At 50.5% G+C, this 71324-nt stretch overlaps 1 protein-coding gene across 1 annotated transcript; it reads right to left on the bottom strand.

Annotated features, from left to right (window-relative positions):
- Positions 1-25711: 25711 nt before the first annotated feature.
- Positions 25712-60270, bottom strand: TOGARAM2 (TOG array regulator of axonemal microtubules 2). Its single transcript, XM_049784692.1, is given in 22 exon segments — positions 25712-26175; positions 29699-29785; positions 35941-36157; positions 37353-37545; positions 38701-38792; positions 39334-39451; positions 40693-40851; positions 43233-43468; positions 44010-44115; positions 44725-44875; positions 46870-47031; positions 47234-47384; positions 47843-48000; positions 51074-51095; positions 53070-53288; positions 53743-53954; positions 56623-56865; positions 58072-58173; positions 58798-58859; positions 58901-58941; positions 59904-60041; positions 60229-60270. Coding segments are annotated over 22 exon segments (3240 nt in total). The 3' UTR covers positions 25712-25846.
- Between the last annotated feature and the right edge of the window lie 11054 nt (positions 60271-71324).

Raw genomic sequence — 71324 nt, 5'->3', positions numbered from 1 at the left:
TCACAAGATCATATGGGATGCCGGCAATTGAATCCAGTTCAGTCACATACAAGGCAAGCACCCTACCTATTGTATTATGATTCCGCCCCCTCGAGTAGTGTTTGACAACATTTATCTCTTGGGTGCCCTTCTTAATGCTGTATACCTATCCATGGACCAGTATTTTTCTGTGAGAACTTGACCTTCTGAGCCCGCAGAGGGTCAGGAGGACTGACTCACTGGCCACCAGCAGTGAGTTTTTTAGAACTGCAAGATTTCTGCTTTCCTCCTCCAAACAAGGTCAGAGGCTTTGCTGCTCTCTTTGTCACTTCTAGAGATAGTCAGAACCCCTTTACCCTTTATAATCTTTGTCTTCTTTTTTTTTGGGGGGGGGCCACACCCGGCGTTGCTCAGGGGTTACTCCTGGCTGTCTGCTCAGTAATAGCTCCTGGTAGGCACGGGGGACCATATGGGACACCGGGATTCGAACCAACCACCTTTGGTCCTGGATTGGCTGCTTGCAAGGCAAACGCCGCTGTGCTATCTCTCCGGGCCCAATCTTTGTCTTCTATAGAGATTTCTTCCATACCTGAGCTGTGCTGGCCTCAACAGGTCACAGAAAAGCATGCATGGCTCCAATTCCATCCCCTTTGGGTCTGGGGTTCTTCTAAATAAGAGATTAAGTTGCCTTTTTGGTGTTTTGTTTTGTCTTATTTTTGTTTGGGGGTCACACCCAACAGTGCTCTCAAGTTTCTCCTGGCTCTGCACTCAGGAATCATTCCTGGCGGTGCTCAGGGGACCATATGGGATGCCAGAGATGGAAGCCAGGTCAGCTGCATGCAAGGTATGTCCCCTCCCCGCTGTGCTATCACTCTGGAGAGCAGGTTGCCCTTCTGAAACTGTGAAGGTCACCTCTCTACCAAGCTAACAGCAGGGCAGCCCTAGCTTCACCTCCACACTGGAGTTGCTTCCAGGGCCTTTGTGCTCCTTTCTCTGACTTCCCCAGGACCAGCGTCTGCACACACAACTGAAAGCAGAAACACGTGCAAAGATAATCCGCTTCCCAAGATAGAAAATGCTGAGGAGTTCTATATTAGAGTACTGTGCGCTGACAGGCTTGGCATGATTAACCTAATAGGCTTAAGGGGCCCCCTTGCCATCCACAGCTGTCGGGGCATGAGCAAAGTGTTGGCTCAGAAACCAATAAGCCTGAGGTCCCTTAGAATTTCTCTGCAGAAATTCAAAACAAAGTGGGACAGTGGGGTGATGGGCACCCCTGTCTCTGAGCTGTGGAGTGAGGGAAGGAAAGTAAGCGACCTCCAGGCATCCAGCAGAGCCGCATGACCTTCAGAGTACTCACTCCAGCCTGGAAACCAGCCTGGATGGGCTCAGAATTAACTCTGTGGGGGTTAACTCCCCTCTGCTTTCCCAAGAATTGTGGAGGCAGTCGGCGAAAGATGAACCCTAGCTGAAGCCATGGGGTGCAGTCCTTCCCATGCTGACATTGTCCACAGCTTTGTGAAGACGAGTGGCACCCAGTTGTTTAAAAAACCCAAAGCAATTTGGCCAAGACCTTGCGGGGACAGTGAGCGAAGTTCTGTCCCTCTGCTGGTCTCAAGTGCGGCTCCCCATGACTCTGGCGGGGATTCATCCTGGAGACAAACACAGATGAATGAGCCCTTGGATTCTAAGAGGAAGCAAATCATGGCACAAGATCTTGGTTGGCTCTCAGGAGATCCCAACACACTCCAAGAGAAAGATCTAGGGATGTTGGTTCCAGAGTCCCGAACCTCTCCATCCTGTCTGGACAAAACACAGATCGCTATGGATCAAGGCAGCACAGTCAAGACACAGCACTCCCAAAACGCAGCCATTCCTGGGGAGGACCGTAAGGAGACCTTCACGTGGAAGAGGAAGGTCCAAGGTTCATGCACACAAAAGAGCCACAGCTGCCAAGGAATCCTTCCAACTCCTGGCTCCCAAGGCCAAGTGGATTTTCCTGAGCCCCTGGTGAAGGCCCACCGGCATGCATACACCTTTCTGCACTCTAGTCTCTCCAAATATGAGACTATTCTAGATCTCACCCACCGGGCATCCCAGACCCAGGAGCTGCTACAACCCATGGTTGACTTTCTACAACAGTGCTTTGAAGAAACCAACCGACTCCTAGGGGAGATCTCCAGGGATGGAGACGTGCTCCTCCAGGAGGTCGAGGGGGTGCTGGCTTGGCCCGGGAAGAAAGGGGAGCTTGGAGAACAGCCGGACCTCCTCCATCAGCTCCTGCAGCACACAGTCGGCAAGATGCAGGCCCTTCAAAGTGCAGCCACAACTCTCACCAGCAGCCTCCTTCAAGCCACCAGCAGCTACCTCCACACCACTGCAGGGAACTTGGGGAAGAAACTGAGCACCAAGAGGAACATGGACAAGCACCTCCTCGAAACTCTGGGGCATCTGGAAGACTTGGCAAGTGGCCACAGGGACCCTGGGGCTCAGGGGCTGCCCTTATGCTCCGAGGACAGTGGCATTGGGACTGACACTGAGCCAGTGCAGGCTGGGGACAAGCTGGGCCAGCCAGCTGGTTATAACTTGCTGCCAGAGTGGATAGTTCGGGAGTCACTGGCTGCTCCCTCAGAAGGGTCTGGGACATCAGGACCTACCCAACTGCCATGTCCTTTCCAGGACTGCCCCTTCTCAAGGTTTGGGAGCACCAAGGTACAACCCACATCAGAGCAGACGACAGCAAGCCCAAAAGGACCTAGCTCAATTCCAGAAACAGGTCCCTCCAGGTGGTTAGGGCAGAGCACAGACACCCACTGGAATGGCCCAGGGTCCATCACCTCTGCCCAGGCACCACTTCTGAAAGGCTCACCTCACTGTAGGCTTATGTCCTGTCCCCGTGAAGGGGCAGACAGCAGCCCAGAGGAGGAGGAAGGTGATGATAGTGACCTGTGTCCTGGTGTGCAGAAGGACAAGGTGTCTCGCCCAAGGCCCAAGTCCTCACCCGCGAGTTCAGGGAGCACATGGCAGACACAGCCTGGGAAGCTGGGGGGACCCCAGGCCCAGGAAATGACCCTAAGGATGAAGCAAGCCATCAGTGAGAGGATCAAGTTTGTCCCACTGCCCTCTGGGCACCCAGACTGGGCTGAGGAGGTGGAGGAGGAAGAGGAGATGACGGCAGAGTCCCCACAAGTGAGCACTGTGAAGGATGGCAGAGGGGCCTCTGTCTGGAACAGGCCTGGCCCATGCCTGCCAGAGACATTTTTGAGTGGCCACACAGGGGGACTCATGCTCCAGCAGCCGCTGAAGGGTCAGAAAGATCATAGCCTGAAGCTGGCCGTGTTTCATGCCCTGATTACTGGGAAGCAGAGGCCGAGCCTGGAGCAGGGTCCTCAGCTGACAGGAGCTGGAGCACAGAGGCCAGACAGCAGCATGGCAGGCCCAGGCAGGCCTCTGGACAAGCTGAAGGCCTCCCTCACCAGGACCTCCAGCATTCTGCCAAGCCAGGACCAGAACATTCGACTGCAGTGCAGCCTCCAGCCTAAGGGTTTTCCACAGGACACCTCAGCCCCTGAGAAGGCCAGCCAGGTGAAGGGGGCCAGGGAGACTGCTGGGAGTCCACCCCCCAGAATGTCAGTCAAGAAACTCATAGAAACATTCAGTCTCCCTGACAGTCAGAAGGTCCTGGGGGATCCCAAGGGCTCTGGGCCTCGGCCCAGTCTCAGGAAATGGGGTGTTCCCATTCTGCCTCCCAGGTTTCCCATTTATAGGGGGTTTGCTCCTTTGTATCCAAAGCCCCAAATTTCTCCAGCAAGCAGAGAATTGCCCAACATGGGTCCGGTCTGGGAGTCCTACATGCCAGTCTTCCCCACCCTGCTCACAGCAACAAATTCAACCCTGAGTGGGAACTTGGATGCCATGATGGGAGATAACTCAGATCTCCCTCCGCCACCCCTAGAAATCCTCATGGACACCTCTTATAACTCTCTGGGGTCTCCAAAAAGCAGAGAGCTGGTAGGGCACACCCCCAAAGGGTCCCCTGCAGCAGAATTGGGGGCAGCCAGCCCGGGCCCTGGCACATGGGCTTGCCCCAAGCTCAAGGCCCCTCTGAGGCCTACCCGCCTGCTGCCCACATCCAGCAGAGGAGCTGCCAGCCCTTCTAAGAGCTGCTGTGCAGGGCAGGGCAGCAGAAAGAGCAGCTATGGCCCCCGAAAACTCCCTGGGGATCCCCACCTCCCAGTGGCAGCCACTAAAAACCGGGAGACAGATCACAGCAGGGCTCAGAGGCAGGACCGGGGCACCAGAGCAGCTAAACCATCCAAACAGTCCAGGAAGGCCGCAGCCTGGCCCTGTAGGCATGCAGGGATGTCAGGCAGCCTGGCACTTCCAGCTCCAGGACCACATGCTCCTGAGGCCCCAATGCACAACCAAGATTCAAGAAGCCTCCCTGGGCACAGGAAGGCATCACCCAGGAGGACATGGTCACCCCCAGATGTCAAAAGGCATCCAATTCTAGCCTTGTCTCCAAGAGTTGCTTCCTCCAACCCACCACTCCGCCCTCTGGCAAATCCTGGACTGCTGAGTACCCCCAGAGAGGACAAACGAGCTTCCCCAAACCCCCAACTTGGCTTGCCCAGTCCTCCTCCAGAGAGCCCACCTGCTCAGCACCTAATCTCCAGCCCTCCCAGCCCAAGCACGAAAGCGAGTCCCCCTTCTTCTTCCAGCCTGTCACCATCCCCACCAGTGTCGCCTGCTCAGAGCCATGAGGAACTAAGATCTACAGAGGCCAAAGCATTGGGAACCACTTGCTCCTTGTTTTGTCTGACCAACCCGTCTCTGTTGGAAGCTGAACCATCTTTCCCAACAGCCCCGCCACCATCACTGCCATCACTGCCTCTTGGGAGCCCCCCTGGAGGTGGGGGGAGCAGTCCAGGAGCACCCCTGAGGGGGGCGTCCCAGCGTGGAGTGAGTCCCAGCACCCTTAGCCCTCAGCCTTTCAGCAGAAAGACAGTTTCTGCCCACCGGCCGGGCAGCCGCCATCTGCAGCCTGTCTCCAGGGCCCCCAGCCTCAGCTGTGAACCCCAGATTGGCCTCAGTAGGTAAGGAGAGGTCGGGGCCCCTGTGGGCACTGCAGTGGCAACGAGGTGCTCTATGGATGGTCTCAGTCAGTAGTTCTCAATGGGGAGATTTGCAACTTGTCCCCTCACCCCAATCTGAAGCAGTTGTGCCTTTTCTCTTTTCCTCTGCTTACCACTCCATTATAAATCAAGTGCAGGGCCAGAGCAATAGCACAGCAGGGAGGCAGGGGGGGCATTTGCCTTGCACACAGCTGGCCCAGGTTCAATACCCGGCATCCCACATGGTCCCCCAAGCCTGCCAGGAGTGATTTCTGAGTACAGAGCCAGAAGTAACCCCTGAGCGCTGCCTTCATTGTTATAATTTTAATTGTATTATATTAACAGTGTTTTATCCAAATTTATTTGCTAAATAAATATATTTGTCCAGGCACATCTGCTCTTCCAGGTAATACCACAAAGCCAAAAGATTACACTATAGGGGCCAAAAATAGTACTTTGGATAAGGTACTTGCCTTTTGTGCAACAGACCCAGGTTCAATACCCAAAATATGGTCCCCTGAAAACCCCACCAGGAGTGATCCCTGAGAACGAAGTCAGGAGTATATCTTGAGCACAATCAGGTATGATAAGAAAAAAGAAAGATTCCCCTGACTCCAGGCCTTCCCTGCGTGCCAGCTCAGATGGCCAGAAGTGGGTTCAGGTGGACTCTTAGTGGTCCTCAGGCTTCCCCCCTCCCTCCATACTTCAGTGGGAAGGTGCATGGGGAGGAGGACAGGCAGACATCTGGCTTCCGGTTTCCTCCTTGATTCTGGAGACCAGCTCTTGCCAGGTATGGGGTTTGGGGAGGCCCCATACCAGAGCCCTTCTCCCTAGCCTGGGGAGTGCTGGGAGGCTTGGCAGGCCCCCAGCCGTCCTTGTCTTTTTCCCCTGACTCCAGGCCTTCCCTGGGTGCCAGCTCAGATGGCCAGAAGTGGGTTCAGGTGGACTCTTACTGGTCCTCAGGCTTCCCCACTACCTCTCCCTACACTAATGGGAGGTGGGTGGGCCGTTCTAGCACTGGTTTATGTTGGGACACTCACTGGAATTTTTTTCTCCTTGTTTTCCTATTGATAGTATTGTATGCATATATTTTATATATCCATAACATCCATCTTGTATTGTGACCTTAACACTGCCCTACAAATCTCATTTCTAATATTTTACTGCCTCAGTCCCAACCTTTATTTCCCCTCATCTTCCCATGTAGGTGCAGCTCATGACATTTAGAAAAATAACTACACTGAAAACTATCATAACAATGTGAATGAATGAGGGAAAAAGAAAGCCTGTCTCGAGTACAGGTGTGGGTGGGGTGGGGAGTAGGTAGATCTGGGAAATTGGTGGTGGGAATCCTGCACTGGTGAAGGGGGGTGTTCTTTACATGACTGTAATCATACAACTACAATTATATTTGTAATCACGGCGTTTAAATAAAGATAATTTATAAAAAAAAAAGAAAAAAGAAGAGAGGAAGGAAGGAAGGAAGGAAGGAAGGAAGGAAGGAAGGAAGGAAGGAAGGAAGGAAGGAAGGAAGGAAGGGAGGGAGGGAGGGAGGGAGGGAGGGAGGGTGGGAGGAAGGAAGAAGGAAGGAAGGAAGGAAGGAAGGAAGGAAGGAAGGGAGGGAGGGAGGGAGGGAGGGGGAAGGGAGGGAGGAGGGAGGGAGGGGGGAGGGAGGGAGGAGGGAGGGAAGGAAGGAAGGGAGGGAGGAGGGAAGGAGGGAGGGAAGGAAGGAAGGGAGGAGGGAGGGAGGAGGGGGAAGGAGGGAGGGAAGGAAGGAAGGGAGGGAGGGAGGGAGGGAGGGAGGGAGGAGGGAAGGAGGGAGGGAAGGAAGGAAGGGAGGGAGGAGGGAAGGAAGGAAGGGAGGGAGGGAGGAGGGAGGGAAGGAAGGAAGGGAGGGAGGAGGGAAGGAAGGAAGGGAGGGAGGAGGGAAGGAAGGAAGGAAGGGAGGGAGGAGGGAAGGAAGGAAGGGAGGGAGGAGGGACGGAAGGAAGGAAGGGAGGAAGGAAGGAAGGAAGGAAGGAAGGAAGGGAGGAGGGAAGGAAGGAAGGGAGGGAGGAGGGAAGGAAGGAAGGAAGGGAGGGAGGAGGGAAGGAAGGAAGGGAGGAAGGAAGGAAGGAAGGAAGGAGGGAGGAAGGAAGGAAAGAAGGAAGGAAGGAAGGAAGGAAGGAAGGAAGGAAGGAAGGAGGAAGGAAGGAAGGAAGGAAGGAAGGAAGGGAGGGAGGGAGGGAGGGAGGGAGGAGGAGGGAAGGGAAGGGAAGGGAAGGGAAGAGAGGGGGAGGGAGGGAGGGGGGAGGAAGGAAGGAAGGAAGGAAGGAAGGAAGGAAGGAAGGAAGGAAGGAAGGAAGGAAGGAAGGAAGGAAGGAAGGAAGGAAGGAAGGAAGGAAGGAAGGAAGGAAGAACTTTCAGTGCTCTGAGCCCCAGAGCCCAGGCATCAGGACTCCCATCCTTGTCCTTTGGAGATTTGGTTCCAAGGTCCTAAGTTGTGAAAGGGATCCACCTGCTGCACTGGGGAGACTAAGTGTTTTCTGGCACAGGGGGAAAGAGTAGTCTACGAGCCTTGAGAGGAAGTTAATACCCGTGGGTCAGGATATCAAATGTCCAGAGCAGTTTCATATTTGTCAGTGGAACATACTTCATCCTTCCCACTCTGCCCAGCATAATTGGACTGTTGTAGTTTTCATAATTTCTTTCAAACATCCTGAGCAGTCGATTTTAAAGAAACAAGACAATCTGGGGCTGAAGAAATAGAACAGCGGTAAGGCATCTGCCTTGCATGCGGCTGACCCGGCATGGACCTGGTTCAATACCCGGCATCCCATATGGTCCCCCGAACTTGCCAGAACCGATTTCTGAGCACAGAGCCAGGAGTGAGTGAGCCCTGAGCATAGCCGAGTGTGGCCCCAAAAAACAATCAATTAATAAACTGCTAAAAATTTTTAAAAAAAGAACAAGACAATTTAAGGGAAGTTGGACGTCACAATCATCACAGAAACCTCCCCTCCATTTGAGATAAATGAAATATTGATTTTGTTGTTGTTGTTGTTGCAAGAATCCAAATGTAACGCCGCTCTCTTCTTCAATCTAAAATGAGCTTCCTCCTGCTCGCTGCCTTTCATCTGAGAAGCTCTATAAATGTTAATGCTTATTCCTCACCGTCCGTTATTAGATTGCTAAAAAAAAAAAACTGAGCCCTTCCGGAGAAGAGGCTGCGAGAAGCGGAACAATAAAACGGCATTAATTAAAAACACTAACATTTGAAAACAGCAGGCGAAATCATAAAGTCCCATAAAATTGTTCAAGAAGAAAATAATGCCCTGCTCGCAGGCTTCTGCTCTGAACGGCAGGGACGCCTGAAAGGTTGTTTTATGTCCTGGAGCTTGGTAATTGGAGACATGGGGTGTGGAGAGGTGCGGTGTTTGTAACTTGAGAGGAGGCTTTGGTCAACAGGATCCGCCTTTCCAAGGACGCAGGAAGTCACCGAGGCTGCTAGCAGTATTTCTGAGTCATTCGGAGCTGGGAAAAAGTTAGCATGTGACCAGGAATGGTCATTGGCCAGCCACCCTCCCAGCCCAGAAAGTTGGCTTTGGGGAAGAGACTGGCCCAGCTGAAGTGTGCACTGGCCCCTGAGGGACACGAGTTTCTCTCTCACAGTGGGGAAACAATGCCAGGGAACCAGGCGTGATTTTCCCAGGGATCATGCCACTAACCCCCTCCCACCCAGTACCAGGGGTCCAGCGCTGCTAGGAACAGGATGTCCTCTCCAAAATATGCAGGAACAGGCAAGGCAACTACCTGCTCTGGCAGCCGTGGGAGAAAGTGGCCTGCCACTCCATACTGACCCCCTTTCCCATCATCCCCTGCTAGGCCTAAGCTCTTCCACTAAATCTTCCACTCTTTACATTTATACACTATTACATATACATATATGTAAAATAAAGAAATCCCTTTATATGAAATCCTTATCTATATATTTATATTCTTATATGTTAATATATTAATGATATGTTATAGATCATATAATAATTAAATACATTATATTTATACTAGCTGAAATGGCACAATGAGTACAATGCAGCCACAGACATATTTCTGCAAATCTTAGAAGAGGAAAGACATTGTAATTCCTTATCAAACAGAAGGCAAGTGGGGCGGCCTTACCCAAGCCCCGCCCTTCCCTTCATCCACAGAGCTTAACCTCCTGATCCCAGGGATTAGGAATCCTGCCTGGTTTGACCCTCCTGCTCTTCTTTCTTATCAGGGAGCCCTGAGTGTGCTGATGTTTTTCCCTCCCCATCTCAGGCCCCGGAGACTGAAGTCGCCTTGGGAGACTTACCCAGGAAGCTCCGTTACCGTTTCCGAGCGTCACTGTTATTGCTGTGACAAATCCCTGGTGCAGCTGCGTTCCCTGGGTCTCCTGACTTTCTCCTCTCAGTGCTGGGTCTTGGGGTCTTTGCCTGATGGGATGGGACAGGCCAGGAGCTCTGGAAGTCCCTCACCCTGTTTCCAGATTAGTCTAAGCTGCTGGCCTCCCCTGCAGTTCAGAACTGGCAGGATCATCCACAGCCATGGGGCAAGCAAAATACCCACTTTGATCTAGGAAAATTCAAACCCCTAGGGCTGGGTTTTTTTTAGGGCCATACCTGATCCTTCTGTGTTGTCCACCGAGGACACTGCCTGCCATGGTGGATAATCTCCAGTGATAAGGGGAAAAGGTAAACACCCCTTAACTGAGACATGCACCCCATGAACTCTCTAACCCTGGAAACAACAAAGGGTCATGGATGAAGTGCTCAGGATGAGGGAGCAGCTGTGACCCAAATCACAAAGGGTCCTACATGTACAGTGGTGAATTCAGAGGCTCATAGGGCGGAGGTGGGTTCTAAGGACCATGAGGAATGGGGGTCTTTTGAAACCCATGATGTGAGCCAGGGCCCCTCATGCTCTCACTCCAAAGCTGCCATTTTGGTCCTGTTGTGATATGGGTGGGACAGGAGCTGGGGGAGAACCACAAGGGGTGTTTGGAAGATCCAGAGGACTGTCCAGTGATTATGAGTCAATTCAGGCTGGCCAGGTCATTACGAGGCACCACAGAAGTGGTGCTGTTTTGGGCTTATGGTTTTGAGGGTTCACCTGGGAATCTTCACTAATGGAGTTTCCAGGCAATGCTTAGGGGACCATGTGGTGCTGGAGATCCACATGTGACTCAATTCCTGTCCTATCTCTCTGCCCATCCCCTGCTGGATCTCAAGGCCAAGTGTAACCCCCCCCCTTCTTAAGCCTGACTCTTCTCCCTGGCATTCCCCCAGGCATTGAGTCTCCCCCCACCCCAGAGAGCCATGCAGAGGTCAGTTCATGAACTAGGCAGGGCAGAGGGTGCTGGACCCATCTCCTGGCCCTGAGGTACTGGATTATAGAGTTATTAACCAGACCCTATATCCTGTGACATGGTGGTCCCCATCGATCCTGCAGAGACTTCTGTCTGCTACACACCACAAGGTGTGCCAGCTGCTACCATCCCTGAGCAGGGATCACATGCTAGTTGATGCAAAGAGATTTGCAGAGATGATGCCTTACCCCACAGTTCCCGAGGGGATGGCCAATCCCCTACCATGGTACCAGCCCTGGAGCAGGAAGGTTGAGTTATTGGCCCTTGCCAGTCTATAGCTTGTCTCCCTCTTGACTTTGCACCAGGGGAAGGGTGGCACAGATGGGCAAGGCAGGGTTCAGCACTTGTTTTTCATGGTGGTGCTGAGTTGACACTCTGAAAAAAAAAAACAGAGGTGCTTCCAAGACCCCAAACAGAATGTAGAACATGGGGAACAGAACTATAGCACAGCGGGTAGGGCATTTTGCCTTGCACATGGCCAACATGGGTTCTATCCTTGGCATTTCCTTCTGTGCCCTGTCAGGAGTGATTCCTGAGCTCATAGCCAATAGTAAGCCCTGAGCATGGCTGGGTGTGTCCCCCAAAACAAAACAGAACTTAAGGCCTGGGACTACGGGTATCTGGGTTCCCTGAAAGGAAGACTAGACTCAGCCTGTTAGTAGAAACCTCTAAGCTTGAAGCATCTCTGCACATTGCCATGAACAACCACAAGCAGAGCACCATACCAATGGGAAACTGAGGCCAGAGCCATGGGGAGGGCCAAGGAGCAGAACAGAGAGAGGGAGAGTAAGCAGGTGCTCTGGGAGGTGTGTCTGACCTGCCTGTCCTTTCTCCCAACAGCAGCCCCGAGGATGGTCCTGGTGCCTCAGAACTGAAGGGCAGCCACCGAGCTGCATCAGCCCCAGAGCTCTGCGTGCTGGGCCGAGGGTTGCACCTGGAGGTCAGTGCCAGCCAGGGCCAGGTCCCAGGCAGAAGCACCACCCTGCCGAAGAAAGGAGTCTGAGGGGAAGGATGACAACCAAGTGTCAGGCTTGCCCCCCACAGTGGGGAAAACCAAATTTGAGTGACCTGGAAGTCGAGAAGGTGTCCTGCATGGCAGGTCTGCTAACCTCTAAACAATGGCCATTTCCAGTACAAGATCATGCCTTGCTTTGGGGGTTCCAAGATCAAGGATGACTTTAGACACCTCCCCACATGTATAAATCTTTTTTTTTGGGGGGGGTTGGTTTTTGGGCCACACCCAGTGATGCTCAGGGCTTACTCCTGGCTACGCACTTAGAAATTGTTCCTGGCTTGGTAGACCATATGGGACACCGGGGGGTCCAAACTGCTGTCTATCCTAGGTCAGAGCATGCAAGGGAGATGCCCTGGCAGCTTGCACCACTGCTCTGACCACTTCACATGGTTATAAATCTTGGATGTTTCCTGTACTGGCCCTTAATTTAAGTGTGTGTGTGTGTGTGTGTGTGTGTGTTGTGTGTGTGTGTGTGTGGTGTGTGTGTAAGGACTGAGTGTTTTAATTTGGTCCCTCCCCCTGAAATTATGTCACCCTCACTCCCATGAAGGAAGTAGACTGTGTGTGTGTGTGTGTGTGTGTGTGTGTGTGTGTGTGTGTGTGGTGTGTGTGTGTGTGTGTGTAAGGACTGGAGTGTTTAATTCTGGTCCCTCCCTCTTGAAATTATGTCACCCTCACTCCCATGAAGGAAGTAGACTGTGTCCTTCCATCCATGTAGGTACAAAAACTCACCCCCTCACCCTCTGCACCAGGTGCTGCTCACCATCACTAGTGGGTTGTACATTGCCCACGTCTCAGCAGATGTGCCTAGGCACCAGAACCAGAAGGTTTTAGAGGGTGGGTAGACTGTTTCTATCCTTGCATATGGATACAGCTTTCAAGTAGCACGCAAATGTTCAAGCTTTGTTATGTGTCAAGATTTTTAAATAATGGCCCAGCATTGTGGCTCCTAGTCTGCGCTGTCTAAGGGCAGATTGTTCCCGAGAGAAAGAAGGGGGTGAGGAGCCTCTCCCCTGCGCTCCTCCTTCCCACGCTCATCTCCAAAGCTCTGACTCCCAAACAGGACGGCCTATTCTCTCTCCTGGTGGAGCATAGGTGTCAGGGCATGCTTGCTCTCTCTCTCTCTCTCTCTCTCTCTCTCTCTCTCTCTCTCTCTCTATCTCTCTCTCTCTCTCTGTATCTCTTATGTTTCTGTCTCCATATCTCTGTCTTCTGTGTTCTCTCTGCCTTTGTCTCTCTCTGTCTCTCTTGGTCTCTCTGTACTCTCTGTCTCATCTGCTTCTCTCTGCCTCTCTGTCCTCTCAGTTACTAAAGCTCTCTGTTTCTATCTCTCTCTGTCTCTGTCTCCATCTCTCTCCATCTCTCTGTCCTCTGTCTCACTGCTCTCTACTGTCTCTCTGTTCTCTCTATCTCTCTGTCTCTCTTCCTCTCTCCATCTGTCTTCTCTCTCCATCTCTCTGTCTCTGTTCTCTCTGTTTATCTCTATCTCTCTCTGTCTCTGTCCCTCTGTCTTTCTTCCCTCTCTCCATCTCTCTGTCTCTGTTTCTCTGTTCTCTCTGTCTCTATCTTTGGTCTCTCTGTTTCTATATCTGTCTCTCTGTCTTTTGTCTGTCTCTATCTCTCTCTGTTTCTGTCTCTGTCCTCCCTATCTCTCTCTGTCCTCTCTGTCTCTCTCCATCTCTCTGTCTCTCTCCATCTGTCTCTGTCCTCTCTGGTCTGTCTGTCTCTCTCTCTCTTTCTCTCTCTCTCTCATCTCCTTCAGAAGGCTTCTTGGCCAACTAGCCTCAGCATCATTTGCAGGTTTTCAGCTGGAGCTGATAAAGGAGAGCAGAATACCACCCACTTGGGCCAAGAAACCTGTTTCTGCCTAGGAACACTATGTTTGTGGCAGGACTGGGAATGTTCCCACCGGAGGGCTGCACCCTGCTTTCTATTTACAAAAGAATTTGCAGTCAGCTGGGCAATTCAGTGCTGGCTCAGTGGGTTGTTGAAAGACAAGAATTCTTACCCACGGGATGCAGTAAAGGGACAATCCCCACAAAGCTAAAATTGTTTTGAAGGTTGAGGAACATCGGAGTGTTGACCTTGGCTCTTGTTGAAATGGATCACTAGTCCCAGAATGTTGTGGGTGTGAAAACTACAAGCTGCCCTCCCCCAGGGCAAGCCCACACCTCCAAGTAAAATGAATTCCACCCTAGCCTGTTTGGTTGTTGACACAGGAGTGAAGGCAGTGAAGAGAAGTTGTTGGATAATGTTTTAGAGCCAGGACCCATCCTGTTGGGCACTGCTGGACTGCTCTGACTCAATGCTCACATTTGCCTTTGGAACTCAGTGCTCACAGTTTGGGGGCCAGATTCAGGCAAATGGTCATGGGGCTGGTTCTGGGTCTGGGTCTGAACATAGGCATGGATCCCAGATAACTGATGGTGGGAGGAATCCCAGCTTCCCAGAAGGCACGAGGAAAGGTTGGGATGGAGCCAGAAGGAAGGAGTGTATTCCACAGAGATCTGGTAGAATGGGAGGGTTCAGGGTACAGAAGGGATTCTTTAAGAAACAGAAGGGCAAGATCCAGCTCCCAGGGGTGAGAACTAATAAGAAAAAGACTCCAAGTTGGCTGAGGTTTCAAGCATAAATAAGATATATCGCAGATGCTGGAAACCAGATACAGGAAACAAAAGTGGTTGGTAGCCACAGGATAATGCGGAGTCTGGTTTCTGGAAGCAGGAAACTAGTGGGAGTAAACACACAACCACACACCACACACACACACACACACAGAGAAGCGGGTGGAGTCATCAGTGCAGGCTGTCTCTGCCAGGGCTTGCCTGGCATTACAGGTTGGGGCTGTGTGGCTGGTGGCTGAGGGCATTCAGCTATGGCAAGAGATACTGGAAGTCAGCCAGCGCATTACAGCATGGAGAGCGTCAGCATGCCATGGAAGTTTCTGGAATGAACTAGAACTACTTTCTCTCCTGTTGAATGGTGAGTTGTGCGTTCACAATCCCCAGAGAAGAAGACAGATTCCCATGTCTCCTGTCTATGTAGGACAAGAGACGCAGGTCCAGCAGCAATTCCGACACAAGAAATAATCCACAGACAGTTGGGAAAGAAAGCAGGCCAGAAAAAACTAACCACAAGCTGTTCACCCACAAGCCAGTTGCTCCCACAATGTGGAACCATGAACCAAGATGCCAGCCCCCTCCTGGCTGCCTGAGTAGCCTTTATTTGGATAAACAAAACCCCATCTTCCAAGGGAGAGGGAAAAGCCAGCTGAGGAGGCAATGGGGAAACATCTTTTTAACACAAAAACAAAATGAACCAATTGAGAGACATATAATTAGAAACATTATGAGAAACTGATCCAAAGGCGTTTACCAACAGTCTACTTCTGCCAGGATGCTCTTGAGATGATAAGTTGCCCCTGTACCTGAAGCTAGTTGATTAGCAGTCACACTGCCTGCACCATCCCAGATCAAGGTCTCAGGCAGGGATTGAACTCCTGGGAGACTGCAGGAGCTTACGTCTCCCCCCACGTTTTATCCTCATTTCAAGCATCTCTGTGCTAGACTCCTGCCCTAAATCCTGGGGGCAATATGGGGACAATATCTGCTCTTACCATCAATCATACAAGGACCAGAGGCCTGAAGGTCCCAATACATCAGGCTTCCCAAGACTGATGGGAAGAGTAACCAAGGCCTAGGAAGCAGTTAAAGGTCAAAGAAAGTCACACCATGCTGGCTCAGGCCTGAGATTTGCCTTGTGAACTCCACCCCGTCTCATGGGCTCAGCCCAAGTGGCATGTGAAATGGACTTTGTACCAAAGTTAAGCAACCTGCCCCAGTGGGCACAGTTGTGTGGGAACCAGAAGGTAGGCAAGCTGGGCATCCCGCCAAGTCACCCAAGTTCTCTCACCCACCTTGAGCCCAGCCCCTACGTTGCTCCAGGGAGAAGGGAAGGCCACGTTTTTGCTGTGCTGTTCTGCTTAATAATTAATTAAGCCAATGGACCCGCCCCCACCAAGGACTTCTGGTCTGCACTATTTTGCCATTGTTAGAAGCCAGAAAGGAATGCTGGGGAAAGGGCAGCGAGGGGCACTCTCTCCACAGAGCCGATAAGGGGAGACTAATTCAACTCTGACTGGAGCCAGCTCCTATGGGGTTGATTAGCTTCCACTCTGCGGAGACCCTGGAGACCCCCAGACTCTGAGGAAAGAAGTACTCAGTCGGCACTTTCTTCAACACATTTATAGTGACAGCAGCAAATCGTTCTGCCCCAGAGGAAAAACATGGATTTCTGGTTCCTGTCAGGAGAACTCACTGAGGTGAGGTGGAGGAAAAGGGCAAATTTAATATTCTGGGTGAACAGTGATAGTTTTTTTGCAAGCATAACTATTAATCCTTGAGATTAAATACAATATTGACCAGAGTTTGGGTTCATGGGTTGGTTGACTCCAAGCCAACTAATTCCTTCCCCAAAGTTCTCTGGCTCCAGTCCAGTACCTCCAAAAAATCCAGGTGGGGAGCAAAAAGCATGAATGGACTGAGACTTCCCCTTTCTGGTGCAGGCTTTGTATGGCTTTACAGGTGAGTGAAGGGGCTTTGAAGAAACAGGGGACAGTACATGGATAGGGCATATGTCTTGCATATGGCCAACCTGAATCATATCCCCTATTACCCTATATGGTCCCCCAAACTCCACAAGCAGTAACCACTCCACACAAACCAGGAGGTAAGCTTTGAGCACCACGCAAAACGCAAAAGGTATAGTCCCAAAGCCATTAAAAATATACAGAAAGGAACCAGAGTAATAGCATAGCAGGGAAGGCCTGCACACAGCCAACCCAGGTTTGAGCCCCAGCATCCCATATGGTCGTGAGCCTGCCAGAAGTGATTTCTCAGCACATATTCAAGAGTAGCACTGAGTGCTGCCAGGTGTGGCCCAAAAACCCTTAAAAAATTAAATTAATTGGGCATTTTTGAGTCGGGTGATAGCACAGCTGGTAAGGTATTTGCCAAGTCAGGTTCAATTCCCAGCATTCCATGTGGTCCCTGAGCCTGCAGGAGTGATTCCTGAGTGCTGAGCCAAGAGTAACCCCTGAGCACTACTGTGTGTGGCCCAAATATTATACTATAATATATGTATATATATATATATATATATATATATACACTAACTCTCAAATATCCAGTATTTCTCCTGCTGTAGTGACCTCAGGCCATGAGGTCTAAGAGTCACCATGTTTGCAGATTATTCAACTCTATGTACAACTACAACACTTACTCTGTCCTCCCAAGGAAAATGTTTCAAGTTTGTCAAAACTTCTCAAATCAAAATTTTGTTGAAATGCCAGCAAACTGTGTGTAATCTGAACCTATACATAGAAAATATGTTTTACTTTCAGTGCCCACTAGAAGTAGAAATCAAGTTCCATGAAGCCAACCAGATGTTTTTTATTGGGTATTTTTTAGGGGAGAAGGGAAGTTGGCAAAAGGAAATGAAATGGTACCATGAGGGCCTGGAGAGATAGCACAGCGGTGTTTGCCTTGCAAGCAGCTGATCCAGGACCTAAGGAGGTTGGTTCGAATCCTGGTGTCCCACGTGGTCCCCTGTGCCTGCCAGGAGCCTATTTCTGAGCAGACAGCAGGAGTAACTCCTGAGCACTGCTGGGTTTGACCCCCCCCAAAAAAAAAGAAAAAAGAAAAAAAAAAAGAAAGGTACCATGACTGCAAAGACCCAAAGCTTGAATGCTTGGGTTGAGTTCATGGTAGACACAGGATCATATTGCTGGCTTGGTGACATTTTGGATTTGGAAAAGGAACCTCCCAGATCACTTAGGGGCCTTGTCTCAGGGGACAAAGACAGAGCCTCAGTGGGCAGCTGGGTTCTCCACGTTGCCATTCTAGACAGCCTTGCCATCGAGAATGTGAGACAGCAAACAAATATTGTTTGGGCTGCCTGATGGTACTCATAGAAAAACCATGATCATGGGTCAAGTTGGGAGATGAAGAGAAAAGCCAGAGCAGATGGGTGAACACAGAGATGAATGAGATGAAGATAAAGTTCAGCCAGGCTACCTGAGTTTACCACACTCTTGATGGTTGGCTCAGGAACCAGGGTCAGATGCCAGCTACTTCCATGTCTGGCACTATAGACCATCACCACAACTTACACAAACCAAGACATGGGCCAATGTCCCTTTTCTGTTTTTGTTTGTTTGTTTTTGGTTTTTTTGGGCCACACCCAGCGGTGCTCAGGGGTTACTCCTGGCTGTCTGCTCAGAAATAGCTCGTGGCAGGCATGGAGGACCATATGGGACACCGGGATTCAAACCAACCACCTTTGGTCCTGGATCGGCTGCTTGCAAGGCAAACACTGCTGTGCTATCTCTCCGGGCCCAATGTCCCTTTTCTGAACAAGCTTTCTGAGTCATCTGTAGAGACTCAGTCATTATCCTTCTATTATGTTTACTTTATTTATTTTGGTGCTGGGGGATGGAAACTCTGTCCATGCAAAGCAGGCCCTCCCCCCCTCCCCAACTCTTTCGATGGCTCATTTTTGTAGTTAATGTTCATCTCTGTCATCGCTGCACTTGGAAGAAAGCGGCTCATTAAGAAAAGAGAACTCAGTGCTATTTTCTCCCCCATTCGGATCTGCGCTTTGATCCTGGGAGAAAGTTAAAAACAATTGACAGACTCAAAGAGAATTGACTCTTTCTTTGAAGGTTCCACGGCTCTTCAAAATTAAAAAAAAAAAAGTCTTTTAAACGTCTTTTCTGGCAATCAGAAACTATGGATACAAAAAAATACCAAAGTGAAAAAAACAATTAAGCTTTAAATCTCTCATGTTCGTTTCCACATTGTGTGTTGCTGCGTGGCCTCCATGCTCACATCAGAAAGATTTTAGTACCTTCAGCATAGCAGGGTTTTATGAGAGGAGGTCAGAGTTCACCATAACTGAGTGTAAGACTCCGATATTCAACATACAATTACTAATTAGAGCTCTGGAATGGTGGGGAGACAATGCTATGAGATTTAAACAAAGCAAGTACAGCATTTTTAATATATTTTTGTAAGCTCCACTCACCATAGTACAACCCCAGGAGAATGGGTGCTAAGCAGGGTCTCCATGAGAATCAAACCAAACCAGACTGAGGGGAGTCAGGGGATTCTGGCCTTGTGTCTGAAAGCCACCAAACAGACCTCTTTTTTTGACCAGCTGAATCCACAACCAGGAGGGAGACAAAATAAAGTATCTATCTTAAGCTAATCAAATCTAGGTGGGTCATTTACATGTCCAAAGGGTTGTGTGAAAGGAAAGAGGAAGCTATGGAGAGTCTTTGTTTTGCGTAAAGCAGGGGGTAGTCCAACACTTTTGATAAATGAAAGGTGAGACTGAAAAACATCTTGTTACAAAAAACATGGTTGTTTGCTAGAAGCAGAGCAGGTCCTAATCTCTGGACGATTTTGTTCTAATATCAGCTATAAGCATTATTTACATTGGGGCCAGGGTGATATGGGGAGGTACAGTTTGAGGTACAGTTTGAGTTTGCTTTTCTTTGGAAGAGAGTCTTCATTTCCTCCTCTATTTACAAAGTTATTTTTCTCATCCCTCCAAAGTCCAACTGTAATTTTCACTGTTCCTCTTAAGCTATCTTGGCTGGAAATTTAAAAAGTTATTTCCAAGAGAATTTTCAAAAAACAATCACTTACACCTCACACTTACACGGTCCTTCCCTTCAATAACAGACACAAACTATCCTGGCATGCTGAAAAAAACATACCAACTGCTGCCACACCAATGACCCAGCTTCACTGCTTTTCTACTTAGCTCTGCAGAAACATCTAAGCCAACAATTCCAGATAAGCTGGTTTTGTGTCTGAGATCTCTTATGACTATTTGGAATCAAGAAGAGCTGTTTCTGCTCCTACCCTGCCACTACTTCCAGAAGTCCCGGCAGACACACTCGCAAACTACCCTATGAGCTCATTGGTCCAGCTTCACAGATCCTTGGACCCAGGACTTCATGGCCACCTATGCACCTCGTGACACCTCCCTGTTTTTCATACTGACGTCCCAGTAGGAATAGACCAACTTAGATGTAAAATTATCATAAAAGTCACCTAAATTTAATAAACAAAACCAACCACAGAAGGCTCAACTAGCAACAAACAGCTTTAGACAATGACATATGACTTCATTTTGAGATATGACCATTTTCACAAACTTCCTTTTATTTTTGATAATTCCATTACCATTAGTTGAAACAAGCAATATTAAGTAAATCCTTCAAGCATGCCAAAGGAGGGTGGATGGAAAACTGGAGACAATGGTGGAGGGGATGTTACACTGGTGGTTGGAACATGACATGGCAGAAATAACTGTATCAGGAGCAACTTTGTAAACCAGAAGAGAAGAAGAAGAAAAGAAGAGGAAGAGGAGAAGTTGTTCTTTCCCCCCCCCCCAAATATCTTATCTCCACATGGTCATGAACCCCCATGTCTCTTTTTAGGTGAATGCCCCAGCCTGACAAATAAAACAGGAGAAACCTTGGTTCAGCCTCTCTCTGAAATTGGTGCCCATAGTCACTCAAAGCAGTTAGTGAGGCAAAAGGGAAACAGAGACCCTGGAAAACAATTGACTTGATGAAAACTATTTCTCTAGTTGAATTGTTTCCCCTCCCTTGGTAGGGAAAGGGACTTGAAAACTAATATTTAGGGAGCAGTTTTTGTTACCAGCTGTGGAAATACAGGATCCCTGTCTGGATTCAAGGAGAATCCAAGGTGAATTGGCTAATAAAGGCTGTCAGCCCCCAAAGAGGTCATTAGAAAGCCTTGATGAAGCCAAGCACAACCCTCAAGTGTGACTCTCTCATCCTTACTGCAACTCACAGAAGCCAAAATCTGTCCAGAGCGAGTCCCAGCAATGAGAAGGGCCAGGCTAGAGCTAAGGGATCCTGAGGGGCCCTGAAGGGTCTTGCCTCAGAAATGCCCACCTGGACTGGAACAAAAACACAGGGTGGAGGGCATTTGCCTTACATGTAGAGACCAGGGCTCAATTCTCAGCATCCTATCTGGTTCCTAGAAAAACCAGCAGGAGTGATTCCTGACTGTAGAGCCAGGAGTAACCCCTGAGCATAGCCAGTGTGGCCTCAAAACCAAACCAGCCAACAAACAAAAAGACCACTTGGTCATCACCTTATGTACACAGGAACACTGGTCACCTCCCTGCCTCGGGGACTTTAAAGGAACATGGGGACCGGCCAGGAGCAGGCAAGCAGAACTCTGCTTCTCCAACCTGCCCCATCCCAAGGTCCCCAGGCATCCTGTGGCTACTCGTTATTGGCTAATTTCATGGACATCCTGACTCCAGGGAGGGTTCGTTCAACCATCACACTGGCTGCCTGAGTTTCTTTTTTAAGGATAGAACTCACCCCTCACTGTCACTTAGAATCATTGGCTGCCATTTCCAGACTCATCATAAGCCTTGATGTTTTGTTTCTGTGACTTTTTCTAAGTTGTCATTATCGTTGAGCTGACAAGCATTGCTCAAGGATGCCAGGAATTATGCCCTGTGACACTCGGTCAACTGGGCCAAATGACTCAAAGCCTGAGGGTGCAGAGCTGTTGAAGCCCTGCAGTAATGGTGATCCCAGGCATGATCCAGGGTCTCCAGAGCAATACCTACCTGGCAGAACTCGAGGGCTGACATGACGTGCTAGGGATTGAGCCAAGCTCTTACACAGGAAAAGCATGCAGCTTTCTCTCCTCTGAACCTCCAAATCACATTTTAAGCAGCCACTGAGTATTTAGAATATCAGAAAACTTCACTAGATTAAACTTTACTAGCTACATGCAGATTGGCTTCCAACATTTTCCTAGAAGCTCCAGAAAACTCACCCACCTTTTACCCTTTTTGACAGCTGGAAGGTTGGAGTGTATTTGACCTCACATACTAAACCGACATCCTGACAACTGTCATGTCCTCGACCTGGAACCCCACATTTCCAATCAAGATATGAAGGGAAGGCTAGTCATTTGACAAAGACACACACACATACACCCATGGCTAAGAGGTTCAACACCACAGATTTCTCTCTTGCTCCTGTGCAGATTTCTGGAACAACAAACTTGTTTCCTGGGACCTGAGCCATTTGCCTGCTGGAGTCAGGGGAATCACCGAACCTGAGCCCAGGGCAGTAGATCCAAATGAACAGGAGGATGGAGCTAGAAGGAGTCATAATTTTCAGGCCATACCATTCTCTCTGCTGCCCCACCAAGAATCCCAGTCATCAGTCAATACTGGAAAACCCTGGCCTGGCTGAGGGACACTGACTTCCACATGTGGGCCAGCCTGCGGCCCTGCACTCTGCTGAGAGCTCGAAGAAGCGTCTATGCTCTCTGCATTAAGGTGTCCCCACTCTGCCTGGCCTCATCTCCAAGTTTAAAGCCTTTGACTTTATTCAAAATTTATTGGCTGGTCTTCTTCGAGGCCCACAAATTACCACCTGGTTCGGCTGGTTGGCCCAATGTTGGCAGGAGGCCCTGCTCTCTAGAGGGACCCACACTGGCAGGTCTGCAGGGAGGGACTTCCAGAGCTTTCTGAAGAGCTGGGAGCAGGGGGAGTCTGAAGAGGGTGTCTGGTAAAGAGAAAGGAAGATGCCTGGGGAGCTGCCCTTAGATCCCGAGGATTAGAGGAGCACTGGGGGATAGGACAGGCTCTGTTCTCAGAAGCAGCCTACTGTGGCTCACAGTGACTTGCAGGCTCCTCAAAGACCAAGGTCCCTGCCCCCCGAGTGCAGAGCACATAGTGCTCTGATCCTAACTGCTCCTAAAGTAGTGCCCTAGGTCACAGCAGCCTTCGATTATGAAGCAAGTTCTGTATTTAGCTCAAGGATTGTCATGGGCATTGTCACACTTTGGTATACACACACAAACACACACACATATAGACATACCCCACTCTCCCATACACACACTCCATTCCTACACAAACACACACACACACACACACAGGTAGTTAAGGAAAGATGGTTAAGTTTAATAAGGAGGCTCCAGGATACACATCTGTAACTGCAGTCCCTACACTGTCCCAGACCAGTTACCATGTCTGTCCCCAAACTCAGGATGTCTCAGGTGGCCAGGTGAGGGGCCATGTCCCTACACCCCCAGTTTGAGTGTGCAGTCAGAGTTAGTCCTCCCATTGGAATCAGTGGTAGAGAAGAGGAAAGCTGGGACACCCTCCTCCATCCCTGCCAGGTGACAGGACAAGAATACCCAATGTTGGGGGACCAGAGAGATAGCACAACAGGTAGGGCATTTGCCTTAAACATGGCAAACCAGGGTTCAATTTCTGGCATCGCATATATGGTCCACTGAGACTGCCAGGAGTGAGTCCTGAGCACAGAGCCAGAAGTAACCCAAGTACCGCTGGGTGTGGTCCAAAAACAAAAACAAAAAAAGAAAAAGAAAATACCTGATGTTGGAATCCAATCATTAGTGGGTTGTTTTTCAATCTCTCCAGATAATTCTGAAGTGCAGTGAGAAAAGAAAAATATTTCTCCTCAAGCAGGGAGGGGGGTGGGGAAACATACACAGAATAAACAGGACAAGAAGTGGGAGTGTAGAGGAAAGTACTAACAGTTCAACAATCCCACTTGCTGAAAAAGGTGGGGCCAGTCAGGAATATGTTCTCTGGCAAGTCTGTGAGAGCAAGGATCAGAGAGAGAGAACAGAAGAGAGAAGAGAAAATCTGGAATCCCTCCACAAGTCCCTCTCTGAAAGATTCACCCTTACACAGCTGAGCCCAGAATGGGCTCGCCCAATTCCTCTCATTTCCAGGACTCTCTTCACTTCCCATGGGGAGGTCCAATTCCTACAGACCTTCCCAGAGGGATCTGAGCCCAGAAGCCCTCCTAGGCTGTTTTCCTTCCCTGGAAACCTGAGACTTACGTTCCCCAGTCCAGTCAGGGGCACATCCACTGTAAAATAAAGTCCACATGGTTTGTAAGATCGCCCCACATAGCATATCTTCAATACTAGGCAGATGGGTCTGAAACAGGTAGGGTAGCAACAAAGGATTAATAAACCGAGCCAGTGAGGAAAAAATCATGGAGTCAGTGGCTTTTCATCTAGTGGTCTCTGCCTGAGTCACAAAACAGAACTCCTTTATTAAACCAAGGGGGAAGTGAGAGAGAGAGAGAGAGAGAGAGAGAGAGAGAGAGAGAGAGAGAGAGAGAGAGAGAGAGAGAGAGAGAGAGAGAGAGAGAGAGAGAGAAAGTACCTATTCAGGTGGGCTTTTACATATCAAAAAAGAGATGGGAAGGAATGAGGAAGATAGTGGAATACCTTTGTTTTGGGTTAATCACTGGTATCATCTTACCCTCCACTTCCTCCTAAACACCCATCTTTGGGACAGCTTGTATCTGGCCTGGGAAGGACAGCAGAATCCCTCACAGTTAGTTCCTTCTCCTCCTCTGCTTTCCCACAAATGCCTCCATGGAATTTGGATTTGGGTACTTGGCATAGGAGATGGGCTGGAATGCACCACAGTGCTGACTTCCTCTTCTTAATACCTAACATCCTCCTTGAAGGTCCCTGCTGGCTCCAACATCTCTAATCTCCAACAGACCCAACCAAAATCCCTTTGGAAGTTAGAGGATCCTCAGCAAGAAAGGTGAGTCTCCCAACTGAGCCAGAAAACAGGCTGAGACCTCAAACATGAGTCGTTGGGTCCAATGTTATGAACACATACAAGCCACCAGCTCCCCATCTAGCTACTCGGAACCAGCTCTATCTGAATCTACCAAGGGTTTGGGGCTCTCGGGAAGCCCCTGCAAGGATCACACTAGTTAAGAGAACTCAGAGGAGACAGGAACCACCCACACTTAAGCTGCCTGTTCTAAGTTTCTGTTCCTCAAACTGTGGCTGCAAGGAGAGGAGGGGAGGAAGGAAGCAGGAAGGCCTCATGACACAGGTAACACAGGGAAAGGCAGAATGACTGAATAAGTGGATCTGGGGCTCCCAGCCTGCCCTGGGGCAGCTCTGATAAACCCATGTTCCTCTCACTAGGGCTGGTAATGGAAAGTGAGGGTGGTCCTCCTAGGAAACTTGGGGGCCCAGCCCTTCACACATGCCCAGAGCCTACTCCTCAGAAGATGGCGTGGCTCCTTCAACCTTCTCCTTACCTGAGTGTTGGAAGTCATGACCTGGGCCTAATTCTTCCGGGTCACCACTGTCAGCCTGCTTGCTCCAGCCAAAAACAGAGCCTTACCTATTTTAGCCTAGGCATATCCCAGCCCAGGCCAAGACCCCATTTCTCTGGCAGCTTCTCCTGAATTCCTGGCTCAACTACATGCCACAGATATGTCCAGATGTAATAGGCATTTTCAGGTCCCTTGGCACAGCACACAGGAGGTTTCATGTCCTACCACCTACCTTTTCTGGTATTTCAGTGGGAAATGGTATCTAGTCCCCTTCAAAATTTATTGTCCCTCCTTTTCTGGCTCCATGGGTCAGAGAAGATGTGGTCATACCATGCTTTCCCACTCCTGTTTGCTTTATTTATTTGGTTTGGGGTCACATCTAGAAGTGCTCAAGGCTTGTTTACAGCTCTGTTTTCAGGAATCACACTTAATAGTGCTCAGGGGACCCTATAAAGTGTCAGGAATGCAACCCAGCTCAGCACATACAAGGCAAAAACCTTCATTTCTTTTTGTTTTTGGGGGGATGTGTTTGTTTGTTTGTTTGGGGACCACATCGGTGGCATGCAGGGGTTACTCCTGGTTCTGTACTCAGAAATGATTCCTGGCAGGCTCAGGAGATGCTGGGGATGAATCCTGGCTCTGCCACATGCAAGGTAAACGCCCTCCCCACTGTACTATTGCTCCAGCCCCAAACACCTTTACTTCAGTATTATCGCTTTGGTCCTCCCCTGTTCTGTGGATGGCACCTGCTAGAAGCTTCTCTGAGGACCAAATGCCCTGAAGAATCTGAATCACAAGTCACTGACTGACCCCTAGCAGGGTGTTCCTGGCCTGAAAGATCAGCTTAGGATGTCTGTGTGTCTGGATATGCCCAGATGTTCCCAGGGGAAGGTCCTCTACAGCCTCAAGCCCATGCTGCATTTTTCCTCTCCTCATGCTGCATCTGTGTGATTTGTGGCAAGCCCATGCCTGGGGGAATTCTCTGAGGTTAAAAAACAGTACAAGAAAACCTTAGAAAAATAAGTAATTCTTTTATTCCTATTTCAAAATAAACTATGTACATCTGAGTACTAAGAGAACCAGAAGATGCTTCCATTATAAAAAATTTTTCAAAGAATTTTTAAAAAGGTGACAGTCCATTTCCACTTGCTTTATTCCAGCTGGGAGGGACGCGAGCTGCCGGGAGTCTGACTGTCGGCCCCCGGTCTTCGGGAGATACTTCGGAAGCGGCTTCCCAGAGGATCTGTGTCCAGAAGTTCCTGCAGCGCTTTGAGGATGGATTTGGATTGACTGGCAGCCAAGTCCCGAAGCCGGGGACCCATGAGCTCCTGGAGGCTCCTGCTCAGACGCCCCAACACTGAGCGGATGGGGGCCCCTGGGCCTCGAAGGGCTCCACTCCCCGACAGGAAGTACCAGAGGACTGGAAGGACATGGCGTTCCACAACCTGGGGTTTTTGGGGGTAAACAGAGGCCACCAGCACTGTGGGGCAGAGGGGGGGAAGAAAGGGAGAGAGGAAGGGAGAGAAGGGGAGAGAGTAGAAGAGAAAGAGAAAGAGAGTAGGAGAGAAGAGAGGAATGGAGAGAAAGGTAAAGAGAAGGGAAGAGAGAGGGAGAGAGAAAGGGAGAGGCAGAGAGTGGGAAGGGGAGAAAGAGAGGGAGAATGAGAGAGGGAGAGAGGGAGGTATAGAGGGAGAGGGGGGAGAAAGAGAAAGAGAGAGAGGGAGAGAAAGGGAGGGAGAGAGAAAAAGAGAAAGAAAAAGAGGGAAGGCATAGAGGAAGAGAGAAAAAGAGGGAGAGAGGATAAAGAGAGAAGGAAGGAAAGAAAAAGGGAGAGAGAGTGAAAAAGAACCATTAGCCCAGCACACTCTCCCACTCCCACTTTTAGACACAGTCTGTTTGCCACAGTTCCTCGGGTTTATGTGTTTCAGGGTTCATGCAAATGTCACCATTTTTCTTAAAATCAGAAGCAACAATATGAAGACACCTAACTGGGTTGTTTATGCCAACCAGTCAGAAGTGGATTTTTTTGGGGGGGGTTTGGTTTTTGGGCCACACCCAGCGTTGCTCGGGGGTTACTCCTGGCTATGCGCTCAGAAATCACTCCTGGCTTGGGGGACGCCAGGAGATTGAACCAAGGTCTGTCCTAGGTCATCCCATGCAAGGCAAATACCCTACCACTGCGCCACCACTCCGGAGAAGTGCCATTTTTAATGGGAATCCCATGCAGCACCGCAGGTGGATGGGACTGAAAAATCTGGGGCTACTTCTAGCCAGGGGGAGGCCAGCAGGGTGTGGGAGGGCAATCTGTAGAGACCGAATCAAACCCAGGATCCCACACATGCCAGGCCTGTGTTCTGATACATTAAAAGCCATAAAAGGGTAATTTGGGGGCCAGATCCATCTTGTTCGTGGCTAATCCTAGCTCTGTCTCAAGAATCATATGAGTAATTATGGATTATAGGAGGTGCTGGGAGTCAACCCTGAGCCAGCCATGAGCAAGGCAAGGGCCCTAACCATTATACTATCTCTCTGGCCCCTAAAATAAACATTACAATTTTTGTGGGGGAATGGAAATGGGAAGGCAATGGGGTTCAGGGCTTCTGACAGAGTTTAGGAATCAGAACAAAGCTCAGGGCCCATGAGAGAGTTTGGAGATCATAGCTAGGCTCAGGCTCAGGTCCCTGGACCCAGAAAGTGCAGGCAACAGGCACACCTAGCCTGTCATTCTGCTTTTTCTGGCTTTCAGTGTGAGAGAGCAACCCCACCTTTCTGGCCCTGTTTCCAGATCTTCCAAATAAGATTAATAATCCTGAACCAAACCCTTGAGATGAGTATAAAGCAAAAAACAAATGCTCCTGGACCTTCTCTTTGGGGACACTCGTGACAATAGTCACTGACACTGGTGTGGTTTAACCCACAATTCCACTTGGGCCTGCACAGGATTCTGAGAAGGCCCGCAGCACAGGGATGGGGCAGACTATGAGGCATGGAGGGGACTGTCCCGGAAAAGAGACCAGCATGCCCCAAATCTGAACATTCTGTCACCATAGATGAGCAGCAAGAGCCAGGGTGGACTCTCAATTCAGAAATAAAACCAGTCATAAAACCATGCAGTTCAGTCATAAAATCGGGCCTCGTTATTCCCCCTCCCACCCCAACACCCAGAGACAATGAACCTTGTTAGTCCATCCACCGCTCCACAGAAGAGGCTCTGTCTCCCCTGGGAAAGAGCAGAGGGTGACCGGTAGGTCTCCCTCTTGGTGGGGACCTATACAGGCGTCCTTAAGGGCGTCAGGAGAAAGAAAAACCCATGACATTCCCCACTTCAAAGGCAGCTGAGATACTTAAGGCCCAGACTTATTCCAGTCAACCAAGCTATAATTAGTCCTCGCCTCTTGTCAGCTGGAACTTTCCCTGTTCTCGGCTGACACAGATAGCAGGAGTGACAGGCAGACATACAACTGTAGAGGCCCTGTGGCCAGACACAGCTATGTTCGTGATATTCTAAGTCACGCACCCAAGGACCGGACAGGGCTCCTCTCAGAGAAGAGTGACTCTGAACAAGAAGAGGCTCCAGGACTGGTGGCCAGGCTGGTTTCAAGCACATGGCCCTGTTCTCACACCCCTCATAGACTCCCCACTGTATGGAGCAGCTCCAGTCCTGCCTCAGTCTCCCTACCTGCCTGTGAAGACCTAGAACTCAAATAGGAGGCAAGAGGCCACTCTGGGGACACTAGAAGAACTAGGGCTAGAGAGATAGTACAACGGGTAGAGTGCTTGCCTTGCACTCGGCCCTCCTGGGTTCAATCTCTGGCACTGCATATGGTCTCTGAGCACCACCAGAGTGATCCCTGAGCACATAGCTAGGAGTAAGTTCTGAGCAGAGCCAGGAGTAAGCCCTGAGCACTGCAGGATATGGGAAAGAGAGGGGAGGAAGGAAGGAAGGAAGGAAGGAAGGAAGGAAGGAAGGAAGGAAGGAAGGAAGGAAGGAAGGAAGGAAGGAAGGAAGGAAGGAAGGAAGGAAGGAAGGAAGGAAGGAAGGAAGGAAGGAAGGAAGGAAGGAGAAAAGGACAAAAGGAGGGAAGGAGAAAGGGAAGGAAGGAAGGAAGGAAGGAAGGAAGGAAGGAAGGAAGGAAGGAAGGAAGGAAGGAAGGAAGGAAGGAAGGAAGGAAGGAAGGAAGGAGAAAAGGACAAAAGGAGGGACGGAGAAAGGGAAGGAAGGAAGGAAGGAAGGAAGAAAGGAAGGAAGGAAGGAAGGAAGGAAGGAAGGAAGGAAGGAAGGAAGGAAGGAAGGAAGGAAGGAAGGAAGGAAGGAAGGAAGGAACGACTGAATCCTCTTACCTAGGACCAAATGAGCACATAACAAAGGGTCTATCCATCTTAGGTCTGTGGCCTTTCCTCACTGCCATCTCAAGGGTCAGGGGAGCAGGCTTGGGCTCTGAACTAAAATATCACAGGACATATTCTGCCAACTCAAATCACTAGGCTGCACACTACTCCCAAGACTGCTTGCTGTGACCATAGAAGCTATTCCTGGAAGCATTTTCCAGGAGGACAAAATGCAGGCTGGCTTCTTTGGAGGAAAAAGGCTCCCCAAAAGTGCTCAGAGATTGCAGATCACTCCCAGTGATTCTCAACCTAGCAGTTCAAACCCAAATAAATGGTGTAAAGCAGGCCTGGTAGTAACAAGGATCGAACCCATGGCCTCCAAGTGCAAGACACATGCTTCAGTCCTTGGAGTTCTCTCCCTAGCCCCTGTCTGCCAGTGTCTTTAAAAACTCTTTGGTTCTATAGAAATCTGCATCGTGTTACTCTGAAGATTGTCTCTGCAAAAAAGATGGGAATAACTTTGAAAAAGAACACCTCAAAAAAACATTTTTTGGTCTCAGGTATTTGATTCATCTCTATCAAAAGTGCATGGTTGGTTTTACCAGATATAAAGGAAGACAAGCAGAAATGAACAGACAGGAAGGAAGGGTGCAGATAGAGTTTGGGGTGCTCACCTGATAAGCGTTCCATGACATCAAGCTGTGCACGGCCATTCAGGAAACGCACCCGGCTAGAAAATGCTTGTAGGAGGCAAATTTTGTCTGAAATAAATAGAATGATGGTGGGCATGAGGCTGTGACACACACTGGCCATTGTCAGGACCAGTGTTGATTCCACGAAAGGGGTCACAATGGGGACACTTAACAAGCAAATGCATATGTGGGATGTTTGGGCAGAATAAGTGACCTGGACTTGTGAATCTGGCTTCCTAAGAGGACCATTTACTCACACGGATCTATATTGGTCTGTCTTATTGGTGCTTCCTCAAAACCATTGTGGGTTTGGAGCAAAAGGGAATGAGTGGGAAGATAAATAGTAAATGAATCAATTAATATATATGTAGATATGAATGTAGATATATATGGATGGTGGATGGATTATTAGAGGTATGAATGGATGGATGGATGAATGGTAAATGGATGGATAGATGGATGGGTGGATGGGTTGATGGATAGAAAGAGGATGGGTGGATAGATAAATGGATGGGTGTGTGAAAACTGGAATGGATTATAGGTAAGATGGATGAATGGTATGATGGGTAGATGAAAGGGGCATATATAGATGGGAGAAGAGTAATGGTTATATGGATGAATATATGGCAATGGATAGACCATGAGAGGGTGGTGGATGGTAATGAATGTATGAATGCATGGTGAATGGTTATATAGAGTTGAAAGTTAGTTAATAGCTGGGGGACAAATAATAGAGGAAGATTATATATGATAGTGAGAAAGATCATAGAGATAAATGGAAAGTACATAATTTCAGAAGAAACGGAGGCTCAATCACACCAAAGGTGACTACTTTGGTGAAATTATAGGCAAACAGGAGGGGAATGTCCTCTCTTTCTGTCTCTGTCTCTCTTTGTCTCTCTTTGGATTTATGGGCAACACCAATGATGTCCATGGCTTATTCCTGATTCTGAGCTCAGGTATCACTCCTGACACTGTTCAGAGCGCTATATAGAGTGCAAGAGATCAAACCTAGGTTGGCTGCTTTTAATGCATTTATCCTACCCACTGTACTATCACTCAAGTTCTACCCCATTCTGCATATTTCTAGAGTCATATCCAGAAGGTACCTCCCAGGAACTAAATTTAGGGCACTGTAGTGACTTACCTTTGCCCTCAGACTATTCCCCTGACCTCCACAGTCCTTGCAGGACATAGGGGGAAGCCAAGATGTGCTGTCCTGGAGGACACGGGTCATGCCAGACCATGAGCTTGGAGGCCCCATGTTTCACCCTGATCACTCCTTACGGCATACCCCAGAGGGTAGGTGCATAAGATGAGTGGGGGGGGGCATCCTTGCCCTTGTCAGGGGGTGAAGAGGTGTAACCTCATCAATCATGTCCTGGGGACCAAGGGTTAGCTATCTCTAGCTTGGTCTCTCTATGCACCAGACATGTGACCCAACTTGACCAAAAAAAAAAGTGGTACGTGGAGAGTGGCAGCAAAGAAACCAAAACAAGTACATTCATCACAGGAGAAAACTGGGCTCATTATTCTTAACAGAAAAGTGCATGTCCAAATCTACAGCACAGTTGGTAGGGTGTTTACCATGCAAACATCTGACCTGAGTTTCATATCTGGGACCCCATATGGTCTCCTGAAGTGATCCTTGAGTACAAAGTTAGGAATAAGCCCTGAGCACCACCAGGTGTGGCAGAAAGAAAGTTGGCCCCAGAGTATAGTGAGGAAAAGGAAAGAAACTGAGTGGAGGGGAGAAATGCAAATATAAAAGAATAGGGACAGGGGCCAAGGGGTCTCAGGTGCATTGGTGGTGTTCAGAAAGGACAGAACTAAATAGCCAAGCCATAGTCAACAATATGAGACCCAAACTTTAACAACCAAAACTTAAAATGGACCTGTTATGATAGCTAGCTGGGTACAGGGGTGGTAGTATGGGATGGACTCTGGAAATATTGGTGGCAGGAATTCAACAGTGGTGATGAGATCGACCCTAATACACTGTATGTCTGAAACCCAACTATGAAAAACACAATGGTTTCAATAAAGTTTTTAAAAAGAGAAAGGAAGGAAGGGAGGGAGGGAGGGAGGGAGGGAGGGAAGGAAGGAAGGAAGGAAGGAAGGAAGGAAGGAAGGAAGGAAGGAAGGAAGGAAGGAAGGAAGGAAGGGAGGGAGGGAGGGAGGGAGGGAGGGAGGGAGGGAGGGAGGGAGGGAGGGAGAGAGAGAGAAAGAGAAAGAAAGAAAGAAAGAAAGAAGAAAGAAAGAAAGAAAGAAAGAAAGAAAGAAGAAGAAAGAAAGAAAGAAAGAAAGAAAGAAGATGAGAGAGAGGGAGGGAGGGAGGGAGGGAGGGAGGGAGGAAGGGAAGGAGAGAGAGAGAAGAGAAAGAAAGAAAGGAAAGAAAGAAAGAAAGAAAGAAAGAAAGAAAGAAAGAAAGAAAGAAAGAAAGAAAGAAAGAAAGAAGAAAGAAAGAAAGAAAGAAAGAAAGAAAGAAAGAAAGAAAGAAAGAAAGAAAGAAAGAAAGAAAGAAAGAAAGGAAGGAAGAACGGAAGAAAGGAAGGAAAGAAGGAAGGAAGAAGGAAAGAAGGAAAGAAAGAAGAAAGAAAGAAAGAAAGAAAGAAAGAAAGAAAGAAAGAAAGAAAGAAAGAAAGAAAGAAAGAAAGAAAGAAAGAAAGAAAGAAAGAAAGAAAGAAAGAAAGAAAGAAAGAAAGAAAGAAAGAAAGAAAGAAAGAAAGAAAGAGAAAGAGAGAGAGAAAGAAATGTGAAGTGACTTAAGTGTGTGACCAGGTAGAGATGGTCCCACTTCCATGAAGCAACTGCAAATTAAAATATGTGTCAGAGTCCTCACCCACCCACCAAAGAGTTTCTCAAGGCCCCATTTGAAGTAATGGTTTTTTTAAGGGAGTTTTTTTCACCTTTGCAAATGTTTTGTATTTTCCATCTCCTCCACAAATAACGAACATGACCCTCACTGAGGTGGAAATTTGGCATTTCTAAACTGGAGTAAAAAGACTCCACAATGTGGTGCAGGCAGTGTTTAGTGGGAAAAACACCATGGTCTGGGATTCTGAATTTCTATGTCGACCAACCAGAGCAACCACAGGGATGGTTTTAAGCAGTGGTGTGTTCGAAGAGCATCACAGATGCGTGTTTAAGCCCCATTAAGAGAAGAGTGTTGGCTGTGTGGAGGAGCAAAGGGAATTAATTTAGAGCCAGACGTGGCTCTGGAGCCTCTGGTCCCAGTTTATCTGCTCTCACCAGCACAGGTTGGAGGGTGCTGGGATTAGGAAAGCCCCTCGAGGCGCTGGAAGCCAGAATGCAGAGGCGGGGCCTGGAGTGTAGGAGCTGTCAGCAGCCTGATATTTTCATTAGGGACTTTTCTGCTGACACAACCAGGCAGTGCGGCTCAGAGATAATTGCCCTGAAGTGAGAGGGTTTAGGCTTAGAAGAGAAAGGAGGTCACAGCAGCCTCATCGCTAGGGGTGACAGGCAGAGATCAGGGAGCAGGCTCCCCACAATGGCCTTTCTTGCTCCCCAAAAGGGATGTGGGGAGAAACTCTTCCCACTCTGCCAACCCCGTACTACCTACCCCAGACCCCTATGGAAAAGGATCTAGAAGAGACAATTGGGCTGAATCAGCTCAACTCTGCATCACTGGGGTCACAGTTAGCCCTGGATCACTGTAACCCAAAATCAGAAAGGAGATCTAGGGGGCCCAGAGCGGCGTTTGCCTTGCAAGCAGCCGATCCAGGACCTAAGGTGGTTGGTTCGAATCCCGGTGTCCCATAGGGTCCCCCATGCCTGCCAGGAGCTATTTCTGAGCAGACAGCCAGGAGTAACCCCTGAGCACTGCCGGGTGTGACCCAAAAACAAAACAAACAAACAAAAAAGAAAGGAGATCTAGGGGTCCCCTGAGAATCCATGAGTCCCAGACTAGCTAGAAGAGGGGGCCTTTGTTTAGGAGACAAGTGTACCTGTTTGCCCAGCATTCAGCATTGTGACCAACCAGATCACCCCAGCATTGTGCCTTTCCATGAACACACATTTCACAGCATGTAGCTGATCCCTAAATTTCCGTGGAGGATGGTGGAGTGTGAGTACCTTCCTGTGGAGGAGTATTTTTTTAAAAAGAATGTGCACTTTTTCTCTTTGTTGTTATTGGGGTTTTTTTTTTTTGCGGGGGGAGGCATACCCAACAGTGCTAGGGCTTACTCCTAACTCTGCTTAGGGATCTCTCCAAGAGATGCTTGGGGGCCATCTGGAGAATTGAAGCAATGTTGGCTGAGTGCAAGGCAGACACTACATACATCCCTTCCCTTTACCATTGCCTTGTCCTCTGAGACAGCTGAGACTCCATTTCTGGTATCCCTGGCTCTTCCTGCTCCCATACCAAGTCCACTGTATGCAGGGGACAGTCACTCCAGAGAGGGCTGAACATTGCCCTAGCACTTTCAGGCAAGGACTAAGCAATTTGGCAATCTCAATTCCTGCTGATCTGACTGAAGAGATCTGGAAATCCATGAGGAGCCTCTTCATGAAGAACATTGGGGGGCTAAGAAGATGCAGCTCTTCACAAAGCCGTGTGATTCCCAGAGGCCACAGCCTCCTAATCAGAACCCCACTGAGATTGGCCCCTTTTGCTGAAGATTTGCTGACCTCCATCCCTCCCTGAGAAGCCAACCCCATTCTCTTCAGGCCTATGTCAACTCCATTCTCTTCCAGTCTAGTACCACTCAGAGAGGAAGTCAGAGACTGTCAGATCCTCTGGTTTCTCCCTGCACTGAGTCCTCTGGCTGATGGCTCAAGGGATGTGTAGGGCCATAACCCATTGAGGTCCTCATCTTTCCTCCCACTGACACCCAATCCCAGGAGGGAAGCAGAGCTTGAGGCATCTTTCTGAAGCCACACATGTCAAGGTCTAATCAATCACAAAAGCAATTTTGCTTCCCAGGGGACACAGCCTAAATAGGGGATTCCTGTACACAGTGAAACCTGCAGCCAGCAACTCCCTGAGTCACTGAGGAACTGTCCCCCGTGGTCTCAAGGAGAAAGGAAAATGCCTGGAGTGGAAGAGTTAAAGCCCATCTCTCATATAAGGGTGCCGGCCACCTCCAACTCCCGACTGCCTGTTTCACGGGTACAGACTGCCCCATAAATCCAGGGTCTGCGATGATTTACCAAGAGCCTTGGTTATTGGCAACAGCAATCTCACTTACCCAGAGCTGAGAACAAGCCGTAATTTAGAACTGGATTTATATTGTTTGTTCTACAGCCACAAACTCAGCAAATCATAAATTCCTTCTGAGGTGAAGAGAGGAAATGGACAAGATTTATGAACTCAAGAGCCAGTGAGAAAGAGAAAAAGGCCTGACCAGGCCTGTGATCTGTAACTGAAGCGTCTCCAGAAGGTTCCAGCCAAGGACATGGCAGGAGATTCCAGCACTCAGGATCTGGACTCTGCGTGGTGGGGAGGGCCTCATGGAAATGGCCAGGGATTGACAATGACTGGCCAGTGCTCAGCTCTCCAGGACTTAGAAGGTAAAGATGGGAGGTGACAGCTCTCAGTTTCATTTAACAGACAAGTTCCCAAGACTTGTTTTGGACTACACTTCAGCATTTGGGGGGTTTTTGCACCACACCCGGTGACACTCAGGGGTTATTCCTGGCTATGCGCTCAGAAATCGTTTCTGGCTTGGGGGACCATATGGGACGTCGGGGATTGAACCCAGGTCCATCCTGGGTCAGCCACATGCAAGGCAAACACCCTACCACTGTGCTATCACTCCGGCCCTACACTTCGACATTTCTTCCTCAAACACACCCAAACTTGCTCTTCACACTGTGTCAAATACATATACCAAATACCTCCTTTCACTCACAGCACAGACTAGATCAAGGACGTGGGGGCAACAAAAGGGCCATGTCATACTTCAGGATCCGGAAGTAATACTACAAAGGAACAGAAAGGCCATCGCCTCCCCTGCTGTCTCTCCCATTGGTGATTACACCATTTATTCCTTCTTTCCTCCCACTCCCCAATGCTTCTCTGCTCATCACCCCCGAATCCCACCCGCCTTGCCCCCAAAACCATCTTCCTCCAACTCAAGTCTCATGCATCCCACGTTCACGTGAATGGCTTCCCAGCCAGACAGCCAGCACCACCCACCAAACCAGGGGACTGGCCTGACTGCAGCCCAGCAGGGCCAGTGGGGGCTGCATAAGGGGCTCACCCAGATTCTCCATCATCGCGTCCAGCACTGTGGCTGCCGCAGCATAGATCCCTGAGTTCCTGGAGTTGAGGTTGTCCGTGAGGGCGACAAAGATGGGGAGAAGAAGGGGATGCAGGCTCTCTCGGAGGAGAGGGATCATCTGGGAGAAAGACTCCAACGCCCACTGGTTCACCTTCTTGTTGGAATCCTGGAGCCTTGGGGTGAATGCATCGAAGACCTATGCAGAGGGACAGGCTGAGAACCTGTGAAGTCTCCACACTGGGGTAGGGGGTTCACTCTATCCAACCACCCTCGACAGGGATCCCTAGACTTTTGAGTTGGAACCACACCCAGCATGCTTAGGGCTTCCTCCAGGCTCTGTGCTCAGAAGCACAGCTTGGGAGACCACATGTGATGACAGGGATGGAAGCCAGGTCAACTGTGTGCAGGTCTAGTGCCTGATCTGCTATACTATAGCCGTATTTTCGTGCCATAAGACACACACACCCCAAAATAGGGGGAGAATATTATGCCCCTTTATTATGCAGACATACCCCATAGTACGAGCAATCAGGTTAATGCACTTTCACCATCACATATAGAGCTTTCATTTAAGACTATTTGATTGCCACTGTGACTTTTAATTGTTCTTGTTTTCCTCATCTAAAACTATGTGAGTCTTATGGTCAGGTGCATCTTAAAAGAGCGAAAATGCGGCATTTCAAAGGTGAATTTTCAAATGCGAATCCTTAGACTTTGAAGATCAATCCGTTTGCCCCAGGATGCTCTGGTTCTGCTTCTCAGGAGGGGAGGACAGGAAGAGCCTTGGTCCTCCCCACTTTTTCCTCCTGCTCTGCCTGACAATGCAGGAGCATACAGGTTCCCCTAGCTTCACCATGAAACACAGATTAAGACCCCACAAAAGCTGAGATGGCCAGAGAGGTCAGGAGTCACCCCAAATCACCAGCCAGTGAGGAAGTGGGATGGAAACCCAGATCTACAGACCTCAAGCTTGTGTCTTAGGGACTCTTGGATGTGTCTCGATGAACAACAGCACTTAGGCCACGTTTCCTATGGCCTAAAAAGAGCCATGGCCTCACCCCCATGGCAACTTGGCACTCTCTACTGTGATAAACAGAGAGGGGACCAGATAGATATTGTACAGTGGGTAAGGGTTTTTTTGCTTTGCATGTGCCTAACCGGAGTTCAATCCCTCGCAACCCTCCAGAAGCCTGCCATGAGTGATCCCTGAATGCAGAGCCAGGAGTACCCCTGAGCACCAACAAGTGTGGCCCCCAAACAAACAAAAATCTTATCACATTGGCAAGGCAACCAGACACCCAGTGTGGGCAGTACTCCCTAATTCGGAGTTTCCAGGGCTGTGCCCAGCCTTAATCTGAATTTCCCCAGCAGGGAGTTGGGCTGTCACTCACCCGGACCAGGTTGGCGGTGACAAATTCGGGGTCGGTCCTGCAGTGCTCAAGGAGTCGGCTCACGCCGTCCACCCGGGCCTGGTGCTCCTTGGCCTCCAGCAGCCGCCGCAGCTCCTGCAGCTGCTCCCCCATGTCTGGGCCACCCCGTGTGGCAACAGGCAACCCCATCAGCCGGGGACCCTGGGAGCTGAGCCTGTGTGAAAAGAGTGGGGGGTGGCCCCAGCACACAGAGGTGGTGATACAGATGTTACCCCAGTCCAGTGCACCCCTCCTGCTCCTGTGGCAGCATACGAACCCTGACACCAAGCGGGGCCCTAGAAGACTTTTGCCCCAGGGGGAGGAATGTGGGAGTCTAGAACCCCATCTCCTCATCAGGAGGGTGGGCTTTCTCTTCCTGCCTCTTGCGCAGAAAGTAGGGGGGGGGAGATGCAGTGTGGTCTGAGGGATGGGGAGCACTTTCTCTCTACACGAGGAAGGGGAATACTTCCCCTCTTCATAGGGGATGGGGAGCACCCCCCATCTGAGGCAGCATCCAGTACTGAGGAAAACTCGGCTCTGACCTCATGCTGGGGTCTGGGAGAACAGAGAGAATCTAAAAGAGTGATAGCACAGCAGGGAAAACATTTGCCTTGCACATGGCAAACCTGGTTAAATCCCTGATATCCCATATGGTTCCTCTGAGCCTGCCAGGAGCGATTTCTGAGCACAGAGCCAAGAGTAATCCTGAGCACTGCTAAGTGTGGCCCCAAAACCAAAACTAAATAAATAAATAAAATGAAGAAGCAGGGTGCTCAGAATCTTCTGAAATAAATAGACCTATTCTGGAAGTAGCCCAAACAGAATCAGGCCAAGGAAAGATGAAGGGAGCTGGGGGCAAGGAGAGTGTGGGAGGGAAGAGTCTTGGAGAAAGAGGGAATCACCCTTACAGAACATGGGGTCCCTGGGTGCCTAGGGTAGTCCATTGGGGGCCTCCCAGGGCTGCAGAGGGTTGAAGTTTCAGGTTCCTGCTGACTGTCCTCCTATCGTGTGCTTCAGCCCTCAGCAGCTCCCTCTTGCCAACTCACTTCCTGGCACTGCTCCAGCGCCAGCTGGCACAGAGCACAGAGCCAGCACTGCCAAGGCCAGACAGCAGGACCCACTTCCCCCAGGATGTCTCCAGCCCAGACTCCAGAGTCCCTAAGATCTGAGTGTGTGGGACACAACTCTAAGCTCCACCAACTAAGTCTTTGCCACCATCCCAACACACACACACACACACACACACACACACACACACACACTTCTCCCTGGTGGAGGCCAATGGGGCCTCTCTACAGACCTGTGGAACCCCAGAGATGATCTCCCATACCTGTGCTCCCCAGGAAGCCCGATCTCCAACACCAGACTTCGAGACACCTTCCGGCCCTTGGCAGAAGGAAGCTCGTCACCATCTTCTATTCCCTTGAAGACACAGACACATACACAAAATGAACTGGAAGGCTGTCCCCTGCCCCCCGAGACCCACCAGGCCCCAGAGCCAAGACAGAAGGACTCAGCCTTCCCTTGGGAGGGGGAATACTTCTGCAAGCACAGCTGAGCTACTATTTTTTTTTAACCCAACAGCACTCAGGGGCCCAGGGACCTTGTGGTGATTTTCTGCCAGCCAGGCCAGCAAGAGCCTAAGACGATGACACTGCTTGGACCCGACAGTGCCAGGGATACCCAGAGGGCCTCCAAGGCTGCTCCTGGCAGTGCTCAGGAGCTTGCACTATTTCCTGGGCCTGCGGTGGAACCTTCTGGAACATGAGGGTTAGTCAGTGCATACGCCAGGATCCCCAGTCACTGTTGAAAACTTGGACACCAAGGGGAGTACAGCCTGCAGCCACAACTACAGGAGACTGTGGGGTATGCTTGGCTGCCAACCTGGACAGACAGACAGACAGGAAGGCAGGCAGGCAGGCAGGCAGACAGACAGACGCACAAGCACCCTATCTAAGCTCACCCGCTGCTTAATGGCCGCCATGACCTTGCGCAGGTCGTGTGAAGGCAGAGACTGCTTCAGAAACGCATCGAACCTGCTGTTTGCCATCAGAATATGCACCATCTTCCGCCCGTAGAACCTGCCATGCGGAAGAACCAGCTCAAAGACCTGCCAGGGAATGGTGCCAGGAATTTGAGTGGCAGCTTCGGTGATTTTTCTACCCCACGTAAGAGATTGTTAGGTTTTTTAAAAAACAGATCAGGAGCAATAGCGCAGCAGGAAGGGCATTTGACTCGCATGCGGTAGATCTGGGTTTGATCCCCGGTGTCCCATTTGGTCCCTAGCAACAATCAGGAGCGATTCCTGTGTGCAGAGCCAGGAGGAACCCCTGAGCACCGCTGGGTGTGGTCCAAAAGAAAATAAAACAAGGCAAAATCAGGCCAGGAACCCTTCTCCAGCTAAAAGCTATATTTATAAAAAAAAATCTGTACATAACTCATAATTCTAATGCCAAGAAAAAACCACTATGTACAGACTTATTGGCTTTTCTCTGTGTGTATATGTTAGTGGGGATCAGAATGTGTATACAGGGGCCAGGGAGATAGTACAGCGATAGGACTTTTGCCTTGCATGTGGCCGACAAGGGATCCAGTTCAATTCCCAGCACCCATATAGTCATCCGACCTGCCAGGGGAAATTTCTGAGCGCAGAGCCAGGAGTGACCCCTGAGTGCTGCTGGATGTGGCCCAGAAACCAACCAACCAATAAATAAATAAAGTTAAAAAAAAAAAGAATGTGTGTACAATACAAAATATATGGGATGCTGGGATCCGAATCACATTGCCCTATGCAAGGCCTTATCCACTACCCTCTCTCTTTTATCTTCTTCCCTACCTCTCCATTCCTGTGGCTCCTCTTTGAAGGATTCACTGCCCACATCCTGGCTCTGCCTCCAAAATGCCTCCCCTCGATAAACTTCTGGTCAACACTGGGGGTATCTTCTGGGTGCCCGTCTCATTCTGCCCTCCCCGCAATCAACCCACCAAGAAAAAGTCAGAGGGTTTCATTTGACTCCGAGGTTCACAAGTATTCACTGAAGGGGGGTGGAGGTGGGATCCCCCAGAGAAACAAAAAAGCAACAAGGATGGACACTTGCACTTCAGAGACCAGGAAGACTTTGGACCAAGGCTAGTGGTGGGAGATAGAGAGAAGTGGAGGGCCAGGAGAGGAGAAGCCCTGAGTACATCAGGTCAGAAATGGCAGCTGGGCCCAAGGACACAGCAGGTCCACACACAGACCCCTGGACATGAGGACACAGCCTGTCCATATAGCCCTATGGACACAATAACATGGTCTGTCCATATACAGCTCATCCCTTACCTGGTATCCTGGTTGGAGTCCTGGGCCAGTCTCACCAAGTTATGCACCAGCATGTCTGTGCTGTCCCTGGTGCCAGAGAGAAGCTTCTCAGCCCCGATCTGCTCCAGGACAGCCGACAGGTGCTCCGCTGTGCACTTCCGGACTAAGGGGTTCCGGTGGCTGCAGAGAGAAATAACTATGGTCAAGGGCTTGGTCAGAGAATGGGGAGCAGTCCCCAGAGGTTTGTGTGTGACCCTGCAATGATGCATCCACACTTGGGCGAGGAATCCTGAGTCTGCCCTGTGGGTCTCAGAAAAATCTAGATGAACTGAGAAACAAGAGTTTGGTTGAACATAGAACTAGATGGAGGGGGGGCTGGAGAAATAGCATAGAGGTAGGGCCTTTGCCTTGCATGCAGAAGGACAGTGGTTCAAATTCCAGCTTCCCAGGTCCCCTAAGCCTGCCAGGAGTGATTATTGAGCATAGAGCCGGGAGTAACCACTGAGCACTGCCAGGTGTGACCCAAAAAAAAAAAAAAAAAAAGAACTAGATGGAGGAAGAGGCAAAAGAGGCCAGGACTTGCTCTGCAAGGGTTCCATTGCCCATCCAGCTCGATGGCTTCCTGGGCACACAGCCTACCTTTGCCTAAATGCTCCCAGACATTCCCCAGAAAGATTATCCCTCTGCCCTCTCAGCTCGGCTGCTGAACTGAGCTGTTCCTGCAATCACACTGCCCTTGTCCACCAGCAAGTGTGGCACCCCAGGGCCACCCAGATAAATGAAAACCCCAGTCACAGTCCACGTACCTAGTACCCACCGCTCAGAGCACAGAAAAGAGGACGGGGCATAGGGTGGGTGATTAGGGGAAGGAAAACCTTGGAAGAAAGACCCACCAGCAGCCACATCTGCCTGCTCCATCTTGTTCACTGAGGGCATCTGTCCACAGCCCCCCGGATAGCCCTGACCCCTCTCCCCTCCAGGCACAGCCCCGAGAAACACAAAGGAGGACTCAGGCCTCCATGGCCCAGGAGACACCATCAGCCTCCAAAAATGCATCTGTCCTTTACAAAGTACCAGAGAGGCAAGAGTGAGATAGCAGAGATAAACCAACCTGGACTTAATCCTCAGCAGCCCATAAGGTGCCTGAAGCCTGCCAGGATTGATTCCTGATTGCAGAGCCAGGAAAAAACCCTGGGCGTGGCCCCCATATCAAAATAAATAATCTGTAAATACCAGATCCCCGAAAATCCAAGGCACAGACCTGCGCCAGATTCCCTTGGATATACTCGACTTTGGCAGCAGCGACCCAGCCTTCCTGTGGCGTGAGCACTGACGTGAACCAATATGAGATCACCGCACAGACTGAGCGAGTGCTGCAGTTCATCCAGGCAGACCTGCGCAGAGCCAAGGCCCAACTGAGCTCTTTCCTGGATAAACTCAGTCTTAGAAGCTTTAGGCCCATCTGACCGATGAAGAAACTGAGGTTCTGGGAGGTCAAGGGACTCTCCAGTTGTACACTCAGAGCCCTTGATGCTTTGCTTCAGGCTGTGGCAGGAGTGATCACAGCTGCAGGTGGCACATCACAGCCTGGAGGGGTAAAGGGGTGCCCTGAGAAGCCACTAGCTGGCTCTGGGCCTCAGAGCTACTTTGCATTGTGCAAAGAAAGGCCTGGGAAATATTTCGGAGGTTCTGCTCTTGGTCTCCCTTGGGGCAAGCAGATGGGTCTAATGCTGCTGCTATTACTGCTGTTCCTCCTCCTCCTGTTCTTCCTCCTGTTCCTCCTCCTTTTCCTCTTCCTCCTGCTTGTCCTCTTCCTCCTCTTTTTTCTCCTCTTCCTCCTTCTCGTCCTCCTCCTCCTCCTCATTCTTCTCCTCATTTTACTCATCTTCTTCCTCCCAGAACCTCCTCCCAAGAGGAGCAGGCCCTATTTGCTCTGGCCTTTGCAGCCAGGGCTTCGGAACCTTACATAAGGCCACTGTGAACACCCCAGTTTCCCATGAGACCCCCCCCCAGGTACCCAGAACTTTTCTCACTCCCCCCAGCCTAGACACAGATGAAGTAGCTTTTTTGTTTGTTTGTTTGTTTTTGTTTTGGGGCCACAAATCCTGACCCTGAGCTCAGGAATCACTCCTGGCAATCTCGGGGGGACCATATGGGATGCTGGGAATTGAACCCAGGTCGGCCATATGCAAGGCAAATGCCTTACCCACTTTGCTATGGTCCCATCCCCAGTACTCACTAATCTTTGAAACAACTGGGGTTTCTTTATGCGGGGGAGGTTGAATTTTGGGGCCACACCCAGTGGTGCTCAGGGGTTATTCCTGGCTCTGCACTCAGAAATCACTCCTGGATATAGGATATAGGATGCTGGGTATTGAACTCAGGTTGGCCGAGTGCAAGGCAAACATCCTCCCCTCTGTGTCTGGACTCAGGTCCAGATGTCAGAGACTGTTCCCAGCACAGGATGTGACTTCTCACTCATTTTCCCATTTTTTTTCCCCAACTCCCTCAGGCCTACCACAGACCCCTCCCCTGGTGGTAGACACCCCTCACACACGTACTAGACACCGGCTGAGGTTAGGGCCAGCAGGGAGCGGGTAGGGCTCACATGCCCAACCATGGCGCGCAGGGCACGGTGGGCAGCCTTCTGGATAAACTCGCCGCTGTTGCCCATCTTCTGCAGCAGGCAGCGGGTCACTTCCTCGGCCTCGGGGTCCATGTTCTTTTTCAGTGTCCGGAAGAGGTCGCCCAGCGTGCTGATGGCCAGGCGGGACACCTTTGAGCGGAGGTTGGTGACCTTGGAGAGACACAGGATTGGGAAGAGACTCTTTGGGACAGCCGCCCCCTCCTAGAAGTCGCTGTGCTTACAGGGGTGGGGAGGTCCTTCTGACCTCAAAGCAGAACTTCCCCTTCCCAAAAATGAAACCTTAGCCCAGTGCTTTCTCAGGCAAAATAGGCCCTTTCTAGAACCCACAGCTCCTCCTCCAAGCAGTCAGTCATTCCTTCACTTCTATCTAGGTCACCAAGGCATCTCTATCAGCACCATTGCAGCCCCCAGAGTCACCTACCATCATAGAGAAGCCACATCTCAGATCTTTTGGGGGCCATGTCTCTCATTACTGGGTCTCCCTCCCCCAGCCCCAGAGCCTCCACCCAATCAAGGACATTGAGCCCAAGAACAAGGCAGGACTTGGCCAATGGGGCTCGTCACCTCCAGGGAAAATCAAAGGTCACCCAAGCCCCAGCATTGGGGAGCTGCCCGCCTCCCCACCGCGGGCATGAGGGGGTGATCAGGTGGCTGTAGGGATAGGGAAGGGGGCAGCTGCCAGGGGTCTCACCTCCGCACTCACAGCCAAGGACACATCATGCAGTCTCCCGGCCAGCATGTCGGAGTGACAGGCTGCCATTCGCTGGACGCTCAACAGGCCTTTCTCCTTTGTCTGCCTGAGAAGCAAGTCCAGGCCTCGTCACAGGCAGTGAGATCTTGCCTGCACATTTGGGGTGCCCTGTCTCCCCAGTTCCCCTGTAACAGAAGCTATGAGGGCCTCAAAGTCTAGTCTCCCTAGTGGAACAGCTGGGTTGGTACCCCAGTTTGCACCAGGAAAGCCAGTTTAGTGCTCAGGTTCTTTGGCCAGCTGCAACAGATGGTCACATACCGCCCTAAGCCAGTGCCACCAAGGGCAGGTCCTGGGCAGTGCCCACAAGGGTATTAGCGCCCCATCTCGTTATTGTCCTGGAAAACGGGGTGTCTGTTGAGTACAGAGGTGGGAGGCAGTAGATGAGACCCCAGGAAGAGAAATCAAGTGTCCTGGTGCTTCTGAGGCCAGTGCACTAAGACGGTGTATGGACTCCACTTTTGACTGGCCATGCCTGACCCTAGGGAGTCCCAGACACACACACACACACACACACACACACACACACACACGCATGCATGTTTGAGTACATACATAGAAACATAGAGGCCTTCACAGCATCCCCCTCCTTTCCTGGGCTGGGATTGGGCTGGGAGAAAGGGTGATCACAGCATTCCCTAGGGGATATGGTTCTCACCAGTCGCTGCTCTCCAGGCACTGGAGGGCCTCGGTGAGCCCCAGCTCTGGGTTCGAGAAAGGCCTCCATTCCTTGCAGGCTCTCAGCTCCGGGTCCTCCTCTTCCTCCCACTCAGGAGAGCCCAGAGTCAGCACCGCCGGTAACGAGTTAGCTGCACTCGTACAAGAGAGAAGAAACAGGGAGTTTCGCCAGGAGGCCTCTGAGGCCACCACATGGTGGAGATCAGGGGTGCAGAGAGAAGAGCTGCTGGAGGAGGGTACCCAGCCTGACTTTACTCCTGGGGACCCATGGAAGCCCCCCCCCCAACTCCCTTCACTCACTCTCCCTATTCTAGCCACTCCGACAGCCAATCTGACCTGGCTCTCCAAGAATCTGGGACCCAAAAGTTTCTCCTTGGGGGTGCTCTGAGGCCCACAGTGGGTGATGGAGTGGCTCCCTCTCCTCAGCATGGTGGGGAGCTGACCTTGCTCTCATCAGGGTATCAACATGACTTTGTTCCTCACCCTGTACCCAACCCCCAAGTGAAGGTACCTCAGCAGGAAAGAGCCCAGCAAGACCACCCTAAAGTGAGGAAATGGCCAGGCTTATAGGCTCTGACGGTGAGTGAAGATGGTGACCTCCAAACCTGATCCCTCTACAAGGTGTTTCCATCACAATATTAGCTACAGGGAGGAACATTCCAGACCCACAGTCCTAAGCACAGGGGTGAGGAATCGAAGTCCCCCCAAAGGCCTGTCTACACCCACAGCCCTCAGCTTCTCACTGTATCTCCCATCCTGATAATTCTCTCACACATTTGCATCCTCAGGCTTGAGTCTATCGGGCTGTCCCAGTAAGTGCTGTGTGAACCCGAGTTGGCAGGTACTGGACCCAAGACACCAAAGCCACCTTCCCGCTTTCTCTCTAGAGCACTGATACGTCTCAACTGCTTCAATCGCCCTGGACAATCATGACCTTGAGTGACCTTGGGTGACCTTTCGTCTTAGGGTTCTGTTCTCTTATCTCTACAGTGCTCAGATTGGGCTAGAGAGGTCCCTATTTCTGAATCATGGGTCATCAAGAGAGCGCTTTGGGGATGCTTTTTGTCCCAGCTCTTCTTCACCTCCACTTCCTGAATTCTTCACATCAAGCCCCTGTTTTCATTCCATCATATGCTCCTGTGAAGGAAAAATGGATGCCACGACCATGGTGAGACACTAATATGATTTGCCATGGGAGGGGACCATTTTCACTATTAAAATAAAATATTCCAGACCCCAGTTATAAAATGTCAGCCAGTGTTCAATGTCTCTGAGCCAACTAGAATCTCTGTTTAGAAAGCAGTTGTTAAAACTAAATAAATAGGGGCCTGAGAGATAGCATGGAGGTAAGGTATTTGCCTTGCATGCAGAAGGATGGTGGTTTGAATCCCGGCATCTCATATGGTCACCTGAGCCTGCCAGGAGCAATTTCTGAGCATAGAGCCAGGAGTAACCCCTGAGCACTGTGGGGTGTGACCCAAAAACCAAAAAAATTTTTAAAAACTAAAAAAAATAATAAAATAATAATAATAAATAAAAGGCAGGTGTTGGGGCCTGAGCGATATCACAGCAGAGAGGGCATTTGCCTTGCATGTAGCCAACCCTGGTTCAATCCCTGGCATCCCTTAGGCTCCCCCAAGAGCGATTTCTGAGTGCAGAGCCAGAAGTAACTCCTGAGCACCTCTGGGTATGGCCCCAAAACAAAAATAAATAAACAAATAAATAAATAAAATTAAAAGAAGGTGTTTTTAATGTTGGGCTGTTTCACTTGATTTTGCTTGTTTGTTTGTTTGTTTGTTTGGGAGTCCCCAAACTACTGGGAGCACCCAGTAGTGTTCAGGGGTTACTTCTGGTTTTTCACTCAGGAATCATTTCAAGTGACCAACTAGGATGCCAGAGACCAAGCCTGGGTCAGCCATGTGCATGGCAAATACTATACTTGCTGTATTACAGCTCCAGGAACCAGTTTAGGGATTTCAGAGCACATAACCAGGATAAGCTCTGAGCATAGCCAATAGTGGCCCCAATACATACATACATACATACATACATACATACATACACACACACAAACACACACATACACACACACAACATTCTTACCCCAGTAGTTCAGGGCCCTCACCTGATGCATGGCGGGCGAAACTGGGCTCCTGCCTGCTGACAGGGATGCTGGGGAGGGAGGCTCGGTTGGCACGTCGCCTCAGGGGGCCACCGATGTCTCTGAGGGGGCTGCTTCTCCCCATGGGAACAGACTGGGTCCCGCTACCCCTCAGGGGAAGGAGGCCTGGAGAAAGAGAAGGTTCTAGAATAAGATGCCATTCTGTGCTGGTCCCTGGCATTCTCCCTTGAAATGGCTCCTCTGTGGAGTATGAGAGAAGATAAGACTCTCTGTCCTGTCTCTGTGACTCAGAAGGACCAGGCAGTCCTTAGGCTGGCCAACAAGATCACTAGTCTGGTGAGGTTAGGGACATCCCTGCACCCCATACCTTCCTTCGTCAGAGTCCGCCTCGAGGCCAGACCCTGGGCTGGGACCTCCTGCTCCCTGTCGGGCTCCCTGGCCCTCCTCAGCAGCTCCATCTCCTTCATCTGCTTCAGCCGCATCTTCTCCTGGGCAGACCTGGAGATGGTGACCTGGCTCTGATGTAGAGAAAAGGGCGCCAATGTGCTCTAGGCCTCAGAGGCAACTGCTTGTAAGTCCTTCAGCCTCTAAAGGGGCCAGTCAGCCACTGTTCTGGAAGTGGCCAAGGACACCCCACAAACACAAACCTTTCCAAAGGTACCCCCTGGACTTGGCTCCATTGCTACCTTGGGGATTGTTGTTCAGATACTGGGCTGGGCTCACCTATTGACTGTTCTCCCCACCCTTAGGAACAGAAACCAAGTGGGACTTCTTGTGTCCTCCCCACTAGACTGACTCCTGCCCACCCTCCCTGCCTCTCCTGCTTTTCCCTTCCTTCAGCTCCTACACAGCTATCTGTGGCTCTGCCTGAGGTACTGGGCCTTGGGGGGTCTCCTTGCCCCCCACAGGAAGCTCACAGAAGGTCACACCTTGGAAACCTGGTTGAGTTCATACCACCTGGCCCAATTCCTCCTACCTTGGCACCACCCTCCTTCTGGTCCTCTTCTCTCAGAGTGAGACGGGTATGGGTGAAGGCAAAGGCTGTAATTGTTGGCGCAGACTGAGAGGAAGGCTGGGCAGACTTCTCGGGGGCAGCAGGCCTATCTCTGCCAGGAAGGGCTGAAGCTTTGTGCTCTGAGGAGTCAAGGAGAGAGTGATGCTAAGAAGAGCAGCATCTGGAGGTACCATCACCTCCTTAGGCTATTCCAAGAACTCTATTTCCCTTAGTTTGTGCATATTTTACTCCCTAAGCTCTCAACCCTGGACTCCGCTGTTTATTAAGTGGAAAAAGACACGTTAACTTTACAAAAGCATTGACAGACCTAGAATGAGACATTGAAGGACAAACATCGCCTTCATTTCATCTGTCCTTCCATGTATCTGTCCGTCCATCCATCTGTGAATCCATCCATCAGTCCATCTGCATCCACACATTCATCATTCTGACTCTTTATCCTTCCATTCACCATTTATCCATCTGTCCATCCATCTTCCATCTGCCCACCTATCCACATGCACATCTACCCTTCTGTGCTGTCCATTCATCCACTCTTCTATTTTGTCCATCCATCCATACACCACTCATCTATTCATCCAACCATCCATTCATCTATTCACCATCCATTCAACCATGCACCTACCTATCCATCTATTCATCTATTTGTCCATCCAACTATCCATCCGTCTATTCATCCATATTTCCATCCAACCACCCATCCATCTATCTCTCCAAACATCCATACACCCACCCATCAATTCATCTACCCACACACACACCCATCCATCTATTCATCCACCCAACATCCATTGATCTACATTCATTATATATATATCCCTCTGTCCATTCATTCATCTACCCATCCATCTATCTTTCTGTCCATCCATACATCCACCTATCCATCTACCCACAAATCTTTCACACCTTATTCTAAATGAGTAGAGGGAAGGTGGAAGGGAGAAGACAGCTGAAAACAGGATCAGATCAGTTATCTAAAAGGTTGGGATATTTCTTGGGAGCTAAAATATATCTCAACTGAGAAGCATGTACCTCCAGAAAAGGGGGGAAAAAACAGACCACTGACTGTCTCCTGCCATCCAGTCACCTCCTGAGACTATGACATGAATAAAGGGACTGAGAGGTAGAACTACGCTATTAGCCAATAAAACCCCACAACCTTCAGATGTTCTTCTGACAGCAAAACACAAATTCATTTCAAATCCATAGTGCCTCCTTGACCTTCTAGATTTTTCCACTTAATTTCTCTTCAGTCCGTGTCTGATTACAGAGACAAAGTGGGCTCAGTTTATTCTTTTTTTTTTTTTTTCATGAAAGACTTGCTCGCCAATTTTCCCTTCCCACAGAGTATGGAGCTCTCGGGTAAACCTGCAGTATATGGGGGGGGGTGTCTACCACCTTGAAAGAGGTGCCATTTGTGGCTGCCTGAAACTGCAGAATACATGTAGGTCGGGGTCTCTGCCAGGCTCGCAGCTTACCCCATCTTCTACCCAACCCATGCATTCTCCAGAGGGATTCTTCAACAAGGAGAATTTGAAGAGCTGCAAGGATCAAAGGCCAGGACAAAACTTCCAGGTTCCCCCAGTAAAGAACTGGGTAGAGGGCACCTGTGCCCACATGCCAGCTGGCATGGCAAGGAGTGTGAGAGTACCAAAGCCTGAGCAAACCCTAGTCTTGAGAATGCCTCGTGAACCCCTACCATGGCCCTGGTTCCCAGCCTGAGAACCAGAATTCCGGTCACCCATGAGCACTTTCTTTTATGTGTTTCTCCCCGAGCACCACTTCCAAACACAACTGCTATGTCCTTGCAACCTGCTCAGAGTCAAAACCCCAAACCCAGATATGTGGATCTGAAGCAGAGAGCAGAGGTGGCAGGAGGGGACAATGAGAGTCCAGTCTCATGCCTGCAGCCTGCACTGCCCTTCTCTGAAAGAGCACTTGGGTTGCCAGTTCTACCCAAAATCATACAGCCAGGATCAGGAAAAACAACTCATGCAAGGCTCCATACCAGTCACTGGGGAAGTCCCAGAGACTATGGCAGCCATGGCAGTTGCTAGGCCCAAAACAGTGGCCAGACAGGACAGGACTCACTTCCTACAGTGCAGGAAGGACTCCAATTTGCACTAACAATCCAGGCCATCAGTTCCTTTGGTCCCTTTGAGATCTGAACCTTTCCTCACTGTCCTCACGTGGTCAACTCCCCTGATCTGTCCCCTCCCATCACCTCTTCTTTGCCCCATTCACCTGACCTGTCCTGTGCCCTTGTCCCTGATACCCCAGGACCAGCTGGCTAAGCCTTTGTGGGGTTTACCATCCCCCTTCATGTTATATGAGCACTGAAGGGACCTGATCCAGAGGAATCCAATGGAACCAAGACTGCTTCAGTGACTGCAGATGGGAGCAGAGAGGTTGATGGATTCCAGGGGTGGGCAAGACAGGTGCTGCCCTTTACTAGCACCCTGAGCCTACCAGGTACCTTAGAGACAATTTCATTCGAATCATAAATCACCAGTGAGGGCGGAGTGGTGGCACAAGTGGTAAGGCGTCTGCCTTGCAGATACTAGCCTAGGACGGACCGTAATTAGATCCCCCAGCGTACCATATGGTCCCCCAAGCCAGGAGAAATTTCGGTGTTCATAGCCAGGAAATTTCTGAGTGCATAGCCTGAGCATCACTGGGTGTGGTCAAAAACAAAACAAAACAAAACAAAATATAAAAATAAACAACTTTTGGGGCCGGATAATGGTGCAAGCTGTAAGTCTTGCATATGTTAGTCTAGAACGGACTGCAGTTTGATCCTCCGGCATCCCATATGGTTGGTCCCCCCAGCCAGAAATGATTTCTGAGCACATAGCCAGGAGAAACCCCTAGCGTCACTGGGTATGGTCAAAATAAATACATAAATCACCAGTGAAAATTAACATTCAGACATCCAAGCCCACGTCATGGACCCAAGTGCAAAAGGAGGTCTCCTACCCACTCCAGACCTGGAAGAAGGGAAGCTCAAAGCCCCACTCCCCCAACCAATTCCTTTTTCCCCCATCCCAAGAGGAAAGCACTGCTTCTCCTGCAGGGTGAACCCAGCTGCCCACTGGAGGTGGGCCTACTTCTCCCAAATCTGACCCCATGACCCAGCCCATTACACAAGACTGAAAACATGAGGAGATGGGGTTCAGCATGCAAGGTACGTACCCAGAGTTTTTGGGGTCCTCTCCTGAACCAACCTTCAAAGAATAGGGGAGAGAGAAGCATCATAAGAGACGATGTCATGGAGTTGTGAGAGGCTCAGATGTGGGTGACCGCAGTGGGGGGCATGGCAAAGGGACTAGGAGATCCTCCGAGGGAGACACTGTTGGGCCCAGAGCCCATCACCTCCCCAGGAAGCCACATCCACAGGATGCCAGCATAAAAGCACCAGCCCCTGAAGGCTGCCCAACACCCCATAGATGCAGGCTGAGCCCCCCAGCTCAGAGGGATGAAACTAAGTGTCTGCCTGCCTGTGAGAGCTCAGAGACCCTGGGGGACAGTGAGATGGTGACAGTCTCCCTTTGCCCTCCTGGGTCTCCCCTTAGGTGCTGAGAGGACATGCCGTTGTGCTACCCAGAAGTTCCATCCCAAGCCCCCAGAGACCAGGGTCGCCTTGCACCCCTCTTAACATTCACACAATTGGTACCCCAGAATCCTATTGTTCACCCATCATCACTCTAGAGAGATAATGGAAGCACCAGGAAGTGCCAGCAAGAAGACACTGTGACCACCTGTAACACCTGTAACACCTGGTAACACTCACCCCTCCCACTCTCCTCCCAAGGAAAACCTCTTGCACATGCTCACTGCATGGTCCCTTTGTGGGCACATGAGGGACCCTGAAGCCTGAGGCAGGCCCTACCTCTGGCCAGGGAGATCACTTGGCCTCTGAGGATAACTCAAGATGTGCTGTCTTGGGGGACTGTGTGCTAGGGACCCAGGGTCACTGAGGGACAGAGCATTGCTTCAGCTGCCCCCCAAAACAGACGCATCACAGAGTAGGAGTGGGGACCCCGTGAAGGGAATGTGGCAGTGAGTGTGGGACCTTGATGAGGAGCTCAGGGGCCCATCTTTGCTTTCAGTTTCTTTCTATGCTGTTGTTCTTTGAAGGGAAAGGGGATTGGGGGTGGGGGGAGACCATGTCCTTCAGTGCTCAGGAGCTAGAGGGCCAATTCCTGGCTCTGTGCTCAGGACCCTGTGGGGGTCCCTTCAGACTGGCCGTTGGTGCCTTTGGATCTGTCCGTCCACCCACTGACAGGGCCATATTGGGGCAGGAAGTCCTGAAGCCACACGGGGGCGGGCACAGGCCTGACCACATCCTGCACAGGCCAACCTAGGCGTTAACTGCCACTTGAAGGCTGCGGGTCCTGCTGTTCTGAGCAAGGTACAGACACACACAGACACACATGAAGTCCTGCGTGATACCAAGAGGACTTGGGGGCAGGGACAGGAGGGTGTCAGAGCAGAAGGGAGGAGGAAAGGCCACCTCTGTAGTCAGGGCCTAGAGAGTGTCTGAAGAAGCTGAGAGCGCGCACACATGCACACACACCTATGCCAGACACACACATGTTCTCACATACAAATTTTCACACCCATTTTCCCCACACATTCAGGTATTTCTTGCACACACACAGTCTCACACATTTCATATACACACACATTCTTTCCCCCCACACACACGTGCTCTCAAACACACACATATTGTCACACACACAGGCTCTCACATTTTCACATATAGACACACATCCTTTACACACACACACACACACAAGCTCACACATACAGATCTCTCTCACACACATGTTCTCCCCACACAGACTCATGCTCCCACACATTTTCTCACACATATACAAACTCTCATACCCTTGCTCCCTTTGACACGCAATGCACACAAATTCACACACTTGCTCTGACATTGATCAGACTCTGCTCACGGATGCCCTATCGGTGAAGAAAGCCTTTAGTGGCCGGCGCTGTCATGGCCCATGAACTTGATGACAACAGGAGGCACCCCACAAAGGAAGCATGGTCAAGGGCCTGGGAAAGGACCAGATACTGAACTCAAGAACCACAGGGGCCAGGCTAGGAAAGCTGGGGCTCCCGAGATTCTGGCCTTCACCCTTTGAGTCCCCAGAATTCTGTTCTGGCCCAAAGGTCCAGCCCTGGGAGCTGAGAAAGGGGGCGCCTACCGTGTGGGAGGGGCCCTGAGGCCAATGAGAGTGTCCTGGGCTGGAGACAGGAAGGCAGGGAAGGAGCCAGGAGGGCAGAAGGAGGTGGTGGCAGGCAGTCCAGCCTTGGGGATGGGGGGGATCACCAGGCCCCCTAGAGACTTGTGCATCTTCTCGTCGTTGCAGTGCAGGTACTGTCCCGAGATCTGCACCTGGAGGATGGTCGAAGGGATTGGGGGTGTCTAGTTCCTGCTCACATCTACCCTCAGGCTTCCTCATTGGGGTCCTTCCAACCCCTTGTGCAGGTTGCACTTACAAGTTGTCTTGTTGGTTTCTCAGCAGCACACCCTGGGACTCTTTGAGCTCAGACACCAGGTCAGGTTCCCCACAGCCTCCCTGTGCCAACCCTGGGGATGTTTCTAGGCATGAGTTTTCTGTTCTCACTTTCCTGACATCCTAGACCATCCAGGCTGGACGGGAAGGTCGAAAGCATCTGAATAGACCAGAGACCCAGGGCAAGAGTGGAGACCACATCGCTTCAGTATCTAAGGGCTGATCCAGTCGCCCCAGGGAAAGTCGGGTCTCAGACAGGGGACCAGGAAAGGTCAGAGGTAGAGAAAGGAGGCAGCAGAGAAAGGCAGGATGGGCTGTGGGGAGATGTCTCACCTCCTGGGCATCAGGTCGAAGGTCCTTGGGGGCCCCATGACTCACGGGCGGGTCCAAGAGTGTCTCTTTGGCTGCAGCGGCCTCAGGAGTGGTGGGGATGCTCTGGATGGGGGGCATCGGCCGGGGGACCCGCAGCAACCTCTGGGAGGTGGCCCGAGGGATAGTGCTCCGCAGGGGAACCCCTTTGGGGCCTCCCAAAGGCTCCAGAGAAACTGGGGGCAAGAGGGGACATGGGAGACATTAGTTCCTTGAGTCTGGGGTGTGGTAGGTAATGGGAAGCTTGAAGACGATAGTCAGATGGAGGAGGGGAAGCAGCTCCACCTCTCCAGCAGACTGGTGTGTCCTGGCCCCCTTTGTCACCTGAGGTCAGAAGTGCCCTCAAAGTCTAGTATTTAAATTCAAAGGCTTTTCGGGCAATGGCTAGACCAGGAAGGGGAACAGCAGGCTCCAGTCGGAGACAACCATATGCCACCCAGGCCAGCCATTGCCACTTCTATGCCAAAGAGGCTGACTCTCGTATCCTCATAGTCACACACACACACACACACCCCTGGCATTTCAGTGGGATAGGCAAGCCCTGTTGTTTCCCACCCCCAGTCCTTTCAGCTGACTGTGTGATACATCTCTAGAGTCATTGGACCTTGTCTAAAGGTGGCCCAGTGGATTGTTCATTGGTGAACAATGGTGGATTGTTCATTCCACAATCCCCAGAGAGGGAGAAAGATCCCCATGGCCCCTGACTGGGTAGGACAAGAGACTCAGGTCTGGCAGAAATTCTAATGCAGGAAATAATCCACACACATTTGGGAAGGAATAGCAAGTCAGAAACTAACACCGCAAGCTGTTCAACCACAACGCAGTCGTTCCACTATGTGAAACCATAAACCAAGATGGCAGCTGCTCCTCCAGGTCGTCTGAGTAGCTTTTATTGGAATAAACAAAGCCCATCCCCAGGGGAGTGTAAAAACCAGATGAGCAGGCAATGGAGAAACATCTTTTTTAACAGGAAAACCAAAAGAACCAATTGAGAGACATATAATTAGAAGGCAATATGAGGACCAATCAATCCAAAGGCCTCTACCAACACCCCAGGCTCTCTGAAACTTTGTTAGAGATGTGTGTCCATCCGCTACACTTGATCTTAGCCAAAAGATCAAGAAGCAATTGTGTCCATTCACTAGACTTCCCACTTCAAGCAGCAGCAACTCCCAGGCTGCCCAGGGGAAGCGCAGAACTGGACCAGAGTTCAGGATGGTCTTTGCCAATATTGGGGTACTGAGAGTGGGGGGACTCACATTGGACTCTCAAGGGCTTTTTGATTCCAACTCCATCAAAGGATTTGACTCATAATGGCCAAATCAAAATAACTTCTCCAGAGGCTGGAGCGATAGCACATCAGGGAGGCCATTTGCCTTGCACCCAAGTTCAATCCCCCAGCATCCTATCTGGTCCTCTGAGCCTGCCAGGAGTGATTTCTGAGCACAGAGCCAGGAGTAACCCTGAGCACTTCCAGGTGTTACCCCGCCCCCCAAAAAAAATTAAAAAAAAAATAAAAAGAGAAAGTAACATGCTCAAGACAGAACATGAGCTTCTCAAAAGGCGAACAAAGCCACATTCAGCTTTCTCACTCTTGCTATCACCAGAGTGGATTAGTTCTAAAGAACACCCCACCACAGCCAGGAGAAGAGTGAGAAGAAAGGGCAGTAGGGGATAGTCGCTCCACACACCCAGTGTTCAGAATACTGAGAACAGTTTTCAACAAACCCTCAGTGACTTAAGTATTGGGATCCCCAGGATGCAGGGCAGGAAATTTAGCCTCCACAAGCTGACTGAGACCCCAAAGTTTCAGGATGAAGAATTGAACCTGCCCTGTGACCTGGGTTTGAGCAACCCCCGTGCCCTGAGGAGAGACAAGGTGTTGGCGGCATCCTCTGCCCTTCCAGGTTCCCAACACCTTCCAGGACCCCCAACATTTCCATGGCCAAGTCCAGATGGAGGTTTGGAGCAGTCCACAAGAAGATTCACCCCTGCAGCCCTGGCAGGGAGTGGAGGGGAGAGAACTGGACCTTACCAGGAGTCTTAGGATACCAAGACAAAAGGGAGCTGGGGAGGCCCTGCAAGGGGGCTGAGCAGAGAAAGGGATGAGGATTGAAGATATATAGCTGGAGTGAGGACAGTTCCACCACCGAGGCAGGGCAGAGCACCCCACTCCAGGAATGGGTATCTAAAGGGCAAGATAAGGAGCACCAGCAAACACCAAGGTGGGTACTCTGGGTACACCCCAGAAATTATGGCACAGTTTTGGATTTTTTTTTGTTTTGGGGTCACACCCTGTGATGCTCAGGGGTTACTCCTGGCTTCTTGGGGGACCATATGGGATGCCGGGGGATCGAACCACGGTCCATCCTAGGCTAGCGCAGGCAAGGCAGGCACCTTACCTCCAGCGCCACCGCCCGGCCCACAGTTTTGGATTTGAGGTTTTATTTTGGATTTGGTTTGCTTTGAGTCACACACAGAAGTGCTCGGGGGTTACTCCCGGCTCTGCACTCAAGAATCACCCCTGACAGTGCTCAATAAACCAGATGGGATGCCAGGGATCGAACCCAGGTGGGCCGCTTGCCAGGGAAGTGCCTTACCCACTACTCTATCTCTGCAGCTCACAGTAGTGTGGTTTTTGTAAGCACTTTGGGCAGGAGTGCATGGTAAAAACCAAGCCCTTCTCCATGTTTTACAGAATTCCCAAGGGCAGGCTAGAGGAGGTGAGGTGGCAGTGGGGAGACTCCTACAGAGGACAGACCTCAGGGAGGGGGCTGAGGGGATGAAGAGTTGACAGAATCCAGTGCCAGCATGCCTGGTTGCCCTGAGCTTGGGGGAGCTCACCTCTGGAAGATGCTGCCAGGCCCTCAGAGAGTCTCCTCTTCTTGAGCTTGTCCTTGATCTGGGTGGTGTCCCGGGCCACACTGTGCGCCTCCGACTCCCACTCCAGGGGCAGAGCCCCGAGGGTCCCAGCGTGGCCATTCCTGGCCTGCCAACCCTTCAGGGGTGCACCCAGCTGGAGGGGACCAGGGCCAGGTGGCAGCTGCTTCTCTGGTAGGACACTGGAGGGTGCAGTCTGCAGGGAGGCTGAGGGAGAGAGACAAGAGCTGCTGGGCCCTAAGCAGGGTGTCCCTGAGCTGCCCACTTCCCTTGATGTCAGTGTGACTACTCATCTCTTCAGTTCATTCATTCCCAAGTAGGAGCCTCCCCTACTTGTCATGACCTACCCAGGGGTGCAGGAGCGAGAGTCCACGCCCAGCTCGAGTGCCAAGGGCATGGAAATTCCCAGAGACAACCCCCCATGCCCCCAGACCTCAGGGCCCACCAGATCATTCAGTGTGATGGGCTCATCTGCCACATATCAAAATCAAGCAAAAATACCAGCAATGGTGAGGCCAGAGACAGTAAAGAGGATTGGAGCCAGAGCGAGAGCACAGCAGAAGGGCATTTGCCTTGCACACTTCAGTCCCAGATTCGATCCCCAGCATCCCATATGATCCATGGAGTCTACCAAGAGTAACCCCTAAGCCCAGCCGGGTGTGGCCCAAAAACCAAAAAGACATGTCCCCAGTGTGACACATGATATGGGAGGCATCCGTTGAATTCTCATGCTTAGGAGAAGGTTCCAGAAAGCCTGGTCATCTCAGGAATGCTTCCTCTGAGGGGTCAAAAGAGAAGCGCTTGGAACCTTTTCTGTCCTCTTGGACAGTCTCCGATGCCTGCGCCCACTGCTGGGTGGCCATAACAGGGCGATCAGATGTTCCATCCAAGCCCCAGGCCGGGCGCCATGAGCAGGAGGCCACCATAACAGCTGGACACTATGGCAGGACCACTGCGACCTGAACATCTCCAGAGAGATACAGACAGCCCCGCTCTTCCTCAACCAGGACACCAACCACAGGTGGGGAATGGGGAACAAAGCATGATCCCAGGGTAGTAGAAGAGCTGGGGCCTGCCCCGCATCCCAGACACCCCTGCTCAGTGCCTCTCTGTTCACCTCTCTGTTCACCTCTATGACCACCTTCTCTGTCCTCTCTGTCCTCCTCTTGTCACCTTGTTTGTCCACTTTCTATCTACCTTCTACTTCTACTTCTCATTCCACCTCTTTTCTCTGAAGCACAGAATCTAAAGAACCTGCCTGACTCCAAAGGACCTTTGCAGCCGGGCCACAGGACACTCACACTCACCCCCACCCCTGACTCAGCATCTCCTGCAAGGCACAGCTGTTCTGGAGATGCAGCTTCAGGGAGACATACCACCACCACCCCCCCAGGCCCGGTGCTCCCAGCTCACCTTCTCCACAGTTCTGCAGGCTGGAGTCCACGCTTCCTCCCGGCAGTCCCACTCTCCGGGGGACACTGCCACAGTACACAGCCACTGGGGCCAGGACCTTGGCTGGGAGAGAGCCATGGAGAGGGGCCCTCAGAGTCTTGTTTTGAAAACCAGGTGGGGAATCAGATTGTGACTGCTCTCGGCTGTTCCCCAGTCAGTTGATGGGCAGACATGGAGTCACCCAACCAAAGCCCACACCCCGTTTCTCCCCGCTTCTCCTCACTCTCTGATGCTTCACTCCAACCCCCCTTGGTTCCCTTCTGAGCTTCCTTCCTCCATCCCCCTCAACAATCTGATTCCAGGTCTTCTTTGAGGATCACAGGGCCATTCACTCATGGCCACACTTCTTGTCTCCATCCGTAGACCCCCACACTGGGCAGACCCTCAGTCCTGGAGTGACCAGACCCCCTCACCAGCCCATTCCCACTGACTTTCTCTGCCCTTCAGCCTCTCCTGACCTCCCATCTCACCACTGGCGAGCACTACAGAGGCAGGGAGGAGCCTCTCCATGAGGGACTCTGCCCTCAGGGCATAGCAGATGGCCACAGAGAGGAAGAGGGAGATGGCAACAAAGCAGCAATAAAGTGTGTGGAGGCACAACCAGGCTTCCCTCTGGCCCCATCTGTCCTGCCTCAGTTCCAGCTGGTCCCAATGAAGCTTCTCTTCCCTCATTTTGGGGTGCCACACCTTCAGGACTCAGCTCCTCTGGGGCACACTTCAGACTCCCAGCCAGAGTGGAACCAGGGTACCTGCTCCCACACACATAGGGAGTTTGTCTGGGTCTCGTCACCTATCAGTCAGCCATTTGGAACAGATAAGAAGCTTAAAGGACTTGGGTGACAACAGAGGCTCATCCTATCACGGCTTTTAGCCTTTCTAATGATATTTTTATTATTTTTTTTGATATCTTTTTGTTTGTTTGGTTGGTTGGTTGGTTGGTTTTTGGGCCACACCCGGTGGTGCTCAGGGGTTACTCCTGGCTGTCTGCTCAGAAATAGCTCCTGGCAGGCACGGGGGACCATATGGGACACCGGGATTCGAACCAACCACCTTTGGTCCTGGATCAGCTGCTTGCAAGGCAAACGCCGCTGTGCTATGTCTCCAGGCCCTGATATTTTTATTTTTTAATAACGAAATGTGTTTAAGTTGTTTTCATGTTAGGCACCTTGTTTTACAAAACTCTTCCTCCAAAGGTTTTCAGCACACACCCTCCACCAGAGTGTCTGTTTTTCTCCACTTTGGCCTTTCGGCCTAGAGTTCTAGACTTTTCTTAAGTCTTTAGTATCACCCACTTGCCTCTGAGAATCTGCCAGGCAGAGCTGAGGGAGTCCTTAACTGAGGGTTGTTTTCTTCCAGACCCCCATGTTATGGCATCTCCTGCACTGTCCTGCTATGCTTTTGGGTCTATCTAGCCCCTGGCCCACTAGTTCAGGGAGAAGCAGCCCCTTTCTTCCAGGGAAGTCTGGTGGGCGCCCAGTTCTCCAGAGGACTCTGGGGCTCACAGAGCAGCTTCCAAGAGAAGCAAAACCCTGAGCCACCTCTGCAGTAGCCACACATTCATGCCCTGTCAGCCAAGCCCTGTCAGCCAACCCCTTCCTGCCCACAGAGTTCCTCATGGAATAGAGTAGTAGCCCCTCTGCTAAGGGCAGAAGCAGGCCTAGGCTGGGCTTCTAGAACATTCTGTTCCTCTCCCAGAAGACAGCAAACTGAGCACTGAGGGCAGCCAAGAGTTAGGTTCTGGGGGCAGGTACAAGCCTGGGAGAGCTAGGATGGCACAGCGGGGCACCCCTCACCTGGTGAGACAGCATCTCGGGTGCCCATGCCCTAGGCAGAGAAAGGGCCTGGAGGTGGCACTGAGGCAGCAGCTTCTTTGGGGGCTGCAGGTCCAGGCCTGGGGGTGCAGAGGGTCCTGACTTGTAACATCCAGAGTCCTGGGGGCGTCGGGGAGAGAGAAATCAGTTTATGCAGCAAGAACTTGTGAAACCCACATTGAGGGTTTGGCAAAGACCAGCTTAGAGCCAGTCACTTTGCCTATGTGGACTGTCTTGGGCAAGTCCCAGTTTCTGTGTTGGCCCAAGCTGTGTACAGCATTAATGAAGAGTGTCATGGAAATCGCACTCTGGCCTGGTGGGTCACTTTGACATGGACCCCATGGGTCATGGGAGGTAGGACTTTTTTAGAGGGAAATGACTTGGTTTCTGAGACTTGGTTTCTCCTCTAAACCCCTGATCCTCCTTTAGGCCTAGAGTAGGTCCCATCAGGACATACCTGCCTCAGGTGCCTGCTTCCTCCTTGGCTTCTGACCCTCCCTGCCATTCTGTTGACTGGCCATTTAGTCAATCCCAGCCTCTTCCTAGTCTCCCTTAAACCTCCTGGGGTCAGTCATTGATGCTTGCTCGTGACGTAACACCACTTTCCTTCCAGACAACCGGGGTCTCACAGCAGATTCTCTCCTCAATCCTCTTCTGAGAGCATGGTGACACCCCCCCGAGAGGCCAGAATGTGCATAGTCAGAAATAAATGAGGATAAAATCAGGGGAGAGCCCCTTCTTTCTCCTCATTTCTGCTTGTAGGGAGCTCCCAAGAGAGAGTACCTGGGGCCAGGCCAGGTGGCTGAGAACAAATCCCCACTCAGGAAGTGAGAGGCCCTGCCTTCCTTCTGGAAGCCTGCCTGCCGCCAGCACCACAGCGGCCCCAGAAGGCAGAGTCGCTCCTAGCAACCTTTCAGGCCAAACAGAGGTCCCAGCAGTCCCAGGCACGCCTGACCTGGTCCCAGGACTCACCTCCTCATTCAGACAGGGCTTTCCTCACAAATTCACCAGGATTTTGCTCACAAACTCACACAGGACTTTCCTCACAAGCTTTCCCAGAACTTTCCTCACAAACTCATCCAAAACTTCCCTCACATTCTTGCCATGGATTTTTTTTCTTTACAAATTCACCCAAGACTTATCCTCACAGAATCACCCACTTAGAACATTCCTTATTAGCTCAGTCAGGACTTCCCTCACACATTTATGTATGGCTTTTTCCTCACAATCTCAGACAGAATATTTTTCATAGCCAGGGAAAGAAAAAACACTTCTCAGGTGACCAATATTATAAGGGTGTATCACCTGGTAGTTACCAGCAGCCAGGAATGGCCATGAGAGTCCACTGCCAGACCCTATGACCCAACTCTGACCAACATAGAGAATAGACAGGCAGATGCTACTCCTCACAGCCCAGCTGGAGAGTCCCAGGATAAGGAGCACCCTCCCAGGTTGAGTGAAAGTCAACAGGCCAAGGCCCAAGCCCAGTTCCAGGGGAGCTGCAGTTACCTTGGGCTCCCACCACCCCTATTTTTGTGACTTGAGTGCATACAAAAGAGGGTTTTAATTACCACCTTATTCTCACTATCAGCTCCATGCCAGAATCACCTAGAAAACTGATGAAAATGACAGAGTTGGGGAAAGAGGAGTGCATTTAGGCAGTGGCCATGCAGATGGTCAACCCTAGTTTGATCCCCTGAACCATACAGGATCCCTCGAGCATCACCAAAAGTGAGCCCTGAACACAGAGCCAGAAGTAACCCTTGAGCACAGCCCAGTGTGGCCTCAGACAAACAAACAAGGTCTTTCTGAACAGCTGCTCCATCTCCTAAGGCTCCTCAAAGTCACCCCATGATCGCATTCCCCAAGGAAAGGAAACCCAGTCCCACTCTCTTCCTCATTTGCTGGGACAACCCTGTGGGACAGAGGCCCCTCTAGGACAGCCCTGCTCAGACTACACTCTGACTCACCAGGACTATGGGGTCAAAGAGCAGCATCTCCAGCCCAGTAGTAGACTGCTGCTTCTGGCCTTTTATCTATGTCTCCCTCATCTGGGCAAGAAAATCTCCTGGACCCAGAATCCTATGAAACCACAGAGAACCAAGTTCAAACTGTGAGAAAATAGAATCAGATATGCCAACCAAGATAGGAGCAAAGGTTTTGGGGGGTCACATGACTGACTCCCCACACACATGTACCACTTGACACAAGACACCTTCCACTAATCTGGGCCCCAAGAAATAACTGTCCCCTAGTTTCTGGGGACCAGGACCTAACCTCACTCCCCAAGATTCTGGATTCTTCACCAATTCATAGGTGTAGGTCCTAGAATACCTTAGGGGACTGACCATTGTCCTCTCCCTTCCCTAAAAGGTGTTTTCCACAGTGGAATGTTCTGGGGGGCAGTAGAAACCTTGGGTGTAATGAAATACCCCACTGTTTGTTCCCTTAAAGAAGGTAGATTTGCAGGCTGGATGCTGGCCATGTTTTGGGGGATTTTTCCTTGAGAAGGGACCAATTGGTCAATCAGTTTGGCCAATGCACAGAGAGCATGGGTGGATATGGTGGTACTCAGAGGATTGAGGAAGTGCTCTGCTCAGGGGAGGCAGTGGAGACCCAGGCCCCCCATCCTGAATTGCAGAAACTGGGCAGGTTTGTTGGACTCAGCCCTGGAGAGCTCAGAGTTGGAGAGCACCAGATCTCAAGCTTGGGAAATAAGGAAGGCAGAGGACAGTGGAGGCAGGTGAGGGTGGCCATGAAGGACAGAGAGTGGTGTCTAATCACTGGACAGAATGGAACAGCAGTAACAGTCCATGGCAGGAGCTGTGCCCAGGCCAGAAGCAATAAGCCATATACAACTCCTTCCTGCCCCAGCTGCCCCTTGACATCACTGCTGACCTGGACCAAGCCCTGGTTCCAAAGTCTCCTCCATCCTCCAAGGTCCCATCTCCCAAGAGCTGGTTGTCACAAGAGCCAGGAGACAAGCCCCTACACCCCCATGCTGGCCCCCAACATCCCTGGTTCCAGCTGGGTTGGCATGTGGATCAGCAAATCCTGCAGCTGGAGGAGTGAGGACAGCTGAGGTACCCCACAGTGATGGCGCCATGAGTGAATGGGCCCAGATTACGAACCCACTGGGAAGAAACAGAGGAAACTAACATTTCTGTGTCCCACAACGATCTCCCCCACAAGGGCCCCACAGCTTCTGAAATAGAGCCACGGGGCACAGAAGACTGTCCCCCTTTTGCTAGAGATAGGGAATGGGACTTGAATAGGACAACTGACTCCGTAGGGTCACAGAGCTACCAAGTGGAAGCGCCAGGTCCAAAGTCCTCTGTTTCTGGAGACAGAACTCAGAACCTGGAGTAAATGCCCTTAGCTACCTGCTATGTGACTTTTCTTTTTCTTTTAACTTTATTTATTTATTGGTTTTTGGGCCTCACCCGGCAGTGCTCAGGGATTACTTCTGGCTCTGCACTCGGAAATCGCCCCTGGCAGTCTGGAGCCCAAAAGGGATGCCAGGAATTGAACCAGATTCCTCCAGGATCAGCAGTGTGAAAGGCAAATGCCCTACCACTGTGCTATCTCTTTGGCCCCTACTGTGTGACTTTAGACGTGTTAGTAAACATCTATGAGCCTCTGCTTCCTGACACACTGGGCATCGCACCCTCTGTCTCCACAGGTGATTGAAAGATAGAAGTGAGTTGGGGTCAGAGCAAGAGCACAGTGTGGGGGGCACTTGCCTTGCCCATGGCTGACCCAGCTTTGATCCCCAGCATCCCATTGGGTCCCCAGTACCAAGAGTAATTCCCAAGCACAGAGCCAGGAATAACCTTTGTACATCATTGGTATGGCCAAAAATGAAAGAAAATAAAGACAAATGTGGGACCAGATCAATAGCACAGTGTGGAGGGCATTTGCTTTGCATGTGGCTGACCTGAGATCAATCCCTGACATTTCATATGGTCCCCCAGGGCCTGCCAGGAGTGATTTCTGGGAGCAGAGTCTGGAGTAACCCCTAAACACCTCCAGGTGTGGTCCCAAAGCCAAAATAATAATAATAATAATAATAATAATAATAATAATAATAATAATAATAAATATTCCAGACACCAATTATAAAATGGCAACCAATGTTCACTGTCTCTGAACCGAGTAGAATCTCTGTCTAAAAAGCAGGTGTGGGGCTGGAATGGTGGCGCAACGGTAGAGTGTTGGCTTTGCACGTGGCTGACCTTGGGTGAACCTTAGTTCAATCCCCCTTGCATCCCATATGGTCCCCCAAACTAGGAGCGATTTCTGAGCACAGAACCAAGATTAGCCCCTGAGTGTCAACAGGTGTGTCCCCCAAAACAAAAAATAAAAGACAAATGTGTATCTCAGCAGATCTGACCCAGCGAGGCCTAACAAACAGTGCCCACTGTGCGCTGCTGATTCTCTTCTTGTGCTCAGATGTCTCTGGGAGGAACAGTCCTTTCTGAGAGTCTTAGAGACAGGAAGCTACAGACACCTGATGAAGGCTGAGTGACCAATGGGAGGTGACATCTGGGGGGGGGGGGGGAACATGTTCCTTGCCTGACCTGAGCTCCTGGGATGACAGAAGGCATCATGTGGGCTGAGACAGGACACACAACAGTTTAGACACCATTGTGCTGGGATGTGTTCCTAGATCCCTCTGGACCAGAACAATCTGCCCGGAAGGAATCCCAGCTGCCCTGAATGAGCTTCCAGACAACGGTAACCTCCGGTCAATGAGCCAAAGCAAGACCTTTCTGCTGCTTTGATGTCAACACAACAGAAGTTACCTTCTACCTGTTACAGAGCCATGTCTGTGTTGGGGGTATGAGAGAAAGAAAAAGAGAGAGGGAGGGAGGGTGAGAGAGAGGGAGGGCACAATGGATACCAGGATTAGAGTTGTCCTATCCAAGTTGGGCACTACACAAGGTTATCATTACTAATCGTTCCTAAGAGGCCAACATTCACCCTGGCCACTGCAAACCTGTCTGTCCATGTCAGCTCTTTAGTCACTGAATCAAGAGCCTGGGGAAAGAGGAATCTTTTGCTAACTTACCCCCAAAGCACTGTCCCAGTCGGTAGCCCTAGAGACAAAGTGCGCATTGCACACACCTCAACTTACAAAACGTTAGATCTCTGGGGCCTGCCTCCACTTAAGGGAGTGATCTTTACAGAGGAAGAAGAGCCTGTGTTGGAAATTGACCCAAGTTCCACCTTTTGGGGGGCCGGATGTGTCTCGACAAGTTTCTCTGCACTGTTCCCGCCTACTGGGGATCAAGGCTCCTAGCTGTCAATCTGGACCGGAAGAAGCTGTGTGACATTCTGAAGGCCACAGAGTAATGACCCTTGTCCACCACAGAGATGGGCACACATTAAGAAGAATAAGAACAACCAGTGCTGATGTGGGGAAAAAAAGAACTCTCATTCACTACTGGTGGGAATGCTATCTAGTCTGGCCTTTTTGGAAAACAATGTGGGCATTCTTCAAAGCAAACTAAAAATTGAGCTTCCATATGACCCAGCAATACCACACCTGAAATATACTCTAGAGGCCCAAAAACACAATGAGGAAAAGCCCTCTGCATTCCTATGTTCGGTGCAGCACTATTCCCAATACCCAGAATCTGGAAACAACCTAAGTGCCTGAAAACAGATGAGTGATTAAACTGTGGTATATCTACGCAATGAAATAGTACACAATGGGGCCGGAGAGACAGCATGGAGGTAAGGTGTTTGCCTTGCATGCAGAAGGTCGGTGGTTCAAATCTTGGCATCCCATATGGTCCCAAGCCTACCAGGAGCAATTTCTGAGCATAGAGCCAGGAGTAACCTCTGAGCTATTCTGGGTGTATCCCCCCAAAAAAGAAATACTACACAAGCTGTTAGGAAAAATGAAGTCATGAAATTTGCTTATACCTGAGTATACTCAGGTATAATACTCAGGTATAATGAGTATACTCATTTCACTTATACTGAGTGAAATGAGTCATAGAGAGAAAGACAGATATAGAATGAGCAAACTCATCTATAGGATATTAAAAAAAAAAACCATAGTATGAGAATAATACCCAAAGACAAGAAATGATGGGGAGGAAAAGTACAGCTAAGTCAGAGAAAGAACAGTTTTGATAATAATAGTTGGAAACGGTCATTTTGGACAAGAACTGGGAATTGAAAGGAATTAAAGTGATATGCATCACACTCCTTCAGTAATAGTATTGCAAATCTAAAAGGTAAAAATGGAGAGAGAAAGAGAAATGAGAGAGAGAGATAGGAAAGATGACTGCCAAAGAGGCAATGGGTGGGTGACAAACAAAAAGGTACCTGGGGAAATTGGTGGTAAGAAATGAACACTGGTGAAAATCCAGATGTGTATTGGTGTAAAATAAAAATATCCAGAGTTGATGAAATTGTCCAAATGCATTTCTAGCCCCGTAGGCAGACGGGTTTGATGAAGGATAGCAGCAGAGAAATAATACCAAGCCAATGAGGAAAAGATTCAGTGGAGTCAGTCTGCTTTTTACCTCATGGTCTCTCTCTGCCATGCGTTCCCTCTGCACATACCCAAAGCCAGAATTCCTCTCTCATTATTATCCAGAACCCAATCCACCAGGGTGGGGGAAGGTCCTATAATCCAGATGGGCTTTTACATACCAAAAGAAAAAGTGTAGGGCCCAGAAAGATAGCACAGCGGCGTTTGCCTTGCAAGCAGCCGATCCAGGACCAAAGGTGGTTGGTTCAAATCCCGGTGTCCCATATGATCCCCCGTGCCTGCCAGGAGCTATTTCTGAGCAGACAGCCAGGAGTAACCCCTGAGCACCGCCGGGTGTGGCCCCCAAAAAAAACAAAACAAAAAAAAAAAAGAAAAAGTTTAGGGAAAAAGGAAGTTGGGGGAACACCTTTGCTTAAGGTTGTTAGCTTACATGTTGGGACACTGTGAGACCGAAACTCTATGATCAACAACTTTTATATTGTTTTTTGGGGGGTGGCACACCCAGCAGCGCTCAGGGGTTACTCCTGGCTCTGCACCCAGAAATCACTCCTGGGATATGGGATATAGGATGTTGGGGATAGAACCTGGGTCTGTCCTGGGTCAGCAGTGTGCAAATGCCCTACTGCTGTGCAAATGCCCTATTGATGTGCTATCACTCCAGCTTTATTATCAACAACTTTTTTTTTTTTTTTTTGGTTTTTTGGGCCACACCCGTTTGACGCTCAGGGGTTACTCCTGGCTATGTGCTCAGAAATTGCCCCTGGCTTGGGGGGACCATATGGGACGCCGGGGGATCGAACCGCGGTCCTTCCTTGGCTAGCGCTTGCAAGGCAGACACCTTACCTCCAGCGCCACCTACCCGGCCCCCTATCAACAACTTTTTAACTCTGTGATTCAAACTGCATGGTCCACCTTCACTTTAAGTGGCCTGGTCCCTTGGTTCTAGAATGCTTTCTGCATATTCTGGATATTGAGAGATTTAGTCCTGCCCAGTAGTTGGAGTTTTGATCTTGACTCTAGCCTGAGAACATTACCAAGCTCCAGAGGGTTAGGGATAAGTAGAACATCTCTGATCAGACTTTAAATCAAGCCTTTTGTCCAGACATCACTTTGTAAGTCTGTCTATCACAGGAAAATACTTCTGAAAAAGGCCTCCAGGTTAGAAGCTTGGAAGATTTCAGACCAGAGACTGGGAAGAATTTGGTCTATTCTGTTTCCCAGATGATCATGTAGAAAATAGACCCCCTTGTGCAGGGGAAGGAATCTTATTGTGCAGGTCTGGAAAACTGAAAAAGGCTTTATTTATTTGTTTGTTTGTTTGTTTTTCCTTCTAATTTTATGGATGATACTGGAAGGAGTAAGATTTGGGTCAAGGAATCTCTCTCAGAAAGGGGTCGGCAGATTCCACTTTCTGCAGGAACTACAGAAGCCCAGCACCTATCAGAAATGGCCCAGCTCCACGACCTAACCCTATCAAACTTCCAAGCCACCAACTTTGTTTTAGATTTATAAAATCCTGGACCATGGGGCAGGGCGGTGGCGCTAGAAGTAAGGTGCCTGCCTTGCCTGCGCTAGCCTTGGACAGACCGTGGTTCGATCCCCCGGCGTCCCATATGGTCCCCCAAGCCAGGAGCAACTTCTGAGCGTATAGCCAGGAGTAACCCCTGAGCGTCACCGGGTGTGGCCCAAAAACAAAAACAAAACAAAACAAACAAACAAACAAAAATCCTGGACCACATAGCAATAATACTTCAATTATTTTGTGTGTTTATATTTGGGCTACACCCAGCAGCTCTCAGGGGTTACTCCTGGCTCCGCATTCAGAAATTCACTCCTGGCAGGCTCAAGGGTCTGACATGGAATTCTGAGAATCAAACCCAGGTTTGTCCCGGGTCAACCACATAAAAGGCATAAAAAAAAAAACACCTTACCACTGTGCTATCGCTCTGGCTCCAACACCTCAATATTTTATAGTCATGTCAGTCTAGCAGTATCATACAAAATCTTATGGGAAAGTTCCATAGAAATTTCTCAAGCTCGGTGAGCCTAAACAGTAGCACTGAAGTTTCAACTAGAATCAAGCCCAGCCTGATAAATCCTTAGACACTGACTTTAGCACCACATGGAGAGACAGAACAATCATTTCAAATTCATCCTAAGTTTTGATAATTCCATTTGCCTCTGTGTTGTAACAAACAATATAAAGGACATTTGTTTGTGCCTGCATGGAGGCAGGCTAGGGTGGTGGGTGGGAGATTGGGGACATTAGTAGTGGGATTGGGGTTTGAACATTGAGGGCTCCAAATGACTATATTATGAGCAACTTGGCAAATCATGGTGCTATAATCAAAACTGGGGGGGGGGGAATAAAGATTTGATCCAAGCACCAGATAAGCTTTGATGCTTTTCTCGGGCCCCTGTCTGCAGTGCGAAGAATCACAAGAAAGACGTGAGTTGAGTATGTGACTGGTTTTACCTGGACCAGGGGGGAACTAGAGATCTCAAAACAACAGTGCACAGGGCCAAGGGCTGGTGGAGGCAGAGCCCAGAGCACAGAGGAGTGAGGAAAGTGCTCACCCTCTGGGAATGAGGGAAAAAGCTCAAGGGAAAGAGAATGAAACGTTAGCATCCACCTCCAAGAACTGGCACAACAAAACTCACAGACAACACTAGAGCTGGGAGGCGCAGGCTCCAGGGACTTTGCACATCACTTGGGGAAAATTCGGCAAGATCTGAGCAAGACAAAACCTGTAGTCACTGTGATGCACCCCAGAAATGTGTGTGTGTGTGTGTGTGTGAGAGAGAGAGAGAGAGAGATAGAGAGAGAGAGAGAGAGAGAGAGAGAGAGAGAGAGAGAGAGAGAGAGAGAGAGAGACTCAGAACACTTGTAAGAACACCCTAACTAGAGACAATCCCGAGGCCCAACTGGAAACGAAGAAAGAGACTAGGACACGGGGCAGCCCACATCTCTGCTCCGCCCCACTGGTGACCCCACGGAAAATTATGCCCCCGTTTGAGAAGCCAGACAGATGGTGCAGCTCCTGGGAGGCACATTTGGGTTCTGGCAAGTTTCCAGGAGACACCAAGGTAGAAGCTCCAGGGAAATCCAGGCAGGCGGGTGCTAATGGGAGATGGGGTGAGCCTGAGAGAGGTAGAGCCATGAGGAGGCTGCAGGCTGCAGGTGGGCTCGGCTTTCACCTGCTTGTGGGTATGTTTTGACTTTTGTTTGGCGTTTGACTCGCATGCCAGGGAAATCAAGAGCTGCCCAGGTCAGGACTTGGAGGTTGCTCCTGGCGGTGCTCAGGACACCAGGTAGATCAATGTCAAGATATCAAGGTTCCCACAGACATAGAAAGTGCCTCTCTCTCTCTCTCCCTCTCTCTCTCTCTCTCTGTCTCTCTCTGTCTCTCTCTCTCCTCTCTCTTCCCCTCTTCCTCCCTCTCTTTTCTTTCTCTCTCTCCTCTTTGTCTATCTGCTGTCTCTCTGTCTGTCTGTCTGTCTCTCTCTCTCTCTCTCTCTCTCTCTCTCCCCCTCACTCTCAGTCCTACTCAGGAGTATCTGCTCTTCTGTCTACACAGGATGTATTTTTTGATTATTGTGTTTGATTTGTGGACGTTGGACCACATCTGGCAGGGTTCAGGACTTACACCTGACTCTGTGCTCTGGAATCACTCCTGGTGTGCTCAGGGGGCCACATGGGATGCTGGAGATCAAACACGGATCAGCTGCATGCAAGGCAACTGCCCTGCCTGCTGCACTATCGCTCCAGGTCTTGTCTACACAGTTAAACCTAAAATTTTTAAATTTTAGCAGAAGCTCCAGAAACCCTCCTAGCGAGTGGAGCCTAGTAGCTACCCCGGGCTGGGGGATGTTTCTGGCTTTCCCCACTGTGCTCCCCATTGCGTCCTAGGCTCCCTCGTCACCTCCTTCACTCCAGTCTGCCAAGTTTGCTGAGCTGACACAGCCAGCGAGGACCACCCAACCTGGGTGGGGGACAGTTGACAGACCAGGCCCCTTCCTGGCCACTGCACCATCCAGCAACTCTGCTTGGGTCCCTGAACTCTGCACCCCACCTCAGAGGTGCTCCACAAAGCCATGAGGAAATAGCCCTGTGGATTCCAGCCTTTGTCCAAAATGGTGGTTGTGCAAACCCAGTGTTCGGTGGTAGCCTGCGGCCTAACAGACAAAGACACCCCTTCCTCTTCACAGCAACAACCGCTGAGTCCTCAGGATGGATGGGGGGGGGGGTGTTGGGGAGAGTAGTGTTCAAAGCCTCACCAGCAGTCCTGGGGAGCCACCTGGGGAACCCCACTTGCAGAAGGAAAGCCTGAGTTCGGAGAAAGATCCCAAGTGAGAACTGGGGTGAGAATGGACCTGGAAGGTTCCCTCCCTGGTGGGGTCCAAGGAAGTTGAACCCCAGATCACCCTCCCACCTGCCCTAAGGGCAGCCAGACCCATCACCTCTTGCCTCTCCGTCCAGAGGCCAAACTCTGCTACCGGAGGACTCCAGGTTCTGTGCTCGCTCCACCGCCGATGCCGCCTGTGTCCAGGGAGGACGGTCAGGGCAGACCCAGCCTGGCCCGGCCTGGCAGCCCAGCCCGGGGCTGCACCCTCCTGTCTGGGCAGGAGCTAGCCTGGCACTCCTGCTCCCTGCCAGGCTCTCCTGGAATAAACAAGGCTGCGTAGCAACCAGCGCCCGAAGGAGACACGGGCCCTGCTTGGGGGAGACGGGCGGCCTGGAGACGTCTCCCTCGGCTGCCTCTCCTCAGCCTGGCCTGCGAGGCCCTCAGCACTCCCCAGGGGCCGACCTGTCCTATGGGACCATGATGGGGGGGGGGGAAGGGAGAGAGGAGGAAGAAAGAAGAGAGAAAAATGGAAAGAGAGGGAGGGAGAGG

This window comes from Suncus etruscus, chromosome 12, assembly GCF_024139225.1.
Source record: "Suncus etruscus isolate mSunEtr1 chromosome 12, mSunEtr1.pri.cur, whole genome shotgun sequence".
Taxonomy (NCBI): domain Eukaryota; kingdom Metazoa; phylum Chordata; class Mammalia; order Eulipotyphla; family Soricidae; genus Suncus; species Suncus etruscus.
The sequence above is the reverse complement of the archived record's forward strand: the minus strand, read 5'-3'. Positions and strand labels throughout refer to the sequence as shown.